Here is a 71,040-nt window from a genome sequence, read left to right as displayed (position 1 = left end):
GTCAATCACGGATCCACTTTCTTCTTTTCAAAAACTGTTTGTTTAAGAAATTCTTGCGCAGCACAAGTCTTGTCGCACGTCTGTGCGAAGTGTTCTTTTTCGCTACATCTTAGATAGCACTTGCTCCTGTCATCCGAATTGCTACATTCTGCTGCCAGATGCCCCCTTTTTAGATTAGGTTTTTCTTTTAGCCTGCAGACTACCCAGCCTATCCTAATATTTCGCTCATCTAGCAGTATCCTTGCTTCCAGCTCAGGGAGGCTTCCTACCACTATCTGTGTACGTCACGTCAAAACTATTTAGTTTTTTTCACCTGCTTTCGTATGGCGAAACGTCCTCCTCCGTCCAGGTCCTGAAATTCTACTATAATTTCGTATGGAAGCGCTTTGATTTGTGCCTGGTCTCCTAATAGTTTGCTTATTTTGCACTTTAGTTCGCTCGTACTTTCCATTTCAGTTTCTTTTAGTTCCAGCAATTTTGCACCTTTGGTTGTCTTTCTAATATGCGATACATTTTCCCAGAGTTTCTGCATTTTTTCTTCTTTTCTGACTTTCATCAGGATGTCCCTGTAGGACATATCTCTAGAACGCGCTATGGCTATAGCATCGGAGCGTGGTGGTGGCCTACGGTCAATCTTCTTGTGGTTTTGTGGCTTGCGCTTTACGTTTGCTCAACCTTCACCCTGTTTTACTTCCTCTTTGCATTTATCAGGGCTATTTCCTGATGGCTTTTTATTTCGTTTCGCTTGCTGGTTTTTCGGTACCTCTTCATCATCGTTTTATTACTTTTAGGTGGCGTTTTCCGTTTAGGCTGATTTTCCTAGCGCGGCCTCTTTGGTGTTGTTTCCGTGTTTGCGGTCTTGAGCAGTACATTCCGTCTTGCATCCATCATTCCTGTGTGCTCCTCCAGGACTTTTGAATATAACTTTGCTATAGAACTGAGAATGTCACTCATTTTGTGGTTTATAGACCACTGCGGAGGACGCATTGCTTCAGTCAATCTTTTTATAGTACTTCCTAGATCCGAGATGTAGTCCACAGGATATTGTGCCACTTTGGCTTAAGATGTGCTATCTTCTAACACCGGTGATGATGATCTCACACGCACCGGTTTATTGATTATGGTCGTCTGATAAAGTGATCGGGCTATCCTCGGTAGACGCGTGAAGGGATTTACTTCCGCATTTCTGGTCCTCACAGTCAGATCTATGTACCTCTGATCTGAAGATTTCAGCACGACTAATCATTAAAATTCCGTAAATTCTGCTTTCAATATATATGTATATTGTTTGTGTTGTTTATTGTATTGTTTTCTCACTGCATAATCGATAAAGATAGCAGATTCTAACGCATCAGTCGACATATAGATGGCCCCCACCAGGGGGCGCTAGATTAAAAAAGTCCTGTTTACTTTGGAAGACACCTTGTATATACGAGTCAAGATCCGCGTTGTGTTTAGAAACCATATAATGATTAATGTGTGACTATTGTTTGGCTGTTGGTGTCAATTAAACATGCTTCAATTTCACATAAGTACTCGTTTTCGTTTTTAGATTATTTAATGAGTCATACTTACTACATGCCTGTCAAACGCAATCGCACAATATTTTGACGATATGTTGTTACTGTTAAATTGTTACGTACATAAGAAACTTTTGCGGCTAGAATGTGAACATACATACATACTTATGTCTATTATATGAATAGTCATATTCAAATTAATTTTTCAGACTGACAAACGCCTTTTAAATAAAATACGTTTACTTTGCATACTTCATACATTATATTAGTTTCTTTCTATTATCTTAAAACTTGAACAAACAACTAGCATAAATCAAGTATACCACCTGAAAACTCACATTTAGATATTTACCTCAGATTTTCAAAATAGTTGTCAATTATAATGCCCCTGTTAACGTTCCTCACCCTAAGATGAATCGCTCCGAAATCAATATCAATTACATATGTTAGATTAAGAATATTGTCTAAAATAGCAGTATACAAGATTTCCTTTTAAATCTTCATTTTGTTTTTGAGTTGTATGGAATTTTTTCAGTTTTAGGATCGAATAAAACACCAGCCTGGCCTTAAAAATTTAGTTCTTTGCTGTGATAGAAATTATATGCCATTAAGTCTTAAAATCTGACAAACTTTTGTTAAGGCAAACTTTTTACTCCCTAAAAAAATATTGTACAATGGAACAAGTACTTTAGTTGATTTGCTGGTTGTGACGGCCCTCAAGTTTATTTTAATCATCTGGTTAATATCATAGCCTTAAAAGTAAAAGATATGACGGCATTGTCAAGATAACTAGCTAATGAAATAAAGTTTTTTGTATTACTTTGTTGAGATCAATAAAATGAGTACGATTCTATGTATATATGTACATATATACATTTCTATAATAGAAAAATAGATTTCTGACCATTAACTCCAATCCTGAAAATGCCAATTACTCACGTTGCGTCGCGTATTTTTGACTGTATTGCAATATTAATCCTCCTCCATATAATAATCGCACAGCCCTTTGCCGCGTGAGATAGGGAAACCTTATTAATTCTTCTTTAATTAACCCACTAAACCTTAAAAATATCTAAAACCGTCTGTCTAAGATAATATAAATTTTAATTTCATAATTATGATTTGTTGTTTAGGCCCGTTTTCTTAATGTCTGGTTAGCAACCATCTGCCACTTAAGTTCATGTTAAGCTTACCGAAAGAAGGAGTATTGGTTAAGTTGACCAGCAGTTAACTGAAACTTATATGTATATACTTTATTTATTATATTGCCTTAAGAGCGCAATTCTAAATTTCCGCTATTGGTTTTCTGTAGTTCAGCCGTTTTAAATCTCGGCGATTAAGTAACTCTCTCACATTTCTTGAGTGGTTAAATTTGCCGCGTCGTGCTTATTACGCCCCTTTAGTCCGTTGGATGCGATGAGAGTGGTCATTGGATTTATGCTTACAAATTATATTACGATAATATAAAAGTTTTAAGTAGATCATTACTGTTTTTGTTTTGGAAACAGAAAGCTTTTAAGGGGGTATTCTAGTCTAAAGGCTCGAATTTCGAGCTTTTTTCAACAATTAATAAAAAAAGAAGCACTAGATATTTTTACTATCCGTTTTTTTCTAATTTTTTTTTTATTAAACTTAGAAGACTACACAAAATAAATGCACAAAATATGCGTCTTTGAAAAAAAGGGGGGAAAAAAGAGGCCGTGTCCTCATCGCCACGATTTCTACCCTTATCGTCATCTGAAAAATAAAACAATGACAGATTCTTAATGAGTACGAATGTCGCTATGTCATGAAGCAGCAAAACTAAAAAAAAAAAAAATCATAAAATGGCGGCTACTCAAAAAAAGGTCGATTTTACTATTTTTCAATTTTTTCGATTTTTTTTTTAATATTATTAATTTCAATTTTTTTATTTTTTGTTGCTTCTCGTGATAGAGATATATTTAAAGAATATTCATGCGAAATATCAAATCAAATAAATCGACTGATTAGAACTTGAGATATTGTAGCTACCGCATCAAAAAAAGGAGTTTTGAGAAAAACGTGTTTAAAGTTTTACGTTATACGATATTCGCTCAACCGGTCTAGTTGCCACGTCACTAAAATGGCTATAACTTTGAAAATAATTTGAGTTTTGAAAAATCCTTTTAGGGAGATATTTTTGAATAACAAAGCTATCGAATTATGAAAAAAAAAATTTTCGATTTTTTCAAGACAAGAATGCCCCCTTAAGATAAGCCAGAGGAAAAGTTCATTAGTAATAGCCTGGGTTGGACACCTTTCAATGTCATTTATGCTTGGTATTTCGTTTTGCTCATTATAAAGTATATTTTCATTATTATATTAGGTAGTATGTGCCTCTACTTTTTGCCAAGCAAAACATCAATTTTTATTCATGATTATTACTGATTTTCTTTGTTCTTAATCGTCAAATTACCAAACAGAAGGCAAGTTAAGTTGAGACAAGGGAATCTGCAAGCATGCCAAGAAAAACGTAATTCGTTTATAATTTAATAATTGTCTATTTAAATGTTAATAATTTGTTAAGAACGAATACGAAAAAAAAAACGTTTATCCGCAGAGCGATAATTTAATTTAATATACATACTTTAGACTTAAAACACCGTGGTTCAAATTCCATTTAGTTACGCAAAGTAGGGTATATAATCTGAAAACAAGCTATGATGATTCATTGTCATGGTCTTATTCAGCAGAGAGTAGCATTGTACTGCAGGCATTATGGAATGATCGATGATTTTTTGAATGCATAAACGTGATGTTTTTAGTATTTTTCAAGAACCTGTTCATAATGCAGCTAAGTTTTTTTACTTTGCAACACTTCGTTTCAAGTTGTTAATTTTTTAGTGAACTTCTCTGAACTCTATCATGTTTTATTTATTTTAACACGTGTTCTTTTGTCACTCATTTGTAAGAGATTCTTAATTTTTTAAGTAAGTAATGCGCATAATTGGTTGACTACTGTGTTAGACATCATATGTGGGCGGAAATATGTATGAGTTGTATGTAAATGAGTTGCCAATGTTTTAACAATAAATCAACTTTACAAATAATCATTCGTCAGCGATTGTGAAGCATCTACTTAAGTAAATTATCTTAAGACGTTAAAAAATTAAAAAATATGAGTTGCATTTTTCTTTATGAAAAGTGCAATGTTCTGTAATCCCATGCGATTGTAACAAATATGTGTACATAAGTATTCAGGCATTTGTTATTATGTACACAAGTGCAAACAATTTGGGGCTTGAAAATTGATTAGTGTGTAACCGAAACCTTCTCTTTTAGAACTTTTTACTTTGTTCAAGATTTGCACAATTAAAAAATATGACGCTTCACATTTAAAAAACCGTTTCCAAACGTATTGTTATTGGATTTCACAAATTGTACTCGCATAATATGTAAAAATTTCGTTAAAAAATAACAATTATGATTAACAAGAGATTCTGCAGTGATCAAACTGATCAATGTAAGTGAAATATTTGTATAACATAAGATCTGAATAATCGGTTGTATGGGAGATATATGTACATACATATGGTATATGTATGGTTTCAAGACTCCCTACTTTTTTAAAGAAAACACACAGAAACTCTAAACTTAATGTGGAATGTTTATTATCATTCGAAAGAATATTCTTTTGTATTTATTTTTTGAAGACTATCACTTTCAAATGTTGGCCGTGGTTAATTCTCAGATGGTCCATCCATTGAGTCAAATCTTCGAGGACTCGTTCGAGCATTTTGATTGCTAACTAGCGAATGATCCAAGGTGTTATAGATAATTTCGTTTATCTTGGAACCAGCATCAACGCCAACAACAACGTCAGCCTCGAAATCCAACGCAGGATTACTCTTGCCAACAGGTGCTACTTCGGACTAAGTAGGCCGTCCTGCTATATGGTGCAGAGGCTTGGACGATGACAACACCTGATGAGTCGACGTTACGAGTTTTCGAGAGAAAGGTTCTGCAAAAGATGTATGGTCCGATCCGATGAAACGAAGGGCTGCTTGAGATATACAACAACATTGACATAGTATTAAAAGACAGCGCCTGCAATAAGTTAACCCGAGCTTAACTGACAGATGGTTCTCCATAACCAGATATTGAGAAAACTGCACTTAACCCTTTCGATCTGAAAAGCCGTTGAAGTAAATGGAACATATTTCGCATAATCAATCGAGATAATAGGCATAGTAATAACGTCTTTTCCGTTAAAAAACGAGTTCAATGAATCAGAGGCCGAGGGAGGGGTTGGGACAAATATGTCCCGTCAGTATTTTTGGATGGGACATATTTATCCCGATCAGTACTTAATGCGCCTAAGGCTTACGTATTATTTCAACTAGTTTTTATATTAAAGCTAGTTTTATTTGTAATACAATGAGCATTTTCGGTAAACACTAGTGAAAGACATGACCCATATTAGACTAAAAAATAAAATAAATATGAAATGAATGAAAATATTTCAAAATTAGTATTTATTTGTGATAAGGTGCAAAACAATCCTTGCGGAAAGTAATCTTCGCATATTGTTTTTGTACGCCTCTCCTTCTTTTGTTCGGCGCAACTAGCAGAACGCCTCTGATTGCAAATTTGTACCGGTATGTAGGTGCCCAGCGGCTACTTTTCTTTTTCTACCAGATGTACCACTGCGACGATAAGATGCCTTCTTCGTTCCCCCTTCAATCATGTTTTCAGCCGAAACTATCATAAAACCAATGAGCGGGTTTTCTCTTCGTCCCAGTTGAGAACTGATTACCCAGGAATCCAGCAGACATCATAAGTAGTCTATAAAAAAATTTTTCTACCATTTGGTATACTTCCGGTGCAATTTGTATTGGCCTGCGATTTGGTCAGCTCGATCAACTCCCATTATCTGTCATTTCGGGGCAGTCTACATTAGCTTTTTGGCCGTTTTTTAACTTTTTTCAATAGTCGACATTTCAGATGAATGACAATTACCTACAACGATTAATTTCTACAAAATATATCGTAAATATTATCAGTCCTTTTAAAACGTTGTCCTATATCTGGAATTCGAAGGCTGTTCACAGTTTTCCTGGGAACAAAACTTACATTGGGTGCAGACCAAATAGTTCAGATATTCTGAAAACTGCATGCAAAGCTTACCTCTTGTAAGTTATCTCAGCATCACTGCTTTCAGTAGTAGACTCCTCACGATCTGCAGGCTTATATTCATCACTACTAAGGCCCGAAAAGTCTTCACCTTCATCAAAAGAGTCCAAGATATTAGCAATGGTACTTGGTACTTACTTAAGCCAAAAACTCATCGATCCATCCTGAGCCAGGAATCCAATTGGATCCACACTTTGAGGCTCGGTTTGAACTGTAACACTTATGCACAATCTGCTATTACTTATAAGTGTTGCATTTTGTCAGGTTTTACTGTAGTCGTTATAGATATTTTATGCATTAGTACTTCGCTTGTATTGCTCATATATAAACAATTTTTCTCAGTGTGAAAAAGTGTGTTTCTAATTGACTTGTGAAAAAGTTTCAAGATATGCTAATACATATGTACACATTCATAGATAAACGTATGCATTCTGTATATAAGTGAGTAACTTAATATGTAAATTGTTAAGTCAAATGTAGGTATATAAGGTTTTACGCAAATTACACTTACATATATATATATATACATAGCTATGGAGGTTCCTTATATGCTTATATATGTATATGTAAGTATGTTTGTATGAATTTCTAGTACTACGTTAATCAGATATACTATATATTTATCTACCAAAAGTAAACAACATAATTTTTAGCAACCAAATTAAGTTGTGAAAAATGAGCGGAAGAGAAGTTACAAACTGAATCACTTGAATTGCAAAGTTTGCCTGCTGCCTGGCGAATTGTAAAATCAAAGCAAAAATAGCCCGACTTGGGCCGGCTTTGTTTAGTCGACTAGTGACAGTGTTAGCGGGATGATGAAGTCGAGTTTAAAGCTCAAACACGCAGGCGTGATTTTGCTGGCATTGAATTGCGTCTTACTTTGCTCAGGTGATTTGCTGATCTACTTACATACATATATACAAATATAAGTAAATGACATGTGAGAGACGTTTTGTTTACGAGCTATCCAATAGCCAGTGCATCTATTGGCATAAGTGACTTTGCACTTTGTGATGTGGGTAGTCACTGCAGACATGCAAATGTGACATACAAGTATGTATTTGCAATGCAAATGCTACAACGACTGTCTATAATGCTTGCTAGCGATTTCTAAGAAACTGTTAAGATTAAAACATAATTGATTATAAACCACACATGATGCTATTTTTATTGCAGCGCAAGGTGGCAATGGCGGCGCCGGCGGCTGGGGTGGCGCGGCAGGTTCGCCTGGGGCACCGGGTGCACCGGGCAGTAGTGATTTTGGCTATGGCTATGCTGGCGTAGACAGTCGTGGTCATGCGTATGGGGGCGCTGGTGGTAATGGCGGCTATTATGTTGGCGGCTTGGACGACCAAGGCAGACGCTTTTCATACAGTGGCGGCGCGGGTGGTATGCCGGGTATGCCAGGCATGCCGGGCGGCTACCCGGGTGCGCCTGGTGCACCGATAGGACCAGTTGGACCAGGGAACTACCCTGGCTACTATGATCAGCGCTACCGATCGTCAGCGAATGCTAAGTTTGCGCAGACGCACTGCTTGTTGCTGCTAATATCGTTGGCTGTGCTTTCGCGGTTTTTGTGAAATGAATTAGATATTTTTGTAAATACAAAAATCTTTTTTAAACTTTAGTTGTAATATTTTTATTACATTCATTTTCCTTTCCAACACTCGCATAACGCACTAGTTTATAATTAAGTAATTAAACTTGTATCTAAAGTTAGTCACCGTATTTTATGTTTATTATTTTTGTTTTTGTAATCTAAAATAGAAACAATAAAATATATTTAATTGCACTGTAAATCAGTTGCGGTCTGCTGTATTGCAATTGTCGGCACTACTCAAGGGCGGCAGCGATGACATCACGCGGCGCAGTGCTACGCCCTGCTCACGTACGGAACGCCGCTGGGATTTATGTACCTCAAATGTGTTCAATACAATTATTTGCATTTGGCGTGACAATTCAACGGACTGGTATTTGTGTCGGCGTGTGCACTGGCTGTCAAACGCGGATCGCGCGGGTTGCGGTGATACTTGACTTTATTGTATTTTCTTACCTTAAACGCTAATTGGCGTGCTCAAAGAGGCGTACGTATTTTGCGCCATCGGGGGGTTAGCGTACATTCATACTTGTTTGTATGTGTATTATGTATCAATGAAGTTGTTTGTAAGATATTAGGGGCATGAACACTATCGTTTTCACTTCAAAGATTTGCCTGCGAATTATATCACTTTCTCAAAAGTTATAGCATTTCAAACAGTAAACAATTATGTGTTGTAATATAGGGTAGTCGAAAAGGTCTTTTCGTATTTCTAATCAAACTTCAACTTATTATTCTCTTACAACCAGTTGCTTGGTGTGAGGGTTCCTTAGTACAAAAAAAAAAATCGAGTTCGCAGAACTTACTTAAGCTACAACAACCAAATTTCTCAGCAAATCTTCTGAGAACTTCTACCGGGAGTGTGAAAATGGCCTACTTCCCATATCTTACAATTTTAAATTACATTCGAAACCTTTACTTTCCAGTACAAGTACAAATCAAGAATGAATTAATATAACAGGACCTTATGACCGAAAATTGTCCAACTCCAACAAAAACTGTTCAAGCCCCTAAGTACCGAATATGTATGTATATCCCAGTACCTGTAGTTGACTTTTGATCGAAAATATCGGTCAATGTGTGAGATATATAATTGAAATTCAGAGATAGTAGTGAAGAAAATATAACAGCCGCAGCTAAGAGTGTGCGCGAAGACCGTGGAACTTTGGCGCATTTTACGTCGAGATCTTAAATTGACCGCGCAATACTTCGCTCCATGAGATCTTGAAAAGTTCGCAGAAGATCCGACGCTCTCGAGCCAAATTTTGTTCAGTGATGAGCTCAATGGGCATGTAAACAACCATTTTATCTAGAAAAAAACAACGGTTTGGTGTGGTTTGTGGGTCGGTGGAATCATCTGCCTATATGGTATTTCATCAAAAATGATAACCATGAGAACGTAACCGTTGATAGCGACCTTTATCGCGCCGTGGTAACCGACCATTTGACGCCTGAAATTGAAGGTCGGGATCTCGGCGACATTTGGTTTCACCAAGATGGCGCCACTTCCCACACGTCGCATCAATGAATGAGAGAACACTTCGGTGAGCAAATAATTTTACGTTTTGGGCTTTTCGATTGGCCACCAAAATCATATGATATCACACCATTAGACTTTTACTGTGGGAATACAGGGTGGCTGATGAAAGCCGCTACCAAAGAAAAATTAAATAGCTTTTTTTCTATTTAATGAATCTGGTTAATTTTTTTTTTTTATTTTGCAGATTGACTTTTACATTTAACAAAAATGGATAACTGGGACACTGAAACAAGAATTTGGATTGTCCGCCGCTATCACGCACTGGAGTCCGTAGTTTCGGTTCAAAGAGAGTATAGGCGCACGTTTGGCGGCAATCCTCCGAGCAGATGGACCATAATGAGACTTGTAAACAATTTTGCCGAGCATGGGACAGTCAACAGAAGACCTTACCATAGAAACCCTTCAGTTCGAACGGAAGAAACAATCGCTGCTGTAGCTGCTGCCATACAAAACAATCCACGTGTTTCGACAAGAAGCTTATCCCCATATAAATTTCAAATGGCCAACAAACTGAACGCTGCAGACTTGCCGATTCGCTTGGAATTTTGTCAGAAGAATCTTCAAATGATGGAAGAGGATGGAAACATGTTGAACTGTCTTTTCATGTCTGACGAGACCCATTTCGATTTAAACGGCAACATAAACAAACAAAATTGTCGAATATGGAGTGCTTCCAACCCAAAGATACTCCATGAGACGGAATTGCATCCACTTCGTGTCACAGTGTGGGGTGCAGTTTCATCACGCTGCATTGTCGGGCCCTACTTCTTCGAAGAAAACGGTCATACCTTTACGGTTACGGCATTTAAATTCCATTATTTTTAAAACTACTTAAGCTATATTTAATAAAATTGAATGAGCTTTAACATGAATAAAAGAAAAATGAATTCTATACACTGAAAAAAAAAAAAATTTGAGTTTCTTAATGCAAAATTCATCAGCCACCCTGTATGTAAAATGTAAAGTCTTTTGTGGGCAATTTCGCTTTGATTCAGGCCTTGGAGCAAAACATCACGTGTGTCATTCTCCAATTACCAGTCGAAATGCTGGAACGAGTGGTCGAAAATTGAACTCAACGGCCAACATTTGAAAGAGATAATCTTCAAAAAATAAATCTCAAAGAATGGTAGTAAATATTCCCCATTAAACTTAAAGTTTCTGTGTTTTTTCTTTAAAAAAGTAGAGAACCTTTAAATGGATCACCCTTTATTTATATACCAAATAATAAATTATAATTATAATACATAATAAAATTATAGAATATTTGCATAATTTATCATTTTCTTCCATGATAAAACAATTAACTTTTTAAATTAAAATATATTTTAAATGATTTAAAAAAATTATTCTTCGAAGAACTACAGTTTAAGGTAAAACTTGCCTACAAAACTTCATGTGGATATTATTTATAAAACAGAGAGAAAGGTATTAATAGATAAATGATTGGTGCACCCTTTGTGCTCTTAAATCCCAAATTTTGATTTTTGTAGGCAAAAAAAACTACAATTTCTCAAAAACAAGATTTCATATATATTTTTTTTTAACTTTCTATATTTTTTGTTATTTTCTACTCATAGGACATGTTACACATTATATGTCGTATTCACCGGGTTTTGGAAAACAAAAAAAAAACTGATTTAGGCTTATTAACATTTCAGAGTGCGGCTACTAATTGATATTTTTCGAAGGTGTTAAAACTGAATTTTTCAATTAGATTATCAAACGCGGTTCGTAGCAGTTTAAAAAGTTTTTAAAAGCGGTCGTTGTTTAACCAACCTCTAATTAGCTTTTTGTATATTCAAGTCTGGAAATAACATTACATTTCGTCATTAAAGAAATTGACTAATAATTATTCTCACCTCTTTTAATAACGGTTATGATAAATACTATTTAAAATGAAGTAAGTCTAAAGTAATGTTATAAGAGCCAAACTTAACTATAGGGTTAATACAATATACTCGTAAGCTTATAGAGATCCGTTGAAAATTAAACCTTCCTAACAATTTAACTTTACGCTGTTTAAATGAAATTCCCTACGCAAACACTCCCCTTTCTCTTAAAATGCCACTTTGTGTCTATAGTTCTTTTGCTATCGGTTAGCAAAACTGCTCATACTATTTGTGTAACCAAAAATTAAACACAACTAGTCCACATAACCAATAGATATAATGATTCTAGGTTTTCCGGTTGATAAATCAGTTAATAAAAGAGATAACTCAACACAACTTGACGTGTATATGATACTTAGCATAATGAGGTTTGGCGCCTCAACTTCCCTTGTCTTTCACATTTTTAATATACCGGTTCAATATGCATATATGCGCGTTTTAAAAATATAACCTAGAAGTTAGAATACCTGGTAGAAGAACAAATCTCATTAGCTTTGTAATTCATTACTACATATTCACGCCTTAAAATTATACTAAACAAGACAATATTTTATGCAATTTTTTCTACGAGTATCTAAGTATTTAATCGCTAATTTTGCCGTGTTGGTTTCACAAAATTAATTTACGAGAAATAACAGAATGCCTTTTGTGTATAAAATCAATTGCTGTTTCGAGTATAAATATTATTACATATATATATATATATATTATATAGTATAATTGTATTTTAGAGGGGCTTAAATTTTATTCAATGAGTAAGTTATAAGCACGGAACATCACAGCAACTGATCGGCGCAATTCGTCACATAAATAACATTTTCGTGAACTTTCAAAACAACTCAATTAATAATCGCATTACTGATAATTCTCGCCAGCCTTCCAATATAAAAGTTGGCGAGTTCGTCTGAAAGGTGTGAGCACTTTTAAAAATGAAGTTCTTACTGCTGACCATTTGCATCGCATTAATTTCGTTTTGTCAAGCGCAATACGGTGGAGGAGGTGGAGGCGGCGGTGGTGCTAACGGCGGTTATGGTTATGGCGGCTATGGACCTGATGGGCCTTACGGTGGATCAGGTGGAAATGGTGGTTATGGCTATTTTGGACCTGGCGGTAGTGGCGGCGGCAGTAGTGGCAATGGTTTCGGCGGTGGCGGACCAAATGGTGCAGGCGGTGGTGGTGGCGATGAAAGCGGTGGAGGCTATGGTTATTCTTATGTCTAATTTTCGACAAAGAAAAACGCGTGTGAAATAAGTATTTTAAAACGTAAATTAATCGTTAATAAAACTATCAGTAAAATTAAAAATTGCCTAACATGCATTGAAAAGTGAATATCGTGATTTTGGAGAGGGAAATGTATGTATAACATTTCGCAGTGTATGAATTTGTCGTATTGAGATTAACATGTGTTTCTTAAAACAATCCAAGCTAATATGTTTTTCTTACACATTTTTTACAATATTTATAACGACATCTGTATGATATTTTTTGATAAGATTCTTCGTTGTATATTAATGTTATCTGATAAGATCTTTAATTTTCCACAAAACTTTATTGATTTAATGACATTCTGATATACATTTCTCTTAACATAAAAATGTTCTGACATATGGAGTGATATATAATTTCAAATATTTGAGTTTCTATATATTTATTGCTATTGTGTCGAAAAAGAATATTAAATAATTAATAATTGCTAGTTAGCAGAAATACACTTGACTAATGACTTTGGGTACTCATTGCAAAAATATTCGAAACAAAATGTTACGCATAGTTTGCATTTTGAAAGCAAGTTACATTTTTAATGAATCACTAAAAATTTTTTAAACGAGTGCAGGGTTCTATTTGTCAAGAAAAACGCAACGGATGAGACTTCCACCGTCGCCTCGATTACATTACTTTGATAAGTACTGCTGACACATCCACCGTATACTCCAAACCACCGTGTGACTTCTTTTTGTTTCCAAACTTGAAAAGGCATACTCCGGACAGAAACTTGTGTCGAATGTTCACACTATCGCCGACACGGAGGTGTTCTTTACGGACTTCCTGAAAACATATTTTACAGGCAAATTAAAGATTTTATAGTCATTATTGCGTTTATATTTATTATATCGAAATAAAAATAGACTATTTTGATTAATAAATCGCAATTTTTTTCAAAATTTCGATTATTCGAGATATATATAAATTATGTGGATGACGAGAAACACGAGTTCAATTACGAAATCTTGATGAAACTTGCTATATGTGGCTCTTAAAAGAGGTTGGCATTGTACTTAGACGACGACTAGCTATCGCCACGATCACAAAATTGCGTTTATGGAATACTTATAAAGTGCTATAACCAAGATCAAAGTTAAGGTAGATAACTGTAATTTGGTACAAGGCATCGTGGTATAAAGCAGTGATCAAAATATATTTAAAGTGGGCCTGGTCGTGCTATATCTTTCAAGCATTTCATATCCTGCTACGGACAAGTCTTTCGCGCTTCTCCTCACGAAGTCAGATTAAAGCAAGGTCCACTTTTCGTATAATGGTTATGCTGAAGACTAGGTACTAATGTGTGATAACTTACTAAATAAACACTTCAAAGCAATAAATTACACACTAGGGATAGTATAAAAGGGTTTGTTCATATCTCGGGAACAACTTAACCAATTTCAACTAAATTTGCTGTACTACTGTAAGAAAAAAAAATAAGACTTTCAAATTTAAATAATAATACGCTTTTCTTTTTAAAGTATACATATAAAGTGCATTCAGCGATTTTCACGATGAGGGAAATTATTCAACAAAAAAATTCCATTAGATTGTGTATGCGCAATCAAATTTCTAGGGCCGAAACGTTGAGAATGTTGGAAAAGGCCTTCGGTGATAATTGTTTGTTGCGAGCAAGTGTTTTTGGTTGGTAAAAATTATTCAAAGAGGGTCGAGAATGCGTTGACGACAAATCAACACGTGAATAAAATAAAGGAATTCGTGCTTGGGAATCGACGATTAATAGTCAGAGAACTTTGTTGGAATATCGCAAGGATCAATGAAAACTATTTTGAAAGATCAATTGGGCCTAAGAAAAGTGAAAGCACGATTTGTTCCAAAATCACTAAATTTTACAGGAGATGAGTCTTGATTCTTTCCGGAAAAAGACGATCATTCGGCCGAATATCGTGGCAAAGAGAAGCCGGAGCCGACAACTTTTAGTTTCTGCACCACAATAATGCACCCTCGCATTGGTTTTTCGTGATTTTTTGCCAAATTTTCAACCAATACTACCGTATTCTCCATTTTTAAATCCCATATGAATTTTTCACTTTACTGTATACAAATATAGGTATATATTAGGTTGTTTTTTATTGAACTATTAATTTTTTTCATTCCCGTCAAGAAACTTCCTTGGAAATATCCTAAAAAGAATTCCCTCGAGATATTCGATTTTTTAAGTAAAGCTGTATGCAATTTTCACAGATCTATAAAAATTCTATAAAGCCTTACTTAAAAACCCGAATATCTCGAGAAGTATTAATGATCGAATCTTTTTTATAGCAAATAAAATTTCCTACAAGTTTAGCATGTACATTTTTTTATAACTCTTGTCATTTACCAGATATATACAAAAAAATGCGAAATTCTTGGAAAACTCGGGTTTAGAGTCCCGTACTACCTCGCCGGTGTGAGTTACGACTTTGTTGCACTGGGCACTTTTGTAGGGTGAACAATTCTGAGAAATATGCGTCTAAAGTCAAAGCGATGCCATAAAATACTTCTGACCTGTAGGACTTTAAAGATAAAAACTCACGATTGTAGTGTATTTTGTATGGAAAATTTTTACAGGCTTGGTCCAGTCCTTAATGTTAATATTAAGAGCTAAAATTTTCAGCGATTTTTTTTAGAGTATTTCCAAGGAAATTTCGTGACGTAACTGAAAAAATTAATAGTTCAATAAAAAAACACCCTAATATATATATTTAAATAATCAGGATGGAGAGCCGAGTTGAATTCTGTTATTAGACGCGATGAATCGCATTAGCAAGGGACACCTGTGGGGCGTGTCCCGGCCCTTCAAAAGGTTTAATGTACATACCTCGAAAACCACTCAAGCTAAAACAACCAAATTAATATAATAAATTCGCTCGGAATATCTTTACCTACCCTGATTGGACAATAGAAGTGGCACCGCACACTTTTCGACTGATTTCGACTAAAGTCTTAGTACTTATAGTTGACTTTTTACCGAAAATATCGATCAATGTGTGAGAAATATAATTAGAATTCAAAGAGAAATGCTTGCTTATTGTCTCTGTGTCAAAAATGGATGGAATCAAATCAATAGTTAGTCCGCATATACCTAATATAACGATTTTCGTACTTCCGGGTGACTTTATACCGCATGTATCGGGCAATATATGAGTTATCTCAATGAAAATGAAGGAGTGTGTTTAACTCTTAACAGTGTAGCTTTGTGCCTAAAGTGGATGAAATTGCGAAAAATTGACCTAGCCCTATAAAACTAACATCAGGAGTTTTGAAAATCTGGCAGATTTTGGTCCTTACGATTGATGATTGTATATGAGTTACCTTTATAAGTCCCTGGGAGCATTTTATTAGTCTATGGCGTGTTAATTGTATGTAACTGCCCCCCAACTTTAACAAATTTTATGGAAATATGTCAGTCAATGAGAATTATTTATATAAAATATATACATATACAATATAAAATTGCTAAAAATACCATATATTCTTGAATATACCTCAGCAGTATCACAATTAATCCGACCAGCCCAACCCTTCCCTGCTGGCCCAGTTTTTTAAAAAAAAGCATCTGGTTTCGCGCGGAATTAGAATGGAATTGGTCTATAACTTGGTCTAAACCTTATATCCCTAATACAATGAATTTCTATCCTCTGGTTGACGTTTTCCACATCAACTAATAATTTATTAAATTTAGCATATTCGGTCGAGCTTATGCTACATCACATGGTTGTCATTTAATCACAATTTCTTCGAATAACGAATGTTGAATTCATTCGCCACATTTCTAATATAAAATTTGTCAGCACCTGAGGGAATTTCTCGGGATTTGATTCTTGCAAGTTACAAGAGTATAAAATTTTCGGTTGCACCCAAACTTAGCACAGCCTTACTTGTTATTTTGAATGATACTTTTTTCAATTCATCTGTATTGCCTCATACTAAATTATTGATTGATTGAAGAATGTAACTTTTAAAAACTCAATTAGTACATATATTTTTGATTAATGATAGAGTCAGAATTGGCATATTCACATATACTTTATTATATTTGTAGACGTTTATATTCTGACTTTTCTACATACATACCTTCATGCATTGGCAAGCACGCCAGCCGTCTAGGAAACCCGGATGTTCGCCTAAATGTTATCAGACTATTTTATATAAAAATGTCAGAAGAAATTTTCATTGTGAGATCAGAAAAAGTTTGTCTAATTCTCTGTTCAGCATCATCGGCTAATCGGAACAGTACTCGTACTTTTATAACATAATATTTTAAGCAATATTTTAAATATACACCGAATATGTGCTTTCATATAGCGTACAATGATAAGTAAAGTTGATTAGACGTTAGGTGTAACCAACAGAAATATCGGTAAAAATATCTGTGTATATGAAAAGGTTATGGAACAGATTGAGTTCATGAAATATATAAAAATAGAACGACTCGACTAGTTTTGCCATATTGGGTAATGAGGGATATTACAGTTATTAAAACGTCTATGGGTTTGGAGAATGCAGTGAACAACTGTAGAATTATGTACAGATAGACCAATTGCATTTTCGTTGATTAATTTTTTTTTAGAGAGAAACAGCTCTCGAAGCTTATTGCCAACCGCGAACAACTTTTGCACATATTCCCTATAGGGGTTGAAAATGCTTTAAGTACGAGATCATGCTGTATACTAAATGTATTGCTGCTGCGCTTACTTGGTTCACAAAAAGCAAGCAAAAGATCGAGCAGAACCTGATCCATATTCTAAATATACTAATTGCCTCGGATCAATTTCGTATGCTTCACCAACCATCTCGCCATTTTTTTATTAAACAAATATGCTTGTGTGCACCGAAACACTTAAAACTGGTGGACTTTGAGGGAGGTGAGATGACAAATATGTCAGAATATATAAAACAAGTACGCGAAACGTTCACCGCTTAATAGTCGTTCGTATTTAGTTGAAGGCAGAACTTCGATTTACTACAGAAACGAGTCGGAAGATGCGGCGTTGGAGAAACAGGTGTTTGTCGGCGGTGGTGGTGGGGAGTACGCTGTTGGCGTTAGTCATTTGTTGTGATGCCGTGAATGGTAATGCACATTGTGCATTTTAGATTTATGTACTTAGATACTTTTGCAATATTTTTACACCACAATTATTTTTAATTACTTCGTGTTGTATTTTAATTACAGAAAATCAAGTGGAAAGTGCAAAGGAGCGTCAAGCTATAAATTATGAATCGCCTGCACTAGGGCCAGTCGGACCGCCACGCGATAAGCGTTCGCCTGGCGGAGGTGGAGGTGGTGGTGGCTATGATGGTCAACCGGGTCAACCCGGTTATGGTAGTTACGGGGGTCCTGGTGGACCTGGTGGTGGATATAGTGGCGGCGCGGGTGGTTATGGTGGTGGTGCCGGCCAGCCTGGACAGCCGGGTTATGCTGGTGGAGCGGGTTATGATGGCTTTGGTGGTTCAATCGGTGGCGGTGGAGGTGTGGGTTATAATGGCTATGGAGGCGGAGCCGGGCAGCCCGGACAACCTGGTTTTGGCGGTTATGGTGGCGCTGGTGGACTGGGTGGTAGCGGCTATGGCGGCTATGGTGGCCCTGGTGGGCGAGGAGGTGGCTTTGGTAACTACGGTGGAGCAGGAGGACCCGGCGGTGGTTACGGAGGATACGGTGGTCTACCTGGTCAGCCCGGTCAACCTGGTGGAAATGGTGGAGGAGGCGGCGGTGGCGGCGGAGGTGGAGGTGGAGGAGGAGGTGGCGGTTCTCCAGGTTATCCTGGTTCACCTGGCGGCTATGGCAAATGAAATGTTCTTGTTTGTTAAGATAATAAAAGAAAAATTGAAAAAAATAATACTTTTGTTCATTAAATTCACAAAAATTAATAATTTCCATAAATTGATTGATTGATGAGCTTTACAATGTTGACATGTGTGATAGGATGGATACGACTTTTGAAAATTAAAAGTTGTTTTTATGTTTTCAGTATACATATACGTATATGCAATTATAACAAGCAAGGAAAAGCTAAGTTCGGGTATAACCGAACATTTCATACTTACCAACTTGCAAGGATTAAAGTCGCGGTAACACTTTCAGGTACATACAGCTTTTTATATTAGAAAAACACCATCTTTCAATTATAAAATCACCCGAAATCTTTACATTAAGTATATTGGAGGTTAAGAGAAAGTATTGACCCGATTCAAACTATTTTCGATACACAGAAATAATATTCTCATGAACGGATCCTCCCCAATTTTCAATTGCACTTTGACATAAAACTTCGGCTGCACCGAAGGTAATATACTCCTCACAGGTGCATTTCTTTTAGTAACTATGTTTTAAGTTTGTATGGAAGCTATATGCTATAGTAATCCGATCTGAACAATTTTTTCGGATAGTATGTTATTACCTTAAGCAATAATTCATGTAAAATTTCGTGAAGATACCACGTCAAATGCGAAAGTTTTCCATACAACCCCTTGATACCGATCGTTCAGCTTGTATGGCTATATGTTATAGTTGTTAGATATCGGCAGTTCCGAAAAATGAGCAGCTTCTTGAAGATAAAATGACGTTTGCAAAATTTCAAAACGATATCTTAAAAACTGAGGGACTAGTTCGTATATATGTATGTATACAGACAGACGGACAAACAGACGGACAGACAGACAGGCGGACATGTCTAAATCAACTCAGCTCAACTTACTGATCATTTATATATATACTTTATAGACTTCGTGGCAAACTTAATATACCCTGTTCAGTGTGTAAATATGAGAATAATGTTAAAGGGGCGGAGGCACGCCCTTCGTACAATTTTCACACCTGCAGCTATAAATTCTTCTCATACCATCTCTAGAGTAAAATTTAATGCCCTTGGCGTAATTAGTTGTTGATTTATCGCGCTCTTAGTAGTATATAACAGTACCGTTATACTTGTATTGGGAGTGAGCGGCGTTATCTTCCGATTTTTTTATGCCCCTTGCTCTTGCGATCTTATTACAATTTGAACCCATTTTGGGGCATAACATTTCTTTGACTCGTTTATATTACAGTATGAAAATGAAAAAAGCGGGCTTACCCAGATGTTGCTTTAGCAAGAAGTGGTGTGTTCCCGGAGGGCCGGGAAGAGGTGGTATCAATGAGCAAATCCAAAGTGAAAACGATGCTCAACGTTTTTTTTTGACACCAAAGGTATCGTCCATCATGAATTTGTTCCTCCTGGACCGTCAACGCCAAGTTTTACGTTGACGCCCTCAACTAAACTAAACGATGGGTCGTCGGGTCCGACAAGACATCGCAGCCGATTGGAAGTTGCACAACGACAACGCCCCGGCTCACACCGCCTTTGTTGGGAACAGCTACCTAACGAAGGCCGGTATCCCAACGCTTCTACAGCCGCCCTACAGCCCAGATGCGGACTTTCTTTTGTTTCCTTGCCTAAATAAGACGATGAAAGGCAAGCATTTTGAGACGGCAGAGGGGCTGCCTTCCGTGACGTCTGCAATGCTTGAAAATCGAGCTGGCAGCGCTGCATCGACGCAGAAGAAATCTATTTTGAAAGTTTTTAAAGAATTGTAACGATTGCTTCAATAAATTTGTTTAAATCTACTCAGACAAGACCTTCAGATATCAATCTGATGCACACGTCCTTTTCTCCCCAAGAAGCTGCTTGTTGGCTGGAACCACCGATATCGGAACACTATAGCATATAGCTGCCATGAGGGCGATTAGTACATGGTTGGGATTGCAGTTGAACATGAACAGAGACAGAACAGAAGCCTCGGCAGTTATCGTCGAACACAAAGAGATTTGGATATTTTCCCAAAGAATTATTTAATATTCATTAAAAACGCAAACATTGAGATACTTGTGTATGTAAGGGTGTATGTGTGGAGCTATGCAAACAAAAGTTCATCTGAGAAAACAGAATATAGGACTTTTAATAAGTTCACTTACGTACTTAGTTATTAATGTGTACAGGTACATAAGCATGTATATATGTACAGCCTGTTCAAATATCAAATATCTCGATCATTCAACCAAGAATAAAAATGGAAGACCCAGACGTACCTTCAAACATACATATACTGAGCTACATACTTATATACACATGTTTGCTTCCCGACCACAATGCTATATACTCATAAAGTGACACTTATCTGTACATAAATACTTATGTGTGTACATTTGTATGCATGGACCGAATCAAGTGCATCGGATTGGGGAACTACCTATACTCATATGTATGTATAGTATGTACGTATGCAGACATCCAATCATGTGAAAGCGATAACGCAGTGGCTACTCGTGTTGTCCAAATACTTTTATTTTGGTTTTTCCAGAAGATTTCTTTGTGTGTGGGTAGGGCCAGATAGAAATCTGTCGCATATAAAAACACAATCGGCCTCCACTGGAATCATTGTCTTCGCATCGTCTTGAAGATGAAGTTGTACGCATTTTTCGCTGTTATATTGGCCTTATTTGCTTTGGCTATTGGTGAGTATTCCTTTTCTGGAGTGCTGAAGACAGTTTCTTTGAGAACTTCTTTATTTGCCTGTATTTCTTTTAAATTACAGCAAGCCCTAAGCCCATTCCGAATCCTGAACCCTTACCTGGTGGCGGCGGCGGCGGAGGTGGCGGTGGTGGTCGCTCTGGAGGCGGGGGCGGTGGCGGTGGTGGCGGTGGCAAGTGAACTCATCGCAGATCAAGCAGATCAAAATACTAAACTAAATGTAAACTTACATATTTGGCGACGCTCTGAGTACTAAATAAAAAAAATTAATTATGAAAGAAAAAAATAATTTCTCAGATCTTTTAATTAAGCGATATGCAAATGTACATACATACATATGTATATGTGGCTAAGAGCAGAAGAGGTGTGCAGAAGCCTTAACTGCATACGATTCTGGAAACTTGAAATTTTATCTTGTATTTTCGATGTAAATATACAACATACTTATACTGGGACTGATTTAGTGGAGACATAATAATATACTTATGGTTGGTATTGTTTCGTCGTGTAAATATAATATTTACTTAATAAGAAATACATATGTATGCACATGAGTTAAAAGACATTGTCCCTGCCAATCATCACCGGGTAAAAAAACAGATAATCAGTGGGTAACAGGGGGGTAAACGTGGGGGTAAACATGTGGAGTTTGTCTTAGGCCGAGCGTACGTATACATGTGATCATACAACAAAAAATAACCCGAAAATGTGCGTTGGTGTTAGTGCATAGAGAAAAAATGTGTAGTTGTATTGAAATATTTGTCACAAGCGGGTAGCCGTGGTTGGCTGGGATGCTATTTGCTTTTATTGTCCCAATGTTTTAGATGTGCTAACTCTTAAGCTTAGTTTAAAGAGTTCCATATCTGTACGTGGTCTCACTGTAGACCGACCGTGCTGAGCACATCATTAGTATACGTATAACATACACCGTGACTAAGAAATAGTTAGGACTGCTTGTACAAGTCAATTACATAGAGTTTACTCAGTCATTTACGTAGGAACTATTTTTCTGGAGTGTACGAATTTCGACTCTGATGATGATTTCAAATAGGTGGACATTGTTTTTGGAAAGCATGTGTTATTTTTGTATTTGGTATGATAAGAACCGTCTGATGACTCTTACTACTTATGTTCTAGGCACCGGTTTTTATAGATGTCAAGTTGTATAACGTAATCTTCGCTCAACTTCATCTTCTTCTTAGTGGGATCTTTGTACATTATACGAGTACGAAGCTTGTTCAATATATGTAGTACTTACGTACATAGGTTGCTTTCATATTTCGGGATTAGAGAACAAAAACAAATATTAATCATCGAAAATAATAATATTCTCAACCAAGGTCAAATTGTCAAATCACTTTTGCCACTAAGACTGTGGTAATGGTGAAAAGTGATTCGTTTTCGATAGTTAGTTTTCTTGATTACTTAAAATAAAACTGAAAAAAAAAAATATTGTGTTCCATATCCGCACAGGTACGAGGGCTGCTATATATATTTCTGGCCTAATAATGATAGGCATATTTAACAACGAAAAGGTTTTTTTTTTTTCGTTGGACTTGGCTCGTCTTGGAAGACCCACACGGTCGATTGCTGTTTTGTTTCGGGCTCATACGCATAGATCCATGATTCGCCTTTTGAAACACCGCGATCGTATTTTTTCAGCATTTCTTTACACCAATCCACACGAGCCTTTTTTTGAGCGATTGTCAAATTGTGCGGGATCCAACGAGAACAAACCTTTTTTACGGCCAGGTGTTCATGCAATATCGAATGTATGCTGGTGGGAGAAATGCATAGCCATGCCTCTATCTGAAGGTATGTTACATGACGGTCTTGCATTATCAGTTCACGTACGTCATCGATGTTTTCTGGCACAACGGCTGTTTTTGGACGACCTTCACGGAATTCGTCTTTGAGAGAACGTCGACCACGATTGAATTTGTTGTACCAGTTTTTCACAGTGCTATAGGATGGTGCTTCATAGCCATGCAAAGATTTTAGTTCATCGATGCATTCTTGTCGTGATAATCCACGTCGAAAGTTGTGAAAAATGATCGCACGAAAATGTTCACGAGTTAATTCCATTTTTTGGCCGAGATGATTTTTTTAATTCCCTGTAAATAAAACAATTCACGATTAAGTGACAAAACGTTCTGAGTGATGTTATGCTAAAAAATGTCAAACTTTGCAATGGAAATGTCAGATTGCACCTGGCAACACTTAGTGTTTATTTTAATGAAATTCGATATTTAACTAACAAAAATAAGTTTGTTATTTTAATTACGCAATACTAAAAACGTAATAAAGTGATGATTTTACATTTCATTGAAATTGCAACTAGTGATAAATGTAAACTAACAAGAAATATTTTTCTCAATTTATGAAGTAAAACACTAAAAGCTGTAATAACAAGCTTTATCTTTTTTAAGCAAAGTTTAATAACTTAATATAATGATATTTGTTATTTTCTTAATAGATCATGAAACGTTGTTCTTTTCAGTCTGTCCCTGCTATTTCTAGTCTCTCCTAGTTGTCGAGCTTCAGTGTTTACATGATTTTGTAACCTTTTTACAATGACTTCCCGAACCATTTTTAAATGAAGATCACGATGCAGATCCGAATTGTGTATGTACCACGGTGCCTTTACAATTTTTCGCAGAACTTTGTTTTGGAATCTTTGCACCGCTTCGATGTACTATATAGCGGGGCAGCGCATCCCCATAGTTGAATTCCATATGTCCAATTAGGTTTCAAATTGTGATTGTAGACTAGGATTTTATTTTTTGATGTTGTTAAGGGTGATTTCTTGCCGACCAACCAGTTTATTTTGTGGTATTTTAGTTATACTACATATAGTTCTGAAACTTTTTTTTGCATATGCTCCTTCTACGAGTAATTCAACTTTGCATCCAGCGTCATTCCAAGATATTTCGCCGAGATGGAGTACGAGATTACTTTATTTCCAATATGTAAGGGGATGAACATACGTAGCACTTTTGTTAGCGAAGTTTATGTGGATAGACTTCAACTCGTTTAAAGTACATATGTAATGTACCATTTCTGTACTCATTTTATAATTTGATTTAGTAAATATTGCATTTTGTGCGACGATTCAACTTTATTTTTGCTTACATATTTATGGCTTAAAATTTGTAATGATGCAGGTATGTCGCTAGTAAACAAAATTTATAAGATTGGTCCCAGGACACTTCCTTCGGGTACACCTGTTTTTATCGGCTGTATCGGCTGATTCTGAAGTAGCGGTTGCTCAGGTAAGAGTCAACTAGATCGGTTAGATACTATGGAAAGTGAAGTTTTAATTTATGAAGTAAGCCATGGTGCCATACTCTATCGAACGCCTGGCATACATACGTCAAGAAAAACAGCTGTGCAATTGTGCTTGTATCGTTACCGCCGATATTCAACCACTATAGCGTACAGCTGCCATACGAACTGAACGATCAAATAAATGTCTTTGTGGGGATTATTGCCGAAGGTAACGGTACCGTATCCGAAGAAATTAAGATCGAATTACTATAGCGTATCGCTGTCATATATTGAAATCAATATAAAATCTTTTTATACTCTGTTATGATATAAGAAGTTTTTTTTTATTTTCTTTAAAATTGTCGGTTCGAAAAGTTATATTCATACACCCAGCGAAATATTTATAAAGCCACCGTCAAATTTCATATTTCTCTTAGAATTGGTGTAGGCGTCCACAGATTCCGCATTTTAAATTAACGAGATGACTTTTGAATTAATATTTTAACCACAGTAGGCGGTGAATATTTAACAAGAACCGTTATCTCTAAACGAAATATTTATAAAGCCAGAGTGCGCTTATTTGATTGCATTGTTACATGTGAATTATTAATTATTACTGCATAAGTAATTTAATTAGCTGTTTAATTAAATTATTATTTTTCTCAAAATCGTAAAAGAATGCCTCGCGGAAAAACTTTGACGGAAGAAGAGAAAGGAAAAGTTATGGCATATCATGAAGAGGGTTGTCAAATCGAGACATTTCAGGACGTTTAAATAGGTCAACGGATATTATACGATTTTTTTTTTTAATTAGGGATCAATTTTGAAAAATTAAGTTAATTTGGAGATAGGAGTACGACGGGTACAACAAATACTTAAATGTGAATTAGATTGTTTTTATAATAAAAAATACGCCAAACACAAATTTGCCAGGCTTCGTTTCGCCGAAAAATATCGCTTTTGGGACGACGAGTGGAAAAACGTTATTTTTACTGACGAAAAAAATGCAAATTGGATGGCCCCGGTGGTCTCCAAAAATATTGGACATAGAGTCGGCGGATCAATCATGGTTTGGGCTGAGATAACTTACAGAGGGAAAACTTTAGTTTGCTTTGTAACAACAAAAATGGACTCGGAATACTACATTAAATTACTGGATGAAGTTCTTATTGATTTCTGAGAGAAATTTGTTGGAAATGAGTTTATTTTCCAGCAAGACAATAATATAATTTATTTTTTTCTTTCTGAAATTAACCGTAACATTAATTGGATTAAATATTTATTCGAAAAAATAATAAATAATATCAAAATTATAGGCTTTTCTTTCATAATTGAGCTTAATGAAAGTGGCTCTATAAATATTTCGCTGGGTGTATGTATTATGTTTTGTTTTCATGTTGTAATCGCATTTGTACGCCTTACTTCTTCTAATAAATAATTTATGCCTATTTACTGCATACATATGTCTGTGATCAAATTGAAAGGTGAATTTTGTACATTTCACCTTCTTTAAAGTAATCCCCTCCCGCTGCCATACACTTATGCCAACGAATTTTCTAGTACTCATAGCACTTGGAAAAATTCTACGCCGTGATGGCCATCAGAGCCTTCTTCAATTCAGCTTTTATATTCTCAATTGAGTCAAAACGGTGTCCTCGGAGTGAATTTGCTGAATAGCCAGAAGTTACACGAAAGTGTGAAGAATTCGTGGAAGTTAAAAAGTTTTCGACTTTTAAGCATTTCCACACATTAATTATTACTGCAACGAACAGTTAGGCGACATAGAAAACAACAGCTAATCAAGAATAATTAATTTAGTATAATAAAAATGTACAACCATACATTCATATGTAGATACATACATATGTATGTAATTAGTGGGTAAATATTTATATTACCTGAAAATAATGAACAGGTGCCTATGTATCTTCATATTTTTTTAACATTAACATCGTTTAAAATTCCTTCGTGCTTGAATTTACAAACATTTGTACATACATACATATGTACATATGTACATAAGTATGTGTATATGTCCATAATTATTAACCGTTTACGGATAAACCTACTTACATTTATAGTATGTGGTAAATAGAGATACACAGCATAACAGTATTCCACGAAACATTTCGTATCAGTAACTTTTAAATCAATTAACTGTAAAAGTTTATTATTTCTCATTGCGAAATTGTATTCTATTTCATCAGCATGAGGTGAAAAACCGACTTCCGAGCAATAAACTCGATATAGCAACTGGGAAAAATAATAAATTAATGCAACCAGCAGGTGTTCCAGGTAAAAAATACTTGTTTGCAATAAAAAATATTATGCAGTAATTAACTGTATTTATATTGACTAATAAATAATCGTTTAATATTTACGATAAATATTTACTTTTGGTTGTAAACATAATCGGCGTTAAAATGATTATTTTGTTTATATAGTAAACAAAAGGCACGAGTCTATACTAAGTACATATTGTATATAAATATTAGCAGATACTTACATACATATGTACATATAGTATATACATACATACAGTGGCGGACAAAAGTCTACATACACCCCCTGTTTTCTTCGATTTGAGAGTACAAAAAGTTTTTAGAAAAATGTATTTATACAGTTTTATTCTAATATTTATTATAATAGCAATTAACTAAAAAAATCCATTTATTTAACATAAAACAACAAATTTATGGAAGAAAAACTCAAAAATTGCTTTGACAAAAGTCTACATACAGTTCAAATCTCATACTTTGTACATTGTTATATTAACAGTAAGGTAACGTTAGCCTTTTTCTTTTATTTCAATATGTTTATTGTTTGATATTTATTGAATTTAGTTGTGGTTTAAACACTTCAATAGCTATAATGGCTCCGTGAAATGAAATATCAATTGATGTAAGAAATTTGGTGATAAATGAAAGAAAAGAAAAAAAATCATATGGTGAAATTTCTAAAATTGTAAACTTGAGTCGAGCAACAGTACAGACAATTCTAAAAAACTTTAAAAATAATGGTTCCAACAAAAATAAACCGCGCAGTGGACCCCCAAAAAAACAATCTCGTAGATACGTCAGCCTGATTCTCAACGAAGTAGACCAAAATCCAAAAGTAAATGCTCCAAATATAGCCGAACGCATAGCGAGTACGTCACAAATGAGTATCCAACCAAGAACAATAAAAAAAAACTCTAATTGATAACGGATTCCACAGTAGAACACCACGGAAGAAACCTTTTATTTCTGAAAAAATCGGAAAATTCGTTTAAAGTTCGCCAAAAAACACAAAGAAAAGGAAATGGATTTTTGGAAAAAAGTTTCATTTACAGATGATTCTAAATTCACTCTTTTTGGTAGTGATGAAAGTGCTAAAATTTGATGGAAAACTAACGCCACGCTTGAACCGAAGAAAGTAGTATCAATTGTGAAGCTCGGTGGCGGCAGCGTAATGGTTTGGGGAGTTGTTGCGGCCTCTGGAGTTAGAAATTCGGACTTTATTGAAGGTGAAATGGACGGTTATAAGTATAAGTCTCTGTTGGAACATAATTTGAAGCCTTTGGTGGTTAATTTAGGGCTCGGTTCCGGTTGGATATTTCAACAAGATAACGATCCGATGCATGCGGCGCAAATTGTCAAGGATTGGTTGCTTTATTATACTCCAAGTCAATTAAATACACCACCTCAAAGTCCAAATATGAATATTATTGAACATGTCTGGGAGATTTTGGAGCGTAGAATTAGAAAGAACCAAATTTCTAGCTCTGCTCTACTCTAAGAGCGCATATTGGGACCTTGGAACAGCATTACATTTGCGGCGTTGACAAATTTAGCAGAATCAATGCCACGGCGCACAATGGGTAATAGGCGGCAAAAATATGTAATTTTTAACTATCTAATTTTAACAAAATTTCATTCCAGTAGTGTTTCTAGACAATGAATATAGTTTAATTTATCACGTATTTGCGAATTGCCATTTCACTGACTTAACAATGTATTTTTAAAGTCAAATAAAAATAGAACTCTTGAAAATTGTGAAAAATATTGAGAAACATATGAGAACAGACGTATGGGGTTTCGACGTTTTATGCAATAAGAAGTGACTTCAAAGTCCATCCTAATATATATTATAACATATTATAAAATAATTATTTTCATTTCATAGGCCTAATTCATGTCAATTTTGACAAAGTTTTAAAATAAAACCATTTTTAAACACTTTTACATAAAAATTATAGTTTTGACTATTAGCTACGTGTACCTACATTGTCTAGTTAGTCCTAATATTTTATGTACACTTTAAGGAATATGATAACGAAAAAATGAACTGCGGATACGTGCGGATAAGGATCAAAGATAGCTATGAACGGTTGTTGTGTTGTTCACATATTGATAATTTAAAGTAGCGTTTGTGTAATTTCGAAATTCGTTGTGTAATAAAAACCTAACAGTTCTTAACAAGTGTGATTGTATAAATATATATTGTAAATAATATTTGCAAAATGTCATCCGTTTCCATAAGTAATCGACAGCTTACTGAAGAATTTATTCGGTGCGGCCAAAAAAGTGATATGTTGACGCAGTTTTTGAGGGATAAATTCCCTTCTTTTAGTGAAGATAAGGTGAAGTTAATTTTAGAACAAATTAAAAAAGGTACATAAGTTCATTCAATTTAAAATGAAACCAATGCCACAGGAAAAAAACATACTATTTAAAAATCATTCTGTAAGGCTGGAGAAGAATTTTACTGTAGAGATGGTTGATAAATTATTACCCGGGACTTCAAATAAACGTAGTTTAATTGCTGGACGACCGGTAAAGAAATTTGAAGAATGTAGTGAACGGGCTAAACGTTACAAGGTCTAACAACTTCGAGATAAGTACTCTGAACAAGAATTAAAGACCGCAGCTGGATCAGCTGCTATTAAGAAGATATACTTAGATTCTCAAAAAGCGTTGGCGATGTTAATTGCTGCACAGTTATCAAAGCATCAGTATGAAGTTGTTCCAAATGTGCTTAAAGACTTCGGATGTGATGTGTTGCCACCGTATTATAGAGTTCGGAAGGAAAAAAGGCATTGTTACCCTGAAAATATTACTATTACACCAATATCTACACAAGTTGATTTGCAAAGTTTACTTGATCACACAGCTAAAAGAATTATTTTGGCCGCCGAGAACTTCACAAATCTAACTCATGTTCCAGAAATAATGACTCTAACATCGAAATGGGGTTGTGACGGTTCGTCAAATCAAAGTCAATACCACCAGTTCATACCTAACGAATTTGATGGTATATCTGATACAAATTTATTTATAGTATCTATGGTGCCTTTAGTGCTTACAACTATAGACCAAACAGACACGTTATGGAAGAACTCTAGGCCTTCTTCCACAAAGTTTTGTCGGCCGATTCAATTTGAATATGCCAAGGAAACCGCAAACCAAACTAAAGAAATTGTCGAAAGGATACGGGAAACCATAATCAACATATTGCCAACATTTGTGACTATAAAGGACAAGGTTATTGAAATACGTCACAATCTCTTATTTACCATGATGGACACAAAAATAGCTCAACTGGTTGTAAAGCATCATCTGTCTGTTACTTATGTAATTCAAGCCCTAAAGAAATGAACAACCTAGAATCCGTTGTCAAAAAATCATGCAATTAAGAAGCAGTTAAGTTGGGAATTTCTCCCTTACATGCTAGAATTAAAACAATTGAATTTATTTTACATATTGGGTATAATTTAACTTTTAAAAGGTGGTCTACTAATGCGGAAACCAAGCCACTTAAAGAAGAAAATAAGAAACTTTAGAATTGGATGATGATGTTAAAAAATTACTTGTTGAATAAATAATTAATAATATATTATCACTTTTGAATATTTATTGGTTATGTTATATGGGAGGTGGGCGTAGTTGTGGACGGACTTGTTTCATTTTTAGAGAAATAATAATTTTTATTGATTCAAATCCGTTTGACAATTTTTAACAGTCTAGCTGTGATAACAGCGAAAATATTGCAACTTTTGTGATTATATTATATGGGAGATGGGCGTAATTGTGGGCGGATTTGCTTTATTTTTTCTGGACAAGCTTATATTTACAAAATATTACACTGTAGAAAATTTTGTTACTGTAGGATGATTTTTGATTTTTGTGTTATATGGGAGGTGGGCGTGGTTGTGGGCGGATTTTAACAAAATTTTTTTTTTCATCTAATTTGGCAATATGAGAGATGTGTGCCAAATTTCAAAGCCCTACCTCGATTCCTTCTATTTTTTGCCGCGGCTTGTATGAAGCGGCCCCACTGTGCGGCGTCTTCAAGCAGTTATAGATACCAATGGGGACCCAACTAAATACTAAAACGTCTTAATAACTAGCATTTTTTACAGTTTTTCGCACTGAACTAAGATATTTTTGTACTGTATGTAGACTTTTGTCAACACAATATTTGAGCTTTTATTCCATAAATTTGTAGTTTTATATTAATTAATGGATTTTTTAAGTTTGTTGTTATTAGAAAGAAGATTAGAATAAAACTGTATCAACACATTTTTCTAAAAAGTTTTTGTACTCTCACATCGAAGAAAACAGGGGGTGTATGTAGACTTTTGTCCGCCACTGTATGTATGTCATATGATATTATAGGAAATAAAATTACTGTAAAACTGAAATTGAATAAAATCAAAATATTAACTTGGCATTAATTTATTATTGGGCTCCTACATTAGTTATGTGGGAGCTAGGTCAAGTTTTCGCACAACTTTATTTATTTTTGGCACAAAGGTATACTAAGTTAATCACCTTCTGAAAATTTCAATGAGATAACTCAAATATAGGCCGATATATCCAGTACAATGGCACCTGGAAGTTCGAAAATCTCTATATTAGATATTTGAGGGCTCAGAGAAGTATAAACCCGATTTAACCCATTTTTGTTACACAAAAGTACTATTGTCATCGTCCAAATTTTTACATTTTTAAATAATACTTACATAGTTAGTACCTTCTTCTTAATTGGCGTAGACACTGCTTACGCGATTATAGCCGAGTTAACAACAGCGCGCCAGTCGTTTCTTCTCTTCGCTACGTGGCGCCAATTGGATATTCCAAGCGTAGTCAGATCCTTCTCAACCTGGTCCTTCCAACGGAGTGGAGGTCTTCCTCTTCCTCTGCTTCCCCCGGCGGGTACAGCGTCGAATACTTTCAGAGCTGGAGTGTTTTCTTCCATTCGGACAACATGACCTACCCAGAACTAAGTATGTACATATGTCAATGTCGTCATATATCTCATACAGCTACAGCATAAATCTTTCGCAGAACCTTTCTCTCGCAACGTCGACTCATCAGTTGTTGTCATCGTCCAAGCTTCTACACCATATAGCAGGACGGGAATTATGAGTGACTTAGAGTTAGATTTTTGTTCATCGAGAGAGGACTTTACTTCTCAATTACCTACTCAGGCCGAAGTAGCACCTGTTGGCAAGAGTAATCCTGCGTTGGATTTCCAGGCTGACATTGTTGTTGGTGTTTACGCTGGTTCCAAGATAGACGAAATTGTCTACGACTTCAAAGTTATGACTGTCAACAGTGACGTGAGAGCCAAGGCGCGAGTGCGACGACTGTTTGTTTGATGAGAAGAGATATTTCGTCTTGTCCTCCTTCACTGCCAGACCCATAAGTATGTATGTATGTAACTATTACCAGAACCAAATAGATCATGAGTTTAACAGCGGAAATGATATCTGCCAGGACAGGTCTGTAAAAAAATTTGTTTTTCATTTTGATCTTTTGCTATTCTTATACCAAAAAAGCCATTATTATGTGACAATCGCTTAATTTTGTTACTTTATTTAAACTTAAATCAAAAGAACAGTTGATTAAACGCGTTTAAATCGAAATGAGTAACAACAATGTCCACAATGAAATGTTCTGTGCTTGTGGGAATCTTTTGTTGCAAAACAAGTCTCTTCTGTGTGAAATTATTTGTATGATTAATTACCCGCTTGAAGAGGGCATTTAAGTGTTTATTCGTTTACAGTTATACGAATAGCATTTAACTTTTTGTTTACATATGAATGTAGGTATGTACATACGAGTATGTATGGTAAGTAAATGTCACCTGCATGAAATCAATAATATTATTACCGGTTTAATGCGAAGCAACGCGCCTGAGCGCATGTGCGCATGGTTAGCCGTTGCATCAGCATCAACATGTTTACAAGTTCAGCTCAGTGAATAGCCGCTTGTGTCAGCATATACTAAGTAATAAGCGTGGGCCGGTTCATTCACACCTCTCAACAGTTTTGTTATTGTTGTTTAAACCAAATCAGGAAGGTAACAACAGTCGCAAGAAGCGTTCTTTTAAATACTCAGCATATTGAGTTTTGAGTCGCAATTGTTTTTAATATAAACACAATTTTATGTGGAAACATATGCGAGTATGTTGATTTGCTTCGGAGAATACGCAGTAAGCATTTTATTTATACAAATGCTAATTATTGTTTACAACTTTCTTGCGATTGGTTTTTGTAGTTCCCCCGAGGTGGGTTCAGATAAACAAAATCAGACACAGCTTGGTTAGCCCACTGACCGCAATGCCCTCACTGCTGCATTTATACATATGTATGTATGTATATATATGTACTCACATGTCTACATATAACTATACTACATGTATGTATGTCTGTACATACTTATATGTATGTATGTTGGGCGGAAAACCAGTAACAATTCAATTGCTAGACAGTTCGGAGAATCTGATTTCTTGACCCATATACTAAAGCTTAATTTACACTTAAGCTGTAATGAAATATATACTATGTAAGTATGTATGGATATTAATTAAAACTACCCACAAATTCTGAGTATTTCAGTTTAAAGATGCCGGTTTTTTACAAACTAATGTTTAGTAGAGTAAATAATATAATTATTACATTAATACAATTAAGTAACCACAATTTTTAGCTCGCACTATTACCATCGTCACCGCCCAGTTAAAGAGTTAAAGGTTCCGCCCAAATTGACTGACGACCAAAAGTTGCTCAGAATCCAACATTCGAAGGACAATTATTTGACAAAAAATCACATCTTAACCATTAACCACTCCCCGTATTCACCTGAAATAGCACCGTGCGTCTTCTTTCGTTTCGGAAAAATGCATTTGCCCATGAAAGGAAAGGCCGTAGAGGCCATTCAAAAGGCTTGCAACCGGCATACTGGCGGCCATACCAGCCAACGAGCTAAAACACTCGTGCTTTTGGACCGTGCAAAAAGCTGTATTGCAGCAGAAGGACACTATTTTGAATAAAATAAATTGATTTTGCCGAAAAACCCATTTGTTCTTTTTTTTTTAAGTTCTGTTTACTTTGGAACGCACCATGTATGTAGATACTGGGGTCTGCATATTCGGTACCTAGGGGATGTGATTTCATCTAAAAAAGTGCGCGGCCACGACCATTATGCAATTTTCTCACGGCTCTTGTAAAGCTGTCTAATACCATCTCGATGGTAAAATCTAATGTTTCTGAAGTTTTTTCTTATTTATATACTTATCACGCTTTTAGCAATACCATTATGTAGCAGTGAGCGGGGTTATGATCCGATTTCATTCATTTTCAGACTGTCGATAAGTGTTCTTATAAAATTTACCTTCAGGGGGTATTCTGGTCTGGAAGCATGAATTTCAGGTAATTTTTAAAGTGTCGTAAAAAAAAGCAATTAATATTTTGACAATCCATTTTTATACTAGTTATTTGTTAATTTTAGAAGAGTACAGAAAAAAAATAAAAACTAAAAAAGTAAAAAATTTCAAAAATTATGAGCTGACGAAGTGGGGGGTCTCTAAAAATTTCCACGTGGCCATACCCATAATTTCAACCCTACTAGTTATCTGAAACCAAAAAAAAAAAGATTGTTAATCTATAATAATGTCGCAATGGCCGGAACTACGGAAAAGTGGGGAAAAAATGTTTCTCAAAATGGCGACTGCCTGAAAAAAAAGTTTTTTTAGATTACTTTTTCTGACTATTTCGAATTTTTTAAAAATAATAAAAATACAAATTTGGGGATGGGGCTAGTTCCAACCATAGACAAGCCTATAAAGAAAACTCTATAAAAATTTCAAGTAAATCGGCCCAGTACAACCTGAGAAATCGTGGGTATCGTTCCGAAAAAGTCAGTTTTGAGAAAAACGCATTTAAAGTTTCGCGTAAAGCCTTTCCGGCCGAACCAGTATGGATGCCGGGTCAGAATAATGCCTATATCTCCGAAAATAATTTGAATTTTGAAAAATCTTCTTATACACATATTCTTGAATAGTTAAACTTTGAGAATATAAAAAAAAAATCGATTTTTTTAAATTTCTAGACCAGAGTACACCCTTCAGCGAATTCGGTTATTTTAGGTTTGAGAAATATTTAAATTAAACCTATAAGAGGTCTGGGTCACTCTTTTTTTTTAATTTTAGCCCACAGGTGTTTCTTGCTACTGCGATCCTTTGTGCTAAACTACAGTTGCGCTTTTTCCAAGTATCTAAATATTGTTCCAAAATAGCCTCTATAAGACACCCCCGTATTAAGGGTTTTGCTAATGCCTTTCGATTTTAATAAAATTCCCAACAACACATCCATTTTATATCCCTTCACTACGTGAACTGTACCATATGGAGGAGGTTTCTTACCTTAGGTAATTCGTGTTGTAGCTAACGATACAATTTCCAAACAAATAATTCAAACCCGATTAAAATCAAGATTTAAGCTTTTTTTACATCTGTATAAATATACACATATAGAAATATACCTGTGAATGATATATGTACATATGTATGTAACAGCTTCAGTTCTTTTTGAATTATTATTAAGTGTGCTCTGCAATCCACAAAAAGATGACCCCACAATCTGCGGCAATTACCGGGGGATAAGCCTCCTCAACGTCGCGTATAAGGTTCTATCGAGCGTATTGTGTGAAAGATTAAAGCCCACGGCACCGCCGATATCGGACCGCTATAGCATATACATATGTACGTATGTATGTATGTAAGTAGCTGCCAAACAAACTGAACAATCGTAATCAAGTACTTGCATGGAAAACTGTTTCATTTGACAGGCTATATCCACAATATCGACAAGAATCATAGCCTACAGCAATAGTGCAATCTCTAAAGAAATCGTTCAGATCGGAACAGTTCAGCATTACAAACTGAACGTTCGGATTCAAGTGCTTGCATGAAAAATATTTTCATTTAACGAGATGTCTTCACAAAATTTAGTAAGGATTATTGTCTAAGGCAATAATACATACAATCTCCGAAGAAAGTTTTCAGATAGGACTACTATAGCATATAGCTTCCATACAAACTGTGTAATCGAAATTAAGTTCTTGTAAGGAATTTTTTTGTATCTGTCAAGTGTATTATTGCTTCGGCGTAGACGACGTTTACGTTTTTACTTCTTTTAGTACAAATTTAAAAGATTCACAGGATCGGTCGATGTCCTTTTCCTGGATTTTGGTAGCAGATGATGTAACACCAACATCTTGATATTTTTTAAGTTAGTGCAGAAATTTTGGGAATATAACGTACTACTAACAACTACGACTGCTCTCCTACATTACCTAATGAACGAAATGCCTTAAAACTTCAGCAAATTGCATCCATGAAGCAGCACTGGTTCAAATACATGAATAGCAACCATTAAAATTTTTCAACTTTGTGATAAAAAGGTTTATCTCATTCGACTTGAATATGGAGCTCAAAAAACAGATCGCACCCGTTACGAGAAGTCTGAAGTGTGTTAAATATCGATTATGCTATTTCAATAAAATGAAGACACTTTATTCTTCGTTTGGGTATAAAGTCAACCTGAACCGTGCTTCGGATGATTAAACCCTTTATCACTTCTTCTTGGAGCGCTACAAAAATCTTAACACGTATTTGCCTTTAGAAACACATATGTACGAATGTAAGTATGTATAGTGAAAAAGCAATAACCAGAAAATTACAATCTACATACATACATTCTGATTTATTTTTTAAATAATAATTTAATTTTAAATAAAGCTTTTGGTTTACATTTCTATATACAGTGTATACTATATATACAGATGTGGAAGGACCTTATACTAAATGTGTCTCTAATTAGGACTGATTCGGAGGTATAACAGCGCTATATTATTTTCTTTGGATTAAGAATTACGAACGATGAATTTATGGCGGACACGGAGGCATCCAAGAAGGTCTTACGCAATCCGGACCACCTGCTCCACCTGGACCGCCAGGGCCATTACCCCAACCACCACCACCGCCGCCGCCACCTCCTCCACCGCCACCACGTTCACAATTGCAACCTCGACCACCACCGCCGCCGCCGCCACCGCCACCGCCTCCTGGCACTGGTACGCCTATATAAAATTGCAACAAATTGTTTATAAAGGGTGCTTTAGAATTTATTGGAAATCTTACCCTTAACCAACGCCAACACAGCGATTAAAACAACTAACAGTAATTGGATCTTCATTTTCACTTGTTAATTTTGCGTTACCCTGGCTGAAGTGATACGATGTTTTATATAGCACCGGCCCTTTATATACAACCACAGATGAGCTTCGGTTTTCATTATGGAAAACACATGAGTTCAAAGCGATCGGGGAACTTTCGTAGGGTTATTCAATTGCGGTAAACGCTCCGAAGCGGTGCAATGTGCTACAATAACGAACACAACCATACACATGCAAATAAATTCATACTTGTGGCGATCAATTGACGCTGCGGCACAAGATGAACGAGGCAAAGGGAAAACTTATTGTGATAAGACATGTGTGCAATTATCACCTCACTGCTCTTTAGTGTCACTGGAAAATCCAAAACAATCTCGACAATAAACAACTAAAATTCAAAGTACGAATATTCATATACGAGTACAGCACGTTACAATAATACGAGTTCATAGTAGAAATATGTATGTATGTCTAAGTCAACTATTTGCGCCGAAAAGGTCGTGGCTGATAAGAAATTAACACCAAATGCAACATTTATTAATTAGCTTAATCTCCGTTGTGCAAATCTAAATGACGCGCATTCTAAGAACGCAATTATGTAATAACTATGCGCAATTATATTTCAAAACATTTATTAATAAAATATATGTACATAAGTATATGTATGTACATACAAATGTTGAAACTGGGTCAACGATCTTGTTGTATTTACGCAGAATTTTGAACTGAAAACAAAATGCGAAATTTCAATGGAAAAAATATTGTATGTAAACACGTGATATTAATAAATTGCGACTTCAATGTTTACACAATTTTACAACCGATTCATATTATTATATCGGTATAAGGTATGGGGGGGTCCCATTCAGCTAATACCAAAAATGTGAAGCGAAAATACATACATATAGCCTATCCCTCCCAAAGGTCAATCTCACCTTCGCGCGGTACCCCTGTTCACTACAAACGAGGCTCTGTCGACCGAGAAAAGGCGGTATAACCTTAGCACCTGCGAGGAGGAAATTCCTACGCCATTGCCTGTCTAGGGGCGAAACCGGCAGCCCCGGAACTAGGCTCGGATGCAGAAGGCTAATCACCTTATGTACATACATACATATATGAATATTGTTAAAAACTGTTTGTTGTCTTACTACTGAGTTCTACTAGTTATATGTATGTATGTTGGGAGAAGTCTTTAATATCTACTGGTTTTTTAATGTTGAGTTCTATTTCGGAATGGCTTTCAAATTTGGAAAAAGGTAGCAATTAATATTTTATGGTAGATATGGGAAGGTAATTTATAATTTTCGAGTACCGTTTTGTATATCAACCTAACAACATTTGCTGCGACGCGTTCTTCAGAAACACCTCATAAATCCTTTGGTAAACTATTTTTGGAACACAGTATTCAAACATTTAGCCATACTCATCTCATCTCAGTGTTTTTTAACATTGAAATCTGCTTTGAAGGGGAACTCATCAAAAATTATCTATTAAAACGTTATCGAACTTTTTTCATCTTCCTAGTACCAATTTCGTTCATTATTTCAATTATTTTCAATTTCACTTTTTCTGGAAAATATCAGATTCTACGAACACACTTAATAAATGATAAAATAAGATTCGAATTATAATTCCATTTTCTATAATGAGTTTGCGGCAACATTAATTTTAATATTGGAGTTTATTGACATGGGAAAGATTCTTGACGCTATAAACTCTGGACTAGAACAGATGGTTTAAAACGGGACTGCTCCTAACTCACATAACGATTATTACTTTATCGGGTACTGGTGTAGTCCCTTTGAGATTCATATGAAGAAAGTAAGAAAATGTTTCTATCAACAACATAATTATTTATCTCAAAAATTACTTTCAAGGGATGCGCTTTGAGTCGATTAAGGTTATGATTGCGATTATGAAAGTTTAGTTAATCATTCGGGTCATTTATGCAAATATATAGTAACCGTTAAATAACGTGTATTTAAGTTTGCACAATATATGAATAAATATTTTTTAAATGCACAGGAAAATGTTTCTCTGTTCTAAAAGGAATGAAAAGTTTGAATCCTGAGAGGCAACAGCAATAATCGCAGTGTATTCTCTAAAACCACTTGGGAAGGCTGCATAAACAGTTTAGGATCTCCATTTCCAGTATATTTCAATTGCAGACCGTAAATAAAAAACAAAAACGAAAAACCTTAAGTTCGGCTGCACTGAACCTAGAAAGCACAATGAACTGTCTTTGACTATAATCTCGGCCGAATTTCGTGCAGAAGTCTTGTCATACAGAAACCCTTTCCACATATTAACTTTATTTTGATCGTAGAGTTTGTATACGTACTACTACAAATGTATAATTTGTCATAGTAAACCGATCTGAACAATATGTTTGGATGTTATTCAACTGTCTTTGGTAATAATTTTGTCCAAATTTCGTAAAGAAATCTTGGTCGAATAAAAAGATTTTTATTCGTATAGCAATTATATTGAACCATTATCGTCGGCTGAGTAGTCTCTCAGAGAAAAGGATGTGCTCAAACTTCTGTTATCTCGAAAATTAAGGGGTTAGTTCACACATTTGTACATACTTATACTGTCAGACGGACATGGAAAAATCGACGCAGTTCGTCGCGCTAATCATTTATATAGCATATACTTTAAAGTATCTCCAGAGTTTGCTTTTAGGCTTGATATATCCTTTTTATGGTGTAATAAAAAATTCAAAAATTTTTTGTGGTCACAAATTGGATTTATTATAATATTTTAAAAATTGTTCAAAACACTGCTCCAAACTATCAAAACAATTAACAATATATTAAATTATGTCCTTAATGGCTGCGCGATTTATTTACCACCGCCACCACCGCCGCCGCCACCTCCGCCAAGTTCAAGGTTGAGGCCACCGCCACCACCGCCTCCGCCGCCTCCACCGAGCTCTTCAAAGGTGAGACCACCACCGCCACCGCCGCCGCCGCCACCACCAGGCAGAGGTTCAGGCATGGCTGTAAAGCAAATAAGAAGTATTTGTAAATAAACGAAAAGTTTTTTATTTGAATGTATAATATGTATGTATGTATTGCTGCTTCGTTAATTTGTAACCGAATCCTGTAACTCACCCACAACCATCGCCACTAAGGCCAGGACGAAAGCAAAGAGAGCGAAGAACTTCATGTTGCAAATATTGAAGCTGCAATGTCTGGAAAAACAGTTAGGGCCAATATTTATACTCGGCATAATGCCGCTCAGCTTCGTACCAAAAGTAGCTGACGCAATAAACTTGACCCGGTGTTTTGATGCGCTCTTAAACGAGTAGCGATAACTACAGATTCATACATACTTATGTACATGTCCGTATGGAAAAGTATATATGTATATGCATGAACATACATACCTATGTATGTATGTATACGCATAACTGATTTTGCTTTTCTATTTTCACCGGAAAGATGTACAAACAAAATAACAATGTTAGAAAGTGCTATGAAGAGATCAAATATATTTGTTCAATAAATTTTGTAATAACACTGTCCAACAAATGAAGACTTTTTGAATGGAACAGAATTGCGACCCTATAATTCTGAAAGGGTATGTTGAGTAGATCATTTTTGTAGAATAAACTTATGGTCCAGCACGTCTGAGTTTTTTTTTACAGTGGGTCAAAATTTTCATTTTTTGGTCGAAGGGAGCATTATACTATATGAAAAAAATGTTGTAAGTTAATGTCTGAGAGAATTCTTATAGTCAGAGTTGTATTGTGGAATTGTATGAGGATTATTTTTGTGGAAGATCTTAACCCTCTAACTGGTTTCTTTATGGGTCAATTTGACCCTTTTTTCGAGAAAATCACATATATTTTGTGTATCCTGTTTGCATTCCAGTCAATATTGCAATCATTTTGAAGTCTGCGCATACTTCCCATTTATATTTATAGTATTCAATTTTATTTAAGAGATTTGAAATATTTGCGTATGTTTCCTCCTTTTTTGTGGAATACGCAACCGGTATTGATGGATGCTGATTTCCATTGTGCAGTAAAACTGCTTTGAAGCTGTGTTTTGAACTATCTATAAATAGTCGCCAAGCGGAAGAGTCCAGTGGAAGCTTTAGATATTTTAGAACCTCTTCAATACTGCAAAAGTATACAAGTTCTTCTGATTTTTTAAAATAACTTTCCAAATCGGCGTGTCTTTTTCTTGGCGATGTAACTTTTACATCGGCTTTTATCAAATTCCTGTTTTTCAATCTGGAACATAATATTTCAGCTTTCTCTTTTGTTAGTCCTAAATCTCTTACAAGATCTTCAAAATAAGTTTGGTCTATCAAATTAGGACATATGTTTAAACCACCAGGAGGCAAGTAACTTATATCTGATATGTTTTCAACCGCCGCTGTTACTTCTGTATTGGCGTATGTCATATTGGCCGAAAATGTATGTGTAGGCGGTTGAGGCACCGGAACACCTTCACAGCGCACTTCTGGTAAAATGACATTATTTGTTGCTTCGTATGTCATTATCGCGTAGTGCCTTTGGCTTCTACCAAATTTGTAATTTACGCAGAAATAGCATGTATCTGATTTGTGATTTTCAGGTTCAATCCATGTAATAGGCGCAGAAAATGGCAGCGCCTTAGTACCGCCTTTGTACCAGGTCAAAAGACCACTTTCGCAAGTAGTACATACAGTTTTTGGTATCCAAGCTTCACATAAAAATCGTATTCCAAAGAAAAGAAAATATGGTTCTTCAATTGTAGGGAATATCTTTCTTCTGCTTTGAAGGTGCGTAAAATGTCCACAAATAAAACAAAACCAATCTCTTAATTTGCAAACAGAATCCGCCATGCTTATTTAAGCTTTAATTGTTCTTTTTTTATATTAAGTTTAGTAAAAATCACACCCGATATGAACTGCTTAGTAAGTCAATTATGCTTAATTTTATCACACCCGATTTGTAAGTCACAGCTGACTAGACGCGAGAACTCAGTGTTTGGCCCGGCCGAACTTGACGACGTTTTCACCTACTTTGTATATGTTGGCGTGTAATTTTTTTATCAATCGTAAAGAGCTTTATTTACAACAATGGTGTCTTTGGTGACCCCTCCTGAAATTTTCCGCCAAACATTTTCGTAGAATATTTTAATCCTTAAATGTTCTTTTTTAAAGGATATTTTTTGATTTTCTCGAAAAAATGGTCAAATTGACCCATAAAGAAACCAGTTAGAGGGTTAAGATCTTCCACAAAAATAATCCTCATACAATTCCACAATACAACTCTGACCATAAGAATTCTCTCAGACATTAACTTACAACATTTTTTTCATATAGTATAATGCTCCCTTCGACCAAAAAATGAAAACTTTGACCCACTGTAAAAAAAAACTCAGACGTGCTGGACCATAAGTTTATTCTACAAAAATGATCTACTCAACATACCCTTTCAGAATTATAGGGTCGCTATTCTGTTCCAAAAATGCTGTTGGACAGTGTAATTTACTTAAAATTTCACGCTTGTACGCCGACATACATAAATGGTTTTAAGTCATGTGGAAAGTCCAAAAAGTCCAATAGACCTAAGGTCGCGGTGCATTCTTCATTTATCAATCTTAATATAAAGCTGTTCGATATTAAATAACCGATATATACGGTATTAAGCCAAACTTTCAAAACTTATATATTAGGTATGTATATGAGGGGTGGTATTGATCCAATGTTATTACCAGAAAGGATGCCTTATGAATTTCAACTAAAAGTTTAAAAATCATAATAGTAGGTGCGGCTAGCAGAAGTATTCACCCGATTTTATCTACTTTAGGTACAAGAAAACACCGATTTTATCCAGTTTTAACACAAGACAAACTTTTAACAGAAAATAAAATCTTTTGGAATTTTAATAATACATCTTACGGATTTATCGATAATTTTGGGAATAAAGAACCTTATGCAAATGGGTCCACATGCTGAATATAAGGGAGGTTGAATGTTATGAGCCGATTTGAACAATTTTTAAAGTTAAGATGACAAACCTTAATACATAATACTATTTAGCAGAGTTAAATCTCGATTTATTCATTGGTATTTGAATTGTATACCGAAAAGTAAAAAACTGAAATTTTTTCTGAGCAAATTTGGTTCTTTTTGCTTTCTGGTTAAGGAGATCCTATGTGTATGAAAATTACCTATTATAGAGCAGAGCCCCGCCAACATTAAAAAATCTTTTGTTTTGTATCTTATTGTGGAGCTTAGGTGAATCGCTTTATATGTTCTTGATTAATGACGTTTTGTAGAATAGGCAATGGTTCAATTCTGCTAATCTACATTACCAAGTTCCAGGTTTCATCAACACACCAGGTTGTTCAATAATCCAATCCAATCTGTAGATTCCACCCCTGAAGTGAGAATATGGTATGTTATCTTAATTTTTACTCAAGTTTTAGCTTCCGTTTCGTCACCCCGATCATTTATACAACTAGAACTCATCGATTAGTTTTAGGTATTACTAAGAATCGTTAGCTCCACAAAGCAGTAATATACTATGGTACTGTGTTAATCATGTTGAAAGAGTATAAACCGATAACTAAGTCATACATACATTAATCTGAAAACATGAACTTGGTACACGGGATCGTAGTAAAAATGTGTAATTAAAAACAGTTTAATGAAGCGGTCTTAACTACGTTTTATTTCGTATTTTATTTGTGCTTCTAAGACTTAGAAGAAGAAGAACATCTTCACTTCAATTGAGATAACATTTCGCAATGTTTTGATTGTCTCTAAAATGCTTCCATAATATACATAAGTATAATAATATAGAAATGACCACTGTATCCATTGGTATGATTACATATTTCAGTGGAACTGAATAATGAAATTAAGGAACCCCACATAAAGGTATTTAAGTTGTTATTCTCGATATTAAAACATGAAAATATCCGGAACTACCCCACTGCAACTTAATCAGTGAACCCTCTCGAAAAAAAAAATCCTCAAATGTTTTCGCTTTAATAAAAAACAGGAAAATATTCTGTTATAATAATGAATTTATTAAAAGCATACGGCCAATAGCTGAAATACTTACTTCAGGCATCATCCTTATACTAATACCCTTTCTAGTTGATCCATAAATCTGGTCCTTGCTGAGGTTATTTTTGGATAGTTCATTTTATTGTTTGTAATTGTTTTAATTAATTAACTTTCGGTTTATCATTATGAAGTTTATAAAGTAACTCATTGTAGGAGGAGAACCATAGATACCATACTTTTGTACACATATGTTTTTGTGTATATATAATATTTTGTATCTAACCATATCCTTTGCATTATATTATTATTCCGTATAGAATTAATCTCCTTCAAAGTAAAGGAACTACGGAAGGCTTCTACTTTACGAAATAGCATTTTAACTGCTCAACTGCAAATTACTTAATAATATCATACTAAGAAACAACAAAAGCACACATTATATTTTGTTTATCAAATTAGATTTATTAATGTAATAATTTGTTCTAAATCCTTGGGCCAAACAGTAAAATTAATTAACAATGTGTTAAACTATGTCCTTTGGGGTTGTGCGCTTTACTTGCCACCGCCGCCGCCACCACCACCGCCTCCGCCAAGTTCAAGGTTGAGACCACCGCCACCACCGCCGCCGCCGCCTCCACCGAGTTCTTCAAAGGTGAGACCACCACCGCCACCGCCGCCGCCGCCACCACCGGGCAGAGGTTCAGGCATGGCTGTAAAGAGAAGAAAAAGTATTTGTAATTAATCGGAAAGTCGATAACATGAATATATAATATATGTACGAGTATGTACGTGTTTATATGCATGTAGTCTTGTTTCTTTAATATAATATTTAACCGAATCCTGTAACTCACCCATAGCCATCGCCACTAAGGCCAGGACAAAAGCAAAGAGAGCGAAGAACTTCATGTTGCAAATACTGAAACTGCAATGTCTGAAAGAACATTCAGGCCTGATATTTATACTCGGTAGGAATATCATGTTTTCAGCTTCGTCGCAAAAGCAGCTGAGACAATAAACTTGACCCGGTGTTTTGATGCGCTCTTAAACGCGTAGCGATAACAACAGTCTAGACATACACACGTCCATATACAGAAGTATATATAAATACATATGTATATGTAAGTTATTGGTTTTTTACCTAAATAATTGAAAACAAATGCATATATAGTATATACTTATAGTTATATGGACACATACTTATGTCTAAGTGATTGATGAAGCATACTCTCCGATTTTCACCGGAAAGAGGTACAAAGGTGCTGCATATAGATTGACAGCGAAAATGCAAAATAACGAGTAAGAAAGCGCTATGTGGGGGTGCATCTGAATACATATTACATATATTCGTTCTCGGTTTGTAATGATCAAAAATGTCAGCTAAACTTTATAGCAAAGCCGAAGTCTCATTTGATTGAATTTAAGGTGAGGAAATATTTCCACGTGTCTGCAAGTCTTTATAAGGAAAAATGTCGTTTATAAATAGAACATTTATTATTAAATTACATAAACATAAATCATTATATTGGGTATATGGGGTGAGAGGAATAAATGAAGTTTAAACAGTACCAATAAAATAAGTCATCTATTATCCATAGAGGAACATATTGACTCAATTATTTGGTACAAAATCAAACAGAATAAGTAAAGCCATATGTGGTCACTGAGATTTCGATTTCAATGATTTTTGACACCAAACTACAGTAAGGGTTGACTCAATGTTTAAGATATCTCTACTTTATACCCTATAAAAACGGTTCGAATTTCTAAATCATTACATTATTTTAAGCACATGGGAACTAGAGGAAGTAGTCAGCCGACTTTTCGGTTTAAAGTCAACCATAATCACTTAGGCGATTCGTTATTTTGAGGATTTCTATTAAATCTAGACAGTTATCGCACTTTTAAGTTTTTGACAACCTTTGAAATGTATCAAGGATATGCTAAAATTCAATATATCCACAAAATTTGGTTGATAGATGTTTAGCAGTTTGTAAGATAATATATCTTTTTTGTTAAAGATAGATTTGCGACTTACTTGCAGCTCTTTACAATTTTTTAGTAGCGGTAATTTTTGGTTGTAGCAATAGTCTGACACAATCCACCTGCAGTAATAACTTCCTCAGACTGAAAGGAATATGTTTATCAAGCTTCATCCAAATATGTGCAATAGGTATGTAAAAGTGTTGCCACCTTGAGTTAAATTTTATTTAACCTTTATAATATTGCAATCTCGTTTCATCGTTGCGGATTTACGCATGTTCTCCAAAAACCAGTCCCAGTTTTCAGCTGTACTTCTTGCTTACTTTGTCTGCCACCGTTTGTTAAAGAAATAGTAAAGTAAAGAATTTGTTCGCAAATATTTGGCAGACATGACTCCGCGTGATCTTTTCCTATTTCCAAAAATAAAGTGAACCCTAAATGGTTGTCATTTTACAAACATATGTACATATATGACATTAAAAGCGCATTGTGGAAAGAGCTAATGGATATCCCAAAAATCGACTTTGAAAATTGTTTCGACGATTGGAAGAAGCGCTGGCAAAAGCGCATAATGAAAAAAAAGAAAAGTTAAAAAATATTTCCTTTTCAAAAATCCAAAGCGTCAGTTCTTTTTGAACACATCCCATAAGTCATAAATTAATCTACGAACTGATCACAGCAAAGAAGAGCAGCTGCGGTTAAAATATATTTCAAGAAGCGGGAATGTGTCCGTTTCTGATATTAAAGTCATATTAACCAAACTAAGTGAAAAAAAATTATCTTTTTGATAGCGTAATTGTGTCAAATCGTCTAATAGCCAAACTCACGTCTCATGCAAGGCGTAATTACAAAAATTGGACAACAAGTTTACTTAGTTATGCATTAGTATTAAAATTTGAAATCCATACAATCTCAGCAACTACTGGACCAATTTGAAACAAATTTTCATGTAACAGATTTTCTTGACATTTCCAAGATATTTGAAAATAAGTACATATGTACTTGCTTCGCTTCTCTTTACAATATATAAATAAAGGATCAATAAAAATATCGAAAAAGAACTAATAATGTTTGCACCTGCATCTCAAAAAAGCGATTGTATATCCTTCCAATATATTATATAATATTGCTAAAGTATATTTATATATTCTGACATAGTATGTAAATGTATTGTTGTAGATGTTGTTAGTTAAGTCATTTTTCTAAATATTACATTTACTCTCCGGTTTATATTCGGTCATTCCAATATTTGGAACTCATATTAATGACGAGAAGTAAAATATTCGCACCTAGCAAATAGATGGCAATGAAGGCATACATAAGTACTTATATTTAAAATACATTTTATATTTTATGATGTGTTCATAGAACAAAGAATTTAGGGAATGGATCATAAGTACAAATTATAGCGCAGTTTTCATGATCAAATTCAATGCTAAATTTTATATACATACATACATACATAAATGATTTACATGACGAGCTGAGTCGATTTAACCATGTGCGTTTATCTGCCTCTCCGTCTGTATATACGCGAACAGTTCTGTAGTTTTTGAGATAATGGCCTGTAATCCTTTCCTCACCAAGAAACTGCTTATTTATCTGTACCGCCGATATCGGACAACTATAACATATAGCTTTACGAACTGACCGGTAGAACACGCTTTTATTTTCAAAGTTTTTCAAGAAATTTGGCAAAGATTATTATCAAAGACAGCGCTCCAATCTAAAAAGAACTTGTACAGATCAGACAACTACAGTCTGTCAAGTAAGAGCGTGCTCGTGTTAATTTATAAAAAAAATTATTTTATGAAACTTTCAAAATTATATATACATTGTACACATTACAAACAATGATGCAATTTAATAATGCAATAATATGTCCAGTCACCACCAGCGTCGATAATTGCCTGGCATCTCCGAGGCATGCTTTCTACTAATTTGACGGGGTATTCTAGTGGCAAGGATCTCCAGATCCGACGAATTCCGTAAGACAACTGCTTCAAAGTGTATGTGCGTCTTCCACGAAGCTTCTGTTTAATATACATATGTCCACACATTTTCAATAGGGTTTGCATCGGGCGACTGCGACGGACAATCCAATGTAACGATGCCAGATTGAGTTTTCCAATGAGTACAGAGCTTGCTGCGTTGTTTAGTATCGTTGTCCTCCTGCAGTAAAGCCTTTTTGTAGATTTTTATCATTTTCTCGGCATTTATGTTGTCAGTAAAGAGGTATAAAGTGCCGAATCACTGCTTTGAGAAGCAGTCCCAAGGATGCACCTTTATTCCATGTTTTACGGTCCGCTGAACACGCCTATTGGTGGAAGTTGACCAGGCTCGCGTGAGAACAGAACGTGCCCATGTAGAACATTCATCAGTAAAAATGACATTTTCAAAATCTCTCAATATTCTCATGCGCCCAAGCGAGTCGCTTTGTCACAAGTTTTTCAGTCAACAGAGGCTTTTTCATTGTATTGCGTCATATCAGATCATGAGTATGAAGAAGGATTCGGATAGTTTCGTAGGATATATCTAAACCTTTTGCCGTTCATTTTGCTTGTCCTTGCCGCATTGTTAAAGCAGGATACCACGAAAGTAGATTCACTATTCTTTTTTCATCTTTTTTGTTCACTTTTCCCATCGAACCACGTTCTGGTAAATCATCGACATTTATATCTACTATATATCGCTGCTATAATCGCGTAAGCGGTGTCTACGCCAGTAAAGATATATCGCTGTATCCACTTCTATACAAATGCCTTTCTTTACTTTCTCATATATTTAGCAGCCGCTGATTGCGACATTTTGGGACCTTTCGGGTGAATGCAAAGGAACACAGCTTCGTAGCACGACGGGTACTTAGCACTCATGGCGTTTAACGTGATTCTCTTTCAAAAGATCAACAACAACTGAACCTTTGTTGATAATGCATCGAAGACAAAGCTTCCCTCTATCGGCTCGCGAAGGAATTAGAGCTAAATATTTCATTAATTGTCGGTAAAGTCGACCACGCTCTTACTTGACATACTGTATAACATACCGTATTGTTGCTATATTTTCTGTTTTTTTGTAATAAAAAACTGCTCAGACAGTTTTGTGATTACTTTACACGGTATCATTGATTACCGTCTACTCCTGCCTAAGGCAAAGGACTTTGCTGGTGAAAAGTACGCCATAAGAGAAGCTATTCCAGGTTATTGGTAATAGGGAAGGAAGTTTCCATGTGTGTGACATTATGCAATTCCCACTAAAGCACTAACTTATCCAACAATAAAATAAATCTGCATATAGTATTTAATCTACTTAAAAGAAAAGATACTCTGGAAGACTTCTTCTTTTACCGATTATCATCCTAGCTGCTCAGTAGAAAATACACGCTCACTTAATAATAACTTAATAATTATAACAGCAAATCATTAAAATGCCATTATTTTTTGTTTATCAAATTAGATTTATTAAAGTAATAATTTGTTCTAAATCCTTGGGCCAAACAGTTAAATCAATTAACAATGTGTTAAACTATGTCGGTTGATGGCTGTGCGATTTACTTGCCACCGCCGCCGCCACCACCACCGCCTCCGCCAAGTTCAAGGTTGAGACCGCCGCCACCACCGCCGCCGCCGCCTCCACCGAGTTCTTCAAAGGTGAGACCACCACCGCCACCGCCGCCGCCGCCACCACCGGGCAGAGGTTCAGGCATGGCTGTAAAGAGAAGAAGACATATTTTTAATTAATCGATATGTCGATTATTTGAGTGTATGTATGTATATTTATATGAATGTAGTGTTGCTTTGTAAATTTTGGACTGCATCCTGTAACTCACCCATAGCCATCGCCACTAAGGCCAGGACAAAAGCAAAGAGAGCGTAGAACTTCATGTTGCAAATACTGAAACTGCAATGTCCGAAACCAAAGTTAGGGCCGATATTTATACTCGGCATCATGCAGCGCAGGTTCATATCAAAAGCAGCTGACGCAATAAACTTGACCCGCTGTTTTGACGCGCCAGTAAACGCATAGTGATAGCACCAGTCAAACCTTACATGTGTGCATTTTGGTTTTTACAGAGCCAAAAGATGTATAGAAATGCTTACACATGCATTTTATTGATTAACGCCGGCGCTTAACTAAATATGTATGTGTACCTGTATGTGTGTGCATTTATATAGAAAGCTAATTTTTTATACGTATTTATTGTATTTATGTGTGTGTGTGCATATAAATGCTGTAGACAAAAACAAAATAGCAAAACAATAAAAAATACCGGTAATGCCCGGCTGGATCACAATTTGGGTGTTTGTAATAAGAGCAAATGAAGAGTACCGTTCTACGAATAGAAATTAATGCGCAATAACTGTTTTGCCTTATTTAGATCGTCAGCATAATTTCACGACGTTCTTCGAAGTAATCTATATTTATGTACTTATGTACATACTTATGTACATATGTATGTATGTACTTATGTATGTATGTAGGCTGTTGTGAAATTAAATAAAAATCTATGAATTCATGTAAATTAATAATGTGGAAAAATATATTTAATTTAAATGCATACATACATACATACATAATTTTCTTGCGGTTAATTATCAGTGGAATAATGTTTCCGAGAACTCGCTAATCCGTACAAGGTCGCTTGTGCCAAACGGGTAGAACAACTTGTCAACGAGATGAAAACAAACTCATCAAACTCTTAATGTAATGCGTACAGCTGTAAATGACATTTGATTAGTTGCGTTTTATTGAGGAAACTCAACTAGAAATTATATCATTAAAGCGCGCAAATTGTTTACTACCTATTAATTAAAAAGAACGATTTATTTGTACATTAATATGCAAATTAAATTAAAACCGCAGGTATTGGAATATCTTGAGTACAGGGCGCAAATTTTTTAGTGGAAACGTCTTTGAAATAGTGCAAAAATAAAATTGGAACTGAAAGATGAAGTAACAAAAATTAAAGGGTATATTTTTTTATTTTCTGAGAAAATTTAATGCCTTTGGAAATGATAAGAAAGAAAGAAACTCATAGTAGTTTGAAACCCATCGGATATGAAAGACAAACTAACAAACATTAAGGGGGCGGTAAGGTCAAATATAACGAAAAAAGCCATGTTTTTGTGATTTGTTTCCTGACGACACAGCTAAAACTTATTTATCCATCCAATGGTACATTGAAGTATGACATTCGAAAAATGTCTTATAAATTTTTTACAAAGGAATATTAAAAAATACGGCTATGGCAGCAATTCTCCGGACGGGTCTCGAAAAAAAGTTGAATTGCGGTACACTATTTCTGAACATATTTTATGAGGTAACGCTGTAAAGGTTTTTTTGAAATTCCAATTTTTGAATTTTTTCGAAGACTTTGAAGTGAAAAACACAATATTTTGGGAAAAAATCGACTCATTTGTTATTGCGAAATCAAAATTATGAACAAAAAAAAAGCTCTCCAGCGTTACCTCGTAAAATATGTACAGAAACAGTGTTTAAAATTTCAAACGGATCGGTGCAGTAGTTTTGAAGTTATGACGGGCACCGACTTTGAAAACGTGAGTTGTGGGACAAACACGTTTAAAGTTTCACAAACGCTCACAATCAAATCGGAGGGCGGAGACTTACAAGTGTATGTATATCTCCGTCAATTTTGCTTTAATTGCTCTCAAATTTTCACAGAATAATCTTAAGATATTGTACATTAATATAAAATAATAAAAAAATTCAAAACAAAAAACAAAAAAACCTTAGAACCAAAACCCCCTTAAGAGGATATTCTAGTCTAGAAATCAAAATTTGAGGAGTGTTTTGAATTTTATTTAAAATTAAAAAAAACAAAAAAATATTTTTACAATCCGTTTTTTATGGTGATTTATTGATATCTTGAGAATACAGAAAAAAAATTTACAAAAAAATATTAAAAATTAAAATAATTAATCGGGGGGCTGGAGAGACAGATGTAAAAAAAAATGGCGCATCCTGGTGACATTGATCCTGACTCTCCTGGTGGTCTGAAAAAAATTCAAAAGAAATTCTTAATCAGTAAGGATGCTGTTATAGTCCCTACTTCAGGGAAGACGAAAAAAAAAATGTTTGAAAAATGGCGACTGCCTGAAAATAAAAATCATTTTTTACGCTTTTTTTTGAAATTCCTGAATTTTTTTAAATATTCAAAACAAAAATTTTGACACGATGCTGGTAGGACCGATAAAGGATTATATAAAGAAGGTTCACACAAAATTTCAGTAAATCGGTTGTATAGAACTTGAGATAATGCCGGTACAGTGTGGAAAAAAGTAGTTTCGAGAAAAACGCGTTTAAAAAATTGGATACGGCCGAACCAGGCTAGGTACTGCGTCACTAAAGTAATTGTAGCTCTTAAACTAATTTTAATTTTTAAAAATTCTTTGGAGGATATGTTCTTAAGGGTCTAAACTTTAAATATATGAAAAAACTCAAAATTTTGAAAATTCTAGAGTAGAGTAGATTTAAGCAAAAAACAAATAATCGATTTTTTGAAGCTTCTAAAGCAGGCTCCCCCCTTAAAGGAAAAGTAATTGACTTGCGATCTTTTGTCTGGAAAAGGTTGGGGAGGGGCGTGGTTGTTTTATCTCGTTTTTCGATAAAACTACCAGTCCTTTAGAAAAAAGTTATATCGCCATATTGGAGATAATGAGAATGTCTATAACTTTTACATATAGACTTTTTCATTTTTTGCACAAAAAAATTTTTTTCACGAAATTTTGTGTAAAATGACCTTATTCTTATGTTCCAATCACACTGTTTTTTTAAGTCAGTGTTCTTTTAATTGTAGAGTCTTACACTTTGATGGTATTAAAAATAATTTTTTTTTTATTTATTTATGTATTTTATTTTATAGAAAATGCATAAAGAATATCCCAAAAAACGATTAAAAATTTATAAACACCTGTTTAGCGGGGTCTGTTGGCGTTTTTTGAGAAAGTTTTTCGTATTAACGTTTTATATCATCAGAAAGTAAACAAAGATATTTTTACCTCAGTTTTTCTCATTGAAAATTTGGGTTTTCCCGTTTCATCAGTATAAGGTGAAAAAATAAATTGGATATAAGAAAGTAAGTTTTGAAGTTGTAGTTGTAAGTAGTAGTTTTGCCATTCTTAACCAAATCCATTCTTAACTTAAATTCAGCCAAGCAATTTTTTCTTCAATTTTCACTTATTTTTGAAAAAACAAAATTCCACCAAAATATACAAGGGAAATTGTTTATTTCCTCACGAGAAACCATTATATAAATTTTTATCGATGTGGGAAAGTGGCGGCGTTTTGTTAAAACCAAATGTCTCCGAGATCATAAGATTAAATTTCAGGCATCAAATTGTTGATTATCAAGGCACGATAACGGTCGCCATTGCCATTTACGTTCTTACCGGCATAATTTTTGTAGATATACATACAAAATATTGTATTACATATGTATGAGCCGATGATTTCATCGTCTCATGTGTGATCTGTCAAAAAAAACTATTGAAAAAAAGTACTTCTACTTCTGAAGCACCCGTCGCATATAGCGAATTTTAAAATAACACCTTGATAATCAGAACTTCTATTCATATTTACTAATATTATTATGGTAACCCTCAAATAATGTGTTTCAATATTTACGCGGACTTTAAACGTAAATAGACCATGTTACCATAGTTTTTCTTCGCTGTAATGTCAACGATAGCACGGCGGAGCGCTTCGAATATTTGTGTTTTTGTTCTTTAAAATAATTCTAGGAAACATAAAATAATATTTGTTTTTATTTTTCCATTTCTTTTTTGCGATTTCTTCTTTAATTTGCTAATTTTAACCGTTATCCTTGCATATTGAGTATATTGAATTTGAGTAAGCCTTTTCGTAGTATGAAGAATCTATACTTTTCAATATTTACATTGTATGTCTGATAGTTTTGCGAAATACTAAAGTCATAATGATTTCGACAATCCTAATTGAGCGATCCACCTTATCTTTCATTTTTATCGCTATTCTGTTCGAATTCACAGAATATTTTTGATAAAGACACCAAAACGCTTTGAGATTACAATAACTCCTTAGGTCCATTGAACTGCTAGCTCTTATTAAAGTTCACATTGCCACAACGACAAGTATCCCAACTGGACACTGTCCCACTGGCATTCACACGGTGTGACTAAAGGTTTTGGAGGACACAACTTGTCAAAGTGGCAATGAGGAAGTTAAGGCGGAAAGATCTACATACTTTCTCATCCGCGGTCCGCATTTCGGTAGAGTAAGGTTGAAGCATCTCGGTTGCCACACTTTTTACGAACTCAGCGAAGTGGCCTCAAGCTATCAAAGTGGTATTATTGATGGCCTCACGAAAAATCAGCCTTCTTAACTAACCTATCCTAACAATAACTCAAATCACATTGAAGAAAATATTCAGTAAAAACTTTGAATATCGTTCCACTCAGAGATGCATCATACCAGTATTAGTTAGACGGTCAAATACTCACCAGCACAACCAACTCATTAGATGATCATACAATATTAAACTGTTTAAGCTAGAAAGTTTGCATACTAATTCCAACATTATTGATCATTAACAATTTACAACTATTTGATATTCTAAAGTGGCAATGGCACGCAAATATTTATTATGCACAGAGTCAGAGAGATATGTACATACGTGGAAGTACAACCGATGACCGTCAATGACCATCAATAAAAAATAATTCCGAATGCCGACTTATAAACAAAACAAAACTTTATTTTCATAAACAAAATTAATGACCGGGAGCTCCGGGCGCACCGGGGGCACCAGGTGCACCCGGTGCACCATCGTCACCACCTTTGCCCCCTTTGCCGCCATCACCACCACCTCCATTTCCACCACCGCCACCATTGCCACCACCGCCACCGTTGCCACCACCGCCACCGTTGCCGCCACCACCTCCATTTCCACCACCACCACCACCGTTGCCACCATTACCACCACCACCTCCATTGTCGCCACCACCACCACCGTTGCCACCATTGCCACCACCACCTCCATTGTCGCCACCGCCACCACCGCCTCCACCTCCTCCGCCATTTTTACCAGGCTCACCAGGCGCTCCGTTGCTATCAACTGGTTCGGGTGAACGCTTCTGCCTTTCCGGCCCTTCAGGTTCCCCAGCTGCAAGTACAATGAAATATATGTTAAAATTTTCAAAATTCATATATGTAAGCCTTATGAGGACGAACCATAACACTGGACAACCATGATTGTGGCCACAACACAGAAAACAAGCAAAAGCTTCATTGCAACAATTCTCGCTGAATACTGAATTGCGATTAATGAGCTAATGCAATGCTACGGTGTTTTATACCCTGGGCATCACAAAAAATGCATGAAGAGTAACAACAGCGGATAAGGTATATATACATACATATACATACATTCTATATATAAAAATAACGTAACAGACGTATGCATAATATATTAGTGAATTGGAGTAAAGTCAGGCGGAATAACTGTGTGGCTACAAAAGTGATATTTGTATTGCGAAAAGTCACAAAACCGACCAAACATTTTACGAGGCGTGGAAAATGCATTAATTTACTAGTAATTGTTTTCATTTGAAATAAGTAAATTTTCAAAATACAGTAAAGTCTCCTCTTATTACAACCGAAATTGTCAACTAATATGTAATATATTATTCGGATGGCAAGGTTTTGGTGTCTGTATTTCGGGATGCGCATTGAATAATTTTCATTGACTACCTTGAAAAGGGGAGGACCATCAACAGCAACGAAATCGCCGAAAAGCGGTCTCATTTGAAGAAAAAGAAACTGCTGTTGCATAAAGACGATGCACCGTGTCCCAAGACAGTGGTAAAAATCCAAGAATTGAGCTGTACAAATCGTACTACAAAAAAAGAATTTTGCAAAAAAATGTTTTTATGGTAGACCGCGGAATGGCCTGTTACGAGTAAATATTACCACTTAATTTAACTCGGTTAATAATATGTTAAAATGTGAAAAATATAATTTTAATTTTCTCCGGTTAATGGAACAAACAAGTTTCGTTGGAAAATGATCCTCAGCACAGCATTTGAAAACATACATACAAGGTGCGTTCCAAAGTAAACAGGACTTAAACAAATCAGAACAAATGGTTTTTTCGGCAGGTTCAATTTATTATATTCAAAATAGTCTCCTTCAGCTTCAATACAGCATTTTGCACGCTCCAAAAGCATGTCGAACGACTGTTTTAGATCGTTGGTCGGTATGGCCGCCAGTATGCCGGTGCAAGCTTTTTAATGGCCTCTACGTCTGCACAACGCTTTCCTTTCATGGGCAAATGCTTTTTTCTGAAAAAGAAGAAGTCGCACGGTGCCATATCAGGTGAATACGGGGAGTAGTTTATGGTTAAACTGTGATTTTTAGTCAAATAATCGGTCACAAACGTCGATCGATGAGACGGCGCATTAAACAACGAACACCAACTATCATCTTCGCGATATTCGGACCGAAAACGTCGAATACGGCTCGCCAAACGCTTCAAAACTCCAAGGTAGAATACCGCATTAACGTTTTGGCCGGGTGGAACAAATTTTTTGTGGACATTACATTTGGAATCATTAAACACAAATCACTATTGCTTTCACTTTTGACTTCTCCATGCTCAATTTTTTGGGTTCGGTTCGTCCGGTGCCTTCCATTGAGCACTCTGGTGTTTCGTTTCGGGATCATATTAGAAACACGACGTTTCGTCACCAGTCACAATATTGGAGAGGAAGTTTTTGTCCTTTTTGACCTCTTTAATGATGTCCTTCCAATGTTGGATTCTGAGCAATTTTTAGTCATCAGTCAATTTGCGCGGAACAATTTCAATTCAGTTCCATTTCCATGAATTTCAATGATGATTTCGGCTGATTTTTGATGAATTCACACACAGTTCCGATGGAATTTTCAGTGATCACAGATTTTGATTGGCCCACATGTTGATCGTCTTTTATGTCCTCACGACCACTTTGAAAACGTTGAAACCACTCGTGCACTCTGCTACGGGATAGGCAATCATTGGCATAAACTTGTTTCATCAATTTTTTGATATAAGTTTTACCAATTTTAAAACAAAATTTAATGTTGGCTCTTTGTTCGAAGCTCATTTTCGCACTGATAACACAAACATACTGACATTTAAAACGCAGTAACTTCACTTCCAATCAATGAAATTTCAGGAAATTCTCACTGGACAATCGATAAACATAGCAGATTCTAACGCACCAGTCGACATATAGGTGGCGCCACCAGGGTCCTGTTTACTTTGGGATGCACCTTGTATGTATATTTGTTAATATATTTTTGATGTGTAGTTAATAAAATTTCGTATGCTTGGTCCTTGGCAAAAAAAAATCAAGTTCGTAGACAGGCGTAACGAAAACATATAAAGTGCCGTAACTAAGTACTAAATTAAGATATATATGTATATAAATATAATTTAGAACGGGGGATCGCCAAAGCCCCTACTTCCCACATAACACAGTTTGAATTCCATATAGTGTATAAATCAAGAAGCAATTGATACAATATGTCGGGATGAAACTCTGCACGAATAATGGCTTTGAAGTATGCCACCTTATGGTCAAAAATTATACAAATTCAACAAAAACTTTTCAATACCCTAGGTACTGAATTACTGAATACAATATTTGGATCGCAGTACCCATAATTGACTTTTTACCGAAAATATTGATCTATGTGTCAGATTTATAATTGAAATTCAGAGCGAATTCTTTCATAATGTACGTCTGCATGTCGGTTTGTTACACATGGGTTGAATAAGTTCAGTACTTCCTTCAACCCCATATACCTAATATAAAGCTTTTCGAACTTCTGACTGACTGTATACCCCATATAACGGCCAATATGTGAATTATCATAATAAAATTGAAATGGTGGGTTTTTCTTATAATAAAATCGGACGAAAACTCGACATAGACCCCATTTAACCAACAAGCCTTATGTACCTGAAGGCACTTCCCTTGCTTTAAATGAAGCATATCTTTTGAAACCATATTGTTTGCACAAATTTGCTTAAAAATACTACTCCTCATTCCGTTGAATACTTCTCTATTGTAACTAAATTTCTTTTCAGTGTACCTTCTCTTAAGGCCTGAGAACAGAAGGAAGTCGGTATGAGTCAGACACGGATGGATGCAGAACAAATTTATAGCCCAGTTCATGCTTTTCTTCAATCAAAGCATGACCATTGTCATGCAACTACAATTTTTTTGACTGGCACGTAATACCAATGCTTATTACATCATTCATTTGATTGTATTGAACGAAAATTTGAAGTAAAGTAAATAAACAATTTTTCAGCAAAGTTATGTCTTATCAAAAAAGAAACGGTATAATACAAATAAGTAATTATTGTTGGAACATACGTATTCATTGAAGTAGCTGATAAGATTCAACAATTTCTTCAACACTTGCCGGAAGAGAAAATCCATTAACTGAAGACCTTATCGTAATTAACAACATTTCATATTTTTCATTATATACGATCATTTATTATATATTAGATCGATTTTAGATATATAATACCTTTGTAACTACAATTCATGAAACTATCAAAACAGCCGACATCATACATCAAAGTAAACATAGAGAAAATTGACGAAAACATATGTTATACTTAAATAAAGACTCGTTTTATTTCAAACTTTTTCAATTGAAAATTTCTTTTTAAAGACCGCGTTAATCTGCCAACATAGCACGATTCCATTAAACTTGATACCTTTCTGTCATCACCCATAGATCCTGGTTGAACCGCTCACTTTATTCCTTTCTATAATTTAAAAAATTTATCCGTGGAATCCTACAACTTAAAACATGAACATATTCAATACTTTAACGAAAAATTCGTTATTTGAGCATTTCATAACATCAAAATTTCCTTACATAACCGGGAAGATTTTTTTGTTTTTGTTGTGCTTGTAAAACTCTGTAGTTTCTTGCAATAATGAATTATCAAGAGTTTACTGTAGACGACTTTTTATTGCTCCTATTTAAATGTAGGTAGTGTGTATAAATCATCAATCTTCTATATTTTCAGATATTGCATTGCAGTACAGTCGACGCTCACAAATTAAAACCTTCAGTAAATAGAAATTCCAGAATTTAGAATATGTGTTTGCACTACATTAAACCTTCTGAAATTAGACTCGAAAATCATTTTACAGTAAGAGATTTAATTCAAAGTAGCGTTCAAAGTAAATTTAACTAATTTTTTAGCTTATACGAGTACCTTGACGAATAAAGAAGCCTCCAGAAATTAGAGTCACTTTAAAAACAAAGCGATTATATTTTGTGAGCGTCGACTGTATATGCAAATTAGTTCTCCTATTGATATGTTAACTAGAGCTGCCAATATTGCATTTGATAAAAAGTTATTGATTTTTTACTTTTTTACTTAACTCAACTCAATCTACAAAAAAAGATGATTTCATAAGCAGTTGGGACAGTGGGATGCTCGAAAATAAAGTTTGACATGAAATAAAATAAATTCTCATCTAATCACAGATATGTTCAGATAAGGTAACTGAGAAGTAAAGTCCTCGAGGTATAAAGTCAACACTTTAGCATAATATAAAATGGAAAGCCAGGTCTCCTTAGGTTCTAAAATAATATGGTACTGGCTGGTGATAGTAGAGAAAATGTGATGTCTGGAAAGATCTTGGTTTGGGCGATAGGCGTGCCAATGTGGAGTTAGTCAAAAACGATTAAGAAATTGTGAGGCCAAAAAGGTAGCAAATGGAATAAAGTATTATCGATTTCTATATGTATTTTATATTTTAATATAAGCTGAGAATGGTATCTCGAGTGAGAGTCACCACTCTGTGAGCAATAAATTCCAATTTCGACTAGAGTAACAAATTTTACAAAAACCATGCCATTGACAGACAATATCGAACTTTAAGTACATAAATTTCTGTCACTAAGCTAAATTTATATCAAATTCAGTATTTTTAAGTTTTTTTAATGGCACATTAGACCCTTGCAACACAATTTCAAAAATGCATATATACTTTCATACATACCAACAACGTAAAATTATACACATTAATTGGCGTAGACACCGCTTACGCGATTATATTAAATTATACACATAGTTTAATTAAATTTATACAACGCAGAATATCTGGCAACCTTATTTAAGCAATAGAACTTAGCAAATGTGCACTAATTAAATAAATTATTTAAAAGTTAAAACTTTTTGCTTCATCTGAATGATGCAAATCATGATGAATCACTAATAAAGTTTCATGAATATTAATGCCTAGTAAAAACCAACGGCCGATGTCCCACCACATATGGCTGCCGCCGAAGGAGCGGAATAAAGTGCTTGTACGTACGATCTAGTCAGATCTAGTCACTGTATATAGGTGCCATATAAACTGACCTATCAAAGTAATTGTAAAGAGTATTTTGCATTTGTGAAGAATATTATAGCTTCGGTGCAACCGAAGTTAATGTAATTTCTTCTTGTACTGTATTTTATTAAGATCTATTGGTTAAATGAAAAGTTATAGAAAACTACAAATGATTACAAAATAGTATCGCAAATATAATGCAAACCAAGAAACATGTAGTTTGAAGTATTCGCGGGCGCTTTATAATGCTCGTGTAAAACTAGAAAAGCGTTTTTCTCAACACCATTTTTTTTTTTTGAACTGGTGATCTACCGTGGAGGATGGAGTCGTGTGTAGAAGTTCACGCAAGTGAGGAATTGCCATTCACTTGGGAGTGGACGGAAACGATTCTTCTACATTTGACTCAAGCAGCTCACGACTTCCGGTCCTAGACCAAGTATCCTCCGGGTAGCCAAAGAACATCCGTTTGAAGGCGAGCGAAAGTGAGAAGGCGAAACATCCCCTTCGCGGGGTTTTGCACTGGGCTTGGGACCCGCAACGTAAAAAAACGAGCCCAATGAAAAATAACAACCAACCTCGGATGAGAGACCTCCCTTTTGATGACGACCATGGCAAACAAACTAAGGATTATGATTTGAGAGCATGCATATGGAATGTCTGGTCCCTTAATTGGGAAAGTGCCGCTGCCCAGCTAGAGTGAAGGCTAACATCACCGCTGTACAAAGAAGTGCGTTGGACGAGACAAGGACTGAGGCGAGTGGGTCCTTGTAGCATTTAATACAGTGGTCACATAAAGGAGCGTAAATTCTGTGTGGGATTCGTAGTGAACTTCCTTACTTGTTATTTTCAAATTTCTCAAGGTAAGTCAAAACCTTTTTTAATAGAGCTGTAATTTAGCTTTTATAAATTAAAATAGTTTACTGGCAGAAAACATACTTAAAAATTGTAACTTTTTCCAGTCTGTGACTACCTTTTTAATAAAACTTTGCTTTTTTGAAGGCTGGTAGATCACTTATTTTCAAACAGGTTTGATGAGTTTAAGTTCATATTACTTTCTATTGTGCTGTACTAATATAGGAATACCAAGATTTCCATGAATATTTTCATTATGAATGAACTAAGGTGAGCCCGACGCTCAAAAAACTTTTTCCCGAGAACCTCTATACATATACTCGTATTTGATCAGAAGTTTGTTGTTTGATGTTTTGTAAGATAAGCGGGACTGAGCTTATATTATATTTCCGAAAAGCAACAAATCTATTGGGGACAAGTCTATGGTAAGAGGTGGCTAGATAATGACACTTTTCCTTATATAATAGATTAATTCAAATAATATTTATACATATACAAATGTAGTATCCTGAATTGTTTTTATAGCAATATTATTATAAACATATGAATGTACTTATTATGTACATATGTATATTAGTGTAGAACAAGTGAAGATACAACTCAGAATTAAAAAAGAAAGCTCGAACAAAAATTTTAAGACGCAACAGCCGCATTGAGAGTATTTGATGAAAACATCATTAATCTATTGTAATCATGTACCGCACTTATTTGCCCATTACCTTCAAAATTGGAAAAAATTTTATGTCGCGATTATTGACTTTGTATGTAAGTGGAAGATTTATTTAAACTCAATAAACAGAAATTTTGACATCAAATGAAACGTAAATAATTCTCGCGCATAAAATGGCAAAAGTCAATATTTTCAAGAGGATTCAAGTGCATGTGTTCTGAGTACTTAAAAAGTTAAGTGTTTATTGAGCAAATAATGAATATAAGTAATACTTTAAATAAATAATAATTAAATTTAAATAAAGGGATATGCAGGGTATTTCCATAAGAACGCAAAAAACGATAACAAAGAACTTGAGTAAATTGAAGTTCAACCAGAGGTGCATTAATACAAACAGTTATCATGAACAATATCTTGATGTGAATGTCCCTTTATGAATGTATTGAAAAATATGAATGCGTTGAACTCACAAAAACATCTAGTCAGGAAATGAAAAGTTGTTATGGTTTTTAATTTTTGGTAAAATTCAATTCTGTTATTCAATATGTTGTACTGTATGTATGTATATTTGCAATCTGACAAGCCAATAAGAAATTTTCCAACTTTTAAGTACAATTTTTGCAGTGTGTTTTTTCTTTTAATTTAAAATCGGCATCAATCTCGGCGATTACCTGTTCTTTGTCATTAAATTTTTTCGTGTATCGCTGACGGTCAGATCCAGATTTTCTAACTTTGTAGCTTTTTTAGAAATACTAGAGATTATGGATAATAAGTTACCATAAAGAAGGGAGTAGCAATTTAAGTGGCGGACCGTACTACCAGAAGGGTCTCTACTTAACACTTCAACTTGTTTTCAAAACCCACGTAACAGTAAGAACTTCGATACATTTAAGCCAATGAGTAATACATAAATATGTATGTATGTATGTACTTCCATACAAAAATAGCAACTTCGCCCAACCTTCTTTTAACCTTCCTATAATGTAAACACAAACAAAAACAGCTGAAAATTGCCGGCTAAAAACAAATTTCATTTTGCCACTGTTTTGTTTATTTCTTCGTATTTTTTATACCTTTTGGGTGAAAACCTGTTCCCCAAAGTTACTCAGGGAATACAAATAAACTATAATATATGTATGTATGTATGTATTCATGTATACTAACATCATATAAGTACATATTAATGTGTATAAATCTTTTTATTGCTTCCAAAAGCGATAAGAGGTCTAAACTGGATTTCCCAAATGATGCAAATTCTGTTCTCGTCGATAGCAATTGGATGCGATTATACCAAAATAGACATAAACATTTGTATTTGTATATATGTACATATGTAGCATTTTGTGTCGTGCTGACGAACAGCTGTCAATGAAATGAGCAAATGAGATAAGAAAGCCGCAATAAACACATAAGGAAGGTTGGCGTATATACATATAAGTATGTTTGTAATATGCTATTGAATACATCTGAAAGTAGTAAGTAAGCGATTAGTTCAGCCGCATCCGAATGTTTTATACTCAAGAAATTTGATGCAGAAATATTTTTAGGTGTTAACAAAACTTTATAAAAAGCAAGTAAGGAAGGGCTAACCGAACATTTTATACTCTTGCAACTCGAACGAATCATCCGCAATTTTCTTCAGGCGTTCGTTAATTATATTACAAAATGTTGTGAAGGATTTAACATTCATTATTCGAAGAAATTGTGAGTAAATAACAATCAATGTGGCACTTTATAGGTTTTCCTTTAATGGCGTGGCAGTGGTCCAATTGCGTCCATCTTCAAACTCCATCTTACTTTTTTTGTCAAGAAGCATATGTATGTATGTATCAAGTTTCAAAAAAATTAAAAAACGTTTATTTCGTGTTATGGAAGGAAGGACGAAATGTAAACAACGGCTATTGTAACATTATGGGAATTTATATAAATTAAGCGTTATCATTAATACTTCTCGAGTTATTCAGCTTTTTAAGTAAGGCTGTATGCAATTTGTATAGTTTTTTAATTCATATGTACCATCTATAAAAATTCTATAAAGCCTTAGTTAAAAAGCCGAATCTCTCGATAAGTATTAATGATAGCGATTTTTACCTCGAACCTTTTTTATAGCAAATGAAATTTCCTACAAATTTGCCATGTAAATTTTTTCTATAGTTCCTATCATTTTCGAGATATATGCAAAAAAATGCGAAATTCGTGGAAAAAACGGGTTTAGAGCCCCGTACTACCTCTCCGGTGTGAGTTACGATTTTGTTGCCCTGGGCACTTTTGTAGAATGAACAATTCTGAGAAATATGAGTCTAAAATCAAAGCGATGCCATAAAATACCTCTGATCTGTAGGAATTTAAAGATAAAAACTCACGATTGTAGTGTGTTTTTTATGGAAAATTTTTACAGGACTTGGTCCAGTTCTTAATGTTAATATAAAGAGCTAAAATTTTCAGGGAATTTTTTTTAGGGCATTTCCAAGGAAATTTCGTGACGGGGCTGAAAAAAAAATTATAGTTCAGAAAAAAAAAATCCTAATGTACATACATATGTAAATGTGTACTATATTTACATGAGGATAGTATTAAAAAAATACCATCCCTACAGCTGTGAACAAAAAATTGAGTTATTCTAGTTTCCGAATTAATTCGGTTTTATGCAGCCTTTGAAGCTTTAGGGTTAAGGTTAAGGTTTTCTAACTGCCTCCTATAATAAAAAGGACTAAATTATCGCTTTAATATATGAGAAAAACAACCCTTATCGGGAAACTCCATCGCCTAACAGGAATACAAAAGTATCTCAAAAGTAGTGCACGAAATAAATAAAACCAAGAAGGCGACGGTAACTATCTTGTTATATAACTCATTAAAACCAAAAATTTTTACTCTAGTGAATATAGACATACCTGCTTATTGACTCGTCACGAACTGTTTCAATACTTAAGATATATAAAATTAATCAAGATAAAGGGAACATTGAATCCAAGAAAAACTTTGATGAGTTGCGAGAGATAGAGGCGAACAGTCAACCAAATCTACACATAATTTTTATACCCTGAATAGGGTATATAAAGTTTGTCACGAAGTTTGTAACCCCCAGAAGGAAACGTCAGAGACCCTATAAAGTATATATATAAATCATCAGTATGTCGAGCTGAGTCGATTTAGCAATGTCCGCCTGTCTGTCCGTCTATATGTATATATACGAACTAGTCCCTCAGTTTTTAAGATATCGTTTTGAAATTTTGCAAACGTCAACTTAACTTCAAGAAGCTGCTCATTTGTCGGAACAGCCGATATCGGACCATTATAACATATAGTTGCCATATAAACTGAACGATCGGAATCAAGTTCTTGTATGGAAAACTTTCACATCTTCACGAAATTTGATATAGATTACTTTCTAAGGCAACAATGTAATTTCCGAAGAAATCGTTCAGATCAGTTAACTATAGCATAAAGCTACCATACAATCTGAACGATCGGAATCAATGGTTTGTATGGAAAATTTTGCATTTGACGTGGTATCTTCACGTACTTCGACATGGACTACTGCTTAAGGTAATAATATAATCTTCAAAAAATTGTTCAGATCGGATTACTATAGCGTAAAAGAAATGCACCTGTGAAGGGTATAATAGCTTCGGTGCACCTAAAGTTAACGTTTTTTCTTGTGTTTTTTTTTTTTTAATTTTGAAACAATTGATGCAGTAGTTAGTGAAGTTTATCAGACTGTCATACTCTCTTCCATAAAAGTACATAATTTTTTGTGTGTATGTATATATGTATTTATTACTTTGTTTATTGTATAAATGTTTTAAAGTAATACAATAGTTTTCCAAAAAAAATTAAAGACAAATATAAACCCTTCTCTGACTGCCTTATTTACCACCACCGCCTCCGCCACCACCGCCGCCACCTCCTCCACCTCCACCGCCACCGCCGCCAGGATATAGCTCAGAAATTGGTCGGAGCTCAGGATTAGGAATAGCTGAAAATAAATATGTGCGTAAATTGGTGCATACTGAAAACCAAATCCATATTCCTTTTCATAATCGAAGCAATACTTACCAAATGCCATAGCCAGCATGGCTAGCACGAAAGCGAGGAGCGTATAGAACTTCATGTCGCAAGCTTAAAGTCTGCAATGATCGACGTTCGTTATAGCTGTCATATTTATACGTAAATCAGACGCAATAGCTTATTTGTTATCAATCTGAGAACAAAGGGTTAGGTGTAGACGTATTCATGTCAACGGACAAAAGAGCCCCATGTGGACGAGTGCCATAAAATTGCATTAGGTAATGTATATTTGTAAATATGTACATACATGGTGTGTTTTTTTATAGTTGTTTATACATTAAGACATTAGGAGAACATACTGCAATAAATCTCACTTTGTTTTTGTACTTTCTACTTAAGCTTTCCACAAAAACAGTTAATGTTGCACTATTTTTATTGCCTAACTTGCCATAATTATTCTAGAACTCAAACCCGTAACTCAATATACATTCACTTCTACTTTGAATTCAGTTAAGGCCTAATCACAATTTAAATGCGAAGATTCATCAAAGCTTTAAGAGATCGATATAGCAATTTTCATATTATACACACCTATACAAAATCGTGACTTCCAATTTATAATTTTAAAACCGTTAAATATACATTTGTGTTTCTTCGGAAAAGGGGCTTTCTACTCTAGGGTAAAAATTCCCCATAAATAACACAATAAAAAACTCAAGCTTAAAACACGGTTAAAATGAATGAATTTAAATATCTTATTTTTACTCAAAAGATAAAATGAAAATCGGTGCGACGTTCGAAAAATGTTATCCACAAACAACATGAGTAAGATTTGATAGCTGAGATGTTGCCAGACTACTTTTGAAGAAATTTTTCTTTGAGTTAAGTAACGGGTGATTTTTTTGAGGTTAGGATTTTCATGCATTAGTATTTGACAGATCACGTGGGATTTCAGACATGGTGTCAAAGAGAAAGATGCTCAGTATGCTTTGACATTTCATCATGAATAGACTTACTAACGAGCAACGCTTGCAAATCATTGAATTTTATTACCAAAATCAGTGTTCGGTTCGAAATGTGTTTCGCGAGTTTCTGAGAGTGTGGCTGAAGACCGTGAAATGTCGATTCGTCGTTGAATGGCTACGTAAATAAGCAAAATTGCCGCATTTGGGGTGAAGAGCAACCAGAAGCCGTTCAAGAACTGCCCATGCATCCCGAAAAATGCACTGTTTGGTGTGGTTTGTACGCTGGTGGAATCATTGGACCGTATTTTTTCAAAGATGCTGTTGGACGCAACGTTACGGTGAATGGCGATCGCTATCGTTCGATGCTAACAAACTTTTTGTTGCCAAAAATGGAAGAACTGAACTTGGTTGACATGTGGTTTCAACAAGATGCTCGCGCAGCTCGCGATTCTATGGCCATTTTGAGGGAAAACTTCGGACAACAATTCATCTCAAGAAATGGACCCGTAAGTTGGCCACCAAGATCATGCGATTTAACGCCTTTAGACTATTTTTTGTGGGGCTACGTCAAGTCTAAAGTCTACAGAAATAAGCCAGCAACTATTCCAGCTTTGGAAGACAACATTTCCGAAGAAATTCGGGCTATTCCGGCCGAAATGCTCGAAAAAGTTGCCCAAAATTGGACTTTCCGAATGGACCACCTAAGACGCAGCCGCGGTCAACATTTAAATGAAATTATCTTCAAAAAGTAAATGTCATGAACCAATCTAACGTTTCAAATAAAGAACCGATGAGATTTTGCAAATTTTATGCGTTTTTTTTTTTAAAAGTTATCAAGCTCTTAAAAAATCACCCTTTATTATTTTGCAACTCGGACGAAGTAGTTTTAGCATATTTGCCAATGGAAGCCAATATTGGACCACAAATGTATAAAAGTCACTGTTTGAATACAAAGCCATATAGGCAGCTAAGCCCATGCTAAAGGACTTTTAGATCCAAGGCTATAAGTTTTTCATAACTTTGTGGTTTCAAACACAGTGCGCACAGGAAAAAATATTCAAATATTTAACTTACACTAACTATGAAAATTTGACAGAACGTTTCATTTGTGACGTGGGGTATCGCCGTTTAGAACTATATTATCCTTAAGGATTGAGGAAATATACCTACAGATCGAAGTAAATATAGCCAAAGATGCACTTATTGTAAATTAAACTTATAATTTCTATTTAATGTCAAATCAAGAATTTTTATCCTCATAACGAATTCATACAATGGTGACTTTAAAACCGAAAACCCAGACATATATTATACAGACATACTATGTATTATAAATTTTGAAATAATAATTACTGTACTTAATCAACCTAGAGAAAAAAACTTTTCCAATAATAAAAAGATGAAACCTACTTGAATAGCTTCACATTTATGTATTACGGAAGTATTGCAATAGCTCGGTAAAATATGCATTGTTCGTAAGGAAATTAAATGTTATTTTCAACCAATATTAAATTAAATAACAGAGTCTGCCAAAAGTATATACTTTCTTAAGTATTTAAACAACTGCATTAACTCCTTTTAGCATTTTCTATAAAACAACACATTTCTTTGTAGCTTTTGTGTGAAATATTTTTCACCGATATAATTCAGTTTTGCAGTTGTAGTCTTTCATATAAAAACGGATAATGAATTCGTTAAGCACTCACTGATCATTTACGGCTGAACAACATGAAGCTCTATGTTATCTCTATATTGGTTCTTACCATACTCGGATTGGCTTTGGGTAAGTGTGTTCTTCGCTAGTTTCTTTTCAAAAGCAGTAAGAAATCATTTAATTATTTTTTTCTTTTCGGCTTTTAGGTGGCGGCAGGGGAGGTAACGGTGGTCGGGGAAGCGGTACGGGCGGTGGAGGTGGTGGAGGTGGCGGAGGTGGCGTAGGTGGTGGTTATAAGGGTGGTGATGGTGGCGATGGCCATTGAATTACTACATTGAAGTTTGAGTGATCAATCACTACTTAAAAGTAAAGAAGTTATTTTTATTGCTTGTAAATATAATTTTAAATATACTGGTAAGATACTAAAATGACTGTTAAAATATATGGTTTAAAATAAAAACAAAAATACATATCAATATTTTTCTACAAAACTGATAATAAAGGCTATTAATTTCTTGTGTTAAAGCTTTAGGCGAATTTGACACATTGTTGTTGTTGTAGCAGCATAAAAAGGCTTTTCTTTGCCGAATAGCAAAGACGCATAAAATAACAAAACTCGATGTGTAGAATTCATTGGATTTGCCGAAGCTTTGTTATTAAATTTTCATGTTCTAACTCCTACCTAATGTATGTAACCGTATTAAATGCAATGGTAGTCAATTCAAGCGCTTATTACACCCGACCATCTCACCATTTTCTCTTCTTTCTACAGACAAAATCTGTGAAACTTCCGGATAGAAAATTGTATACAGGTTATTAATTTAATTTAGACAAATAATTACAAATTGTGTAAAAATATGTTTTTACATTATAGCCTTTCGGTCACACTCTTCTTTACTGGCGTAGTAGTATTTTTCGAGACTGATATTGTTGCTGGTGTTGATACTGGTTCCAAGATAGACAAATTATCCACGTCTTCGAAGTTACGACTGTCGACAGTGACGTCGGAGCCTAGTCGCGAGTGCAACGACTGTTTGTTTGATGACAAGAGATATTACGTCTTGCCATCGTTCACCACCAGACCCATCGGCGTACGCCAGCATTGTACACTCTTATTCGAGTATTATTTTCTCCAAGAGCAGATTAAAGAAATCGCTTGAAAAGGATTCGTCTTGTCTAAAACCTCGTTTGGTATCGAACGGCTGGGAGAGGTCCTTCCCAATCCTGACGGAGGTTTTAATATTGCTCAACGTCAGTCTACACAGCCATATTGGTTTTGCGGAGATACCAAATTCAGACATCGCGGCATAAAGGCAGCTCCTTTTCGTACTGTCGAAAACAGCTTTGAAATCGACGAAGAGGTGGTGCGTGTCGATTCTTATTTTCACGGGTCTTTTCTAAGATTTGGCGCATGGTGAATATCTGGTCTGTTGTTGATCGCCAAGCCTAAAGCCACACTGATAAGGTCCAATCAGTCGACAGTGTGGATTGGCTTTAATCTTTCACACAATACGATCTATAGAACCTCATATGCGATGTTCAGGAGACTTATCCCACGGTAGTTGGCGCAGATTGTGCGATCTCCCATTTTATGGATTGGGCAAAGCACACTATTTGATTTCCTTAGAAGAGGTTTTCCTGGTTTCGGTTTCACAACTTGATTATTTTTTACTCATCCCAAATATAAAGGACTTTTATTTGAAAATATTATTAGTCCTCGAAAGTTTATTGCTGTAAATATTCTAATTCAAAATACGATTTCTGTCTATTATTACTACTTTTTTCAACTCTTTTGAATTGCTTTTGGGAATGGACCTTTGCTATATTCCACATAGTTACGTTTCTTCCCGAGTGTTTAAAAAAGAGCAAATTATTTTTATTTATTTCCGTTTTGTTTTTTTTTTTTTTTTTTGATTATGAACTCTCCGATTAAAAAGTCTTGCACATTAATTGGGAGATTTTTACTAAAATTTGGAATCATACACATTTACGTATAAGGGACTCACATACTCTCATAAAGATATACATAAGTCATACATAAAAATGTAAAAAAAAACAATGGTTGCAAAAACTTCGTTATACATTTGTTGTGGTAAATTAAATTATTAACAATTATAAATCAGCTGATTGAAAAAAAAAAACAAAATTTACAAAAATAAGTATTTTGCAGTCAAAATGCCAAGAAGAAGTGAACATTTTAAGATAATGGATCCACTGTGCAAGAATCAGGCATTAAATCTGATGATATT

The 71,040-nt window shown here is 35.0% G+C and overlaps 9 protein-coding genes and 1 non-coding gene across 16 annotated transcripts; 4 read left to right on the top strand and 6 right to left on the bottom strand.

Annotated features, from left to right (window-relative positions):
* The first annotated feature begins 7,401 nt into the window (after window positions 1-7,401).
* Window positions 7,402-8,473, top strand: LOC105222932 (uncharacterized). The gene is made up of 2 exons (XM_011200504.4): window positions 7,402-7,562; window positions 7,851-8,473. The coding sequence occupies exons 1-2, from the start codon at window positions 7,487-7,489 to the stop codon at window positions 8,252-8,254; spliced, it is 480 nt and encodes a 159-aa protein (XP_011198806.2). The 5' UTR covers window positions 7,402-7,486; the 3' UTR covers window positions 8,255-8,473.
* A 4,156-nt stretch (window positions 8,474-12,629) lies between these two features.
* LOC105222981 (uncharacterized) lies at window positions 12,630-12,920 on the top strand. Its single transcript, XM_011200561.2, has one exon. The coding sequence runs from the start codon at window positions 12,630-12,632 to the stop codon at window positions 12,918-12,920; it is 291 nt and encodes a 96-aa protein (XP_011198863.2).
* A 4,954-nt stretch (window positions 12,921-17,874) lies between these two features.
* Window positions 17,875-18,800, top strand: LOC105222933 (uncharacterized). Its single transcript, XM_011200505.2, has 2 exons — window positions 17,875-18,034; window positions 18,137-18,800. Exons 1-2 carry the CDS (start codon window positions 17,947-17,949, stop codon window positions 18,751-18,753), a joined length of 705 nt encoding a protein of 234 aa, XP_011198807.2. The 5' UTR covers window positions 17,875-17,946; the 3' UTR covers window positions 18,754-18,800.
* Window positions 18,801-21,217: 2,417 nt separating this feature from the next.
* LOC105222934 (uncharacterized) lies at window positions 21,218-21,697 on the top strand. Its single transcript, XM_011200506.4, is given in 3 exon segments — window positions 21,218-21,290; window positions 21,293-21,451; window positions 21,532-21,697. Coding segments are annotated over 3 exon segments (348 nt in total). The 3' UTR covers window positions 21,648-21,697.
* A 15,067-nt stretch (window positions 21,698-36,764) lies between these two features.
* On the bottom strand, window positions 36,765-37,362 carry LOC105222935 (rRNA 2'-O-methyltransferase fibrillarin). The gene is made up of 2 exons (XM_011200507.4): window positions 37,203-37,362; window positions 36,765-37,141 (listed from the first exon to the last, which is right to left on the bottom strand). The coding sequence occupies exons 1-2, from the start codon at window positions 37,255-37,257 to the stop codon at window positions 36,948-36,950; spliced, it is 249 nt and encodes an 82-aa protein (XP_011198809.1). The 5' UTR covers window positions 37,258-37,362; the 3' UTR covers window positions 36,765-36,947.
* Window positions 37,363-39,964: 2,602 nt separating this feature from the next.
* On the bottom strand, window positions 39,965-45,466 carry LOC105222937 (rRNA 2'-O-methyltransferase fibrillarin). Of its 4 annotated transcripts, XR_007422671.1 has the most exons (3): window positions 45,452-45,466; window positions 45,106-45,392; window positions 44,691-44,964 (listed from the first exon to the last, which is right to left on the bottom strand). XR_007422671.1 is itself a non-coding variant. In XM_049455726.1 (2 exons), exons 1-2 carry the CDS (start codon window positions 45,230-45,232, stop codon window positions 40,082-40,084), a joined length of 285 nt encoding a protein of 94 aa, XP_049311683.1. In that variant the 5' UTR covers window positions 45,233-45,316; the 3' UTR covers window positions 39,965-40,081. The 4 variants fall into 4 exon arrangements, 3 of the variants coding, with proteins under 3 accessions (XP_049311683.1, XP_049311684.1, XP_019844749.2); XM_049455726.1 differs by lacking the exons at window positions 44,691-44,964; window positions 45,452-45,466 and adding an exon at window positions 39,965-40,239 and having other exon boundaries at window positions 45,106-45,316; XM_049455727.1 differs by lacking the exons at window positions 44,691-44,964; window positions 45,106-45,392; window positions 45,452-45,466 and adding exons at window positions 39,965-40,239; window positions 40,354-40,510.
* On the bottom strand, window positions 40,760-42,719 carry LOC125778378 (uncharacterized). Its single transcript, XM_049455702.1, has 2 exons — window positions 42,630-42,719; window positions 40,760-42,566 (listed from the first exon to the last, which is right to left on the bottom strand). Exon 2 carries the CDS (start codon window positions 42,074-42,076, stop codon window positions 41,081-41,083), a length of 996 nt encoding a protein of 331 aa, XP_049311659.1. The 5' UTR covers window positions 42,077-42,566; window positions 42,630-42,719; the 3' UTR covers window positions 40,760-41,080.
* A 4,198-nt stretch (window positions 45,467-49,664) lies between the features above and the next one.
* On the bottom strand, window positions 49,665-50,220 carry LOC115065711 (rRNA 2'-O-methyltransferase fibrillarin). Its single transcript, XM_029548966.2, has 2 exons — window positions 50,061-50,220; window positions 49,665-49,939 (listed from the first exon to the last, which is right to left on the bottom strand). The coding sequence occupies exons 1-2, from the start codon at window positions 50,194-50,196 to the stop codon at window positions 49,782-49,784; spliced, it is 294 nt and encodes a 97-aa protein (XP_029404826.1). The 5' UTR covers window positions 50,197-50,220; the 3' UTR covers window positions 49,665-49,781.
* Window positions 50,221-54,955: 4,735 nt separating this feature from the next.
* Window positions 54,956-55,619, bottom strand: LOC105231701 (uncharacterized). 4 transcript variants are annotated; one of them, XM_049455717.1, is made up of 3 exons: window positions 55,460-55,619; window positions 55,239-55,391; window positions 54,956-55,166 (listed from the first exon to the last, which is right to left on the bottom strand). In XM_049455717.1, the coding sequence occupies exons 1-3, from the start codon at window positions 55,515-55,517 to the stop codon at window positions 55,000-55,002; spliced, it is 378 nt and encodes a 125-aa protein (XP_049311674.1). In that variant the 5' UTR covers window positions 55,518-55,619; the 3' UTR covers window positions 54,956-54,999. The 4 variants fall into 4 exon arrangements, with proteins under 4 accessions (XP_049311674.1, XP_049311673.1, XP_049311672.1 ...); XM_049455716.1 differs by having other exon boundaries at window positions 54,956-55,185; window positions 55,240-55,391; XM_049455715.1 differs by having other exon boundaries at window positions 54,956-55,214; window positions 55,263-55,391.
* A 10,293-nt stretch (window positions 55,620-65,912) lies between these two features.
* LOC105222938 (uncharacterized) lies at window positions 65,913-66,768 on the bottom strand. The gene is made up of 2 exons (XR_007422673.1): window positions 66,221-66,768; window positions 65,913-66,140 (listed from the first exon to the last, which is right to left on the bottom strand). It is a non-coding gene; the product is annotated as an uncharacterized LOC105222938 (transcript).
* Window positions 66,769-71,040: the final 4,272 nt, after the last annotated feature.

The sequence above is a fragment of the Bactrocera dorsalis genome, chromosome 4, assembly GCF_023373825.1.
Source record: "Bactrocera dorsalis isolate Fly_Bdor chromosome 4, ASM2337382v1, whole genome shotgun sequence".
Classification (NCBI taxonomy): domain Eukaryota; kingdom Metazoa; phylum Arthropoda; class Insecta; order Diptera; family Tephritidae; genus Bactrocera; species Bactrocera dorsalis.
The sequence above is the reverse complement of the archived record's forward strand: the minus strand, read 5'-3'. Positions and strand labels throughout refer to the sequence as shown.

What these genes read in the sequence shown, in the direction of transcription:
- LOC105222932 (XM_011200504.4), top strand. Translation starts at nt 7,487, where the DNA reads ATGATGAAGTCGAGTTTAAAGCTCAAACACGCAGGCGTGATTTTGCTG. An exon ending in TTGCGTCTTACTTTGCTCAG is followed by an intron (nt 7,563 to 7,850) that starts GTGATTTGCTGA and finishes TTTTTATTGCAG; the next exon opens with CGCAAGGTGGCAATGGCGGC.
- LOC105222981 (XM_011200561.2), top strand. Translation starts at nt 12,630, where the DNA reads ATGAAGTTCTTACTGCTGACCATTTGCATCGCATTAATTTCGTTTTGT.
- LOC105222933 (XM_011200505.2), top strand. Translation starts at nt 17,947, where the DNA reads ATGCGGCGTTGGAGAAACAGGTGTTTGTCGGCGGTGGTGGTGGGGAGT. An exon ending in TTGTTGTGATGCCGTGAATG is followed by an intron (nt 18,035 to 18,136) that starts GTAATGCACATT and finishes TTTTAATTACAG; the next exon opens with AAAATCAAGTGGAAAGTGCA.
- LOC105222935 (XM_011200507.4), bottom strand. Translation starts at nt 37,257, where the DNA reads ATGAAGATCCAATTACTGTTAGTTGTTTTAATCGCTGTGTTGGCGTTG. An exon ending in TGTGTTGGCGTTGGTTAAGG is followed by an intron (nt 37,142 to 37,202) that starts GTAAGATTTCCA and finishes AATTTTATATAG; the next exon opens with GCGTACCAGTGCCAGGAGGC.
- LOC125778378 (XM_049455702.1), bottom strand. Translation starts at nt 42,076, where the DNA reads ATGGCGGATTCTGTTTGCAAATTAAGAGATTGGTTTTGTTTTATTTGT.
- LOC105222937 (XM_049455726.1), bottom strand. Translation starts at nt 45,232, where the DNA reads ATGATATTCCTACCGAGTATAAATATCAGGCCTGAATGTTCTTTCAGA. An exon ending in CTTAGTGGCGATGGCTATGG is followed by an intron (nt 40,240 to 45,105) that starts GTGAGTTACAGG and finishes TTTGCTTTACAG; the next exon opens with CCATGCCTGAACCTCTGCCT.
- LOC115065711 (XM_029548966.2), bottom strand. Translation starts at nt 50,196, where the DNA reads ATGAACCTGCGCTGCATGATGCCGAGTATAAATATCGGCCCTAACTTT. An exon ending in CTTAGTGGCGATGGCTATGG is followed by an intron (nt 49,940 to 50,060) that starts GTGAGTTACAGG and finishes TTCTCTTTACAG; the next exon opens with CCATGCCTGAACCTCTGCCC.
- LOC105231701 (XM_011213163.4), bottom strand. Translation starts at nt 55,517, where the DNA reads ATGAAGCTTTTGCTTGTTTTCTGTGTTGTGGCCACAATCATGGTTGTC. An exon ending in CATGGTTGTCCAGTGTTATG is followed by an intron (nt 55,392 to 55,459) that starts GTTCGTCCTCAT and finishes TTGTACTTGCAG; the next exon opens with CTGGGGAACCTGAAGGGCCG.